The following is a 72,089-nucleotide window of genomic DNA, read 5'->3' as shown; positions in this document are numbered from 1 at the left end:
TCTTCAATAGAAGTATACACAAAGTGGTGGTGTTAGACCGTTTGGGCTTTCAACTTTGATTATTGGCTTTGACCCATACACAGGTGCACCGGCACTATATCAGACAGATTCTTTTGGGACATTTTCAGCCTGGAAAGCAAATGCCACTGGAAGAAACTCTAACTCATTACGTGAGTTTCTTGAGAAAAACTACAAGGAGACAGCTGGGCAAGAAACCATCAAGCTCGCCATTCGTGCTTTGCTTGAGGTAAGTAATAGCAGACGATGCATATTTAATCTAGTTTCTTAAAATAAATGAATCATTAGAAATGATGATTATGTAACTCACCTTTAAGTTTTAAAAATTACAAGAACTTCATCTTAAAACTAAATCCACCTCTAAGTTAAAATATGTTAAAATATTAGAGTAAGCTAATCTCAACAGTACGACTGTCTTCACCTTTCTGTGTCCTCGCTGTAAGGTTGTCCCAAAGCTTCACTGCAGTTATTTGCTGTTTTGGGGGAGCTTTGACCTTTGACTGTAAGTAAATCTCTCTCTTTCTCTCTGTATATATAATATATATACGTATATATATGACACTACTAGTACCCTTAAGATGAACTAGTATGAGAAATAACTTAAACCCTTAATTTCATTGCTAAATTTTTCCTTAGTATATGTAAGATTTCTATGAATTTTAGAAGCTGCAATCCATCACATAATAGTTTGTTTACACCTCATGATTATTTTCAATAGCATTATTCTAGTAATTTAGTTGTTTTCCATATGGTTATATTCCAGTGGCATTGTATTAGCTATTATAAATTCATTGTTACTTTTTATATTTATTTTTTCATCTTGAATTCTTTGCCTCGCATAGAATTGGAACCATATGTTTGAAATTTAGAGTACCGTGGCCACTTGTTTGCTGTTTTATGAACACTGTTAACTCCATATATGCTAGCTAATTAAGAAGTGAAGTTTTCTCTTATCTCTGGTTTTGTTGCTTTTTGAGTGTAATATATTATTTTTATGCAGTACTCTATTCAATTTCCATGTACGTAACAATTTCCATGAACAAAGTGTAGTCACAGTTTTCTTTTCCTTTTACTGAGAAAAACAAAATCAATAAAAGCCAAGTATTATATATGGTAATATGCATTTGGGTGCATGTTATATGGTAATATGCATCTAGCTATACATGATATGTTTCTTGAATTTTGTTTGTCTTGTTCATGCAGCTTCTAATTGATGGTAACTTATTATTTTAATAACATAATTGCTGGGGCCTTTTGTGTGTTTATAATTTGTTTTTGTTGGCATATTGTAATGTGGTCCTCACAGCTTAAAACAATGGCCATGAGTACTTATCCCCAAAAAAATCAGAGCTCAATCTTGCCGTTCTCCTGACTCCGCTAAAAAATTGCATATTGCATTCAATTTACTTGATAAAAAATTCCTTTAATTCTTTAATTATTGAATACTTTTTCACCCATTACTTCTTCTCTCAGCCTTTCTTCTTCTCCAAAATCAAAATCAACATCAAACACAAACATAACCCCAATTGTTGACCCCATTCATGTATCCTCTGCTTCTTCACACTCCTCTCCCAAATAGCCCAATTCCAGCTTCAATTACGCTTTCGCCAACTCCAGCGGCAGCCCTCTTCTTTGAATTTTCCGATCCACTGAATCCAACATTGAAAGGGTTAGCTAGCTCAAAACTTCAATCACTGTATAAAGCTAAGTTCTTTTGGGGGTTTTGTAGTGAAGGGTCACTACTACATGTGGAAGAAACTAAATGAAATTATGAGATTTGGGTTTGGCAATTATGAAATTGTTTAAATTTTAGTCGATTGTCATTATAATTAAAGCTTGAATCTTTGGAAATAAAACTAGAAAATAGTATACTTAAATGGGTTATGAACCATGTTGAAAATGAAAAGAATTTCTGACTCTTTTGCTGTTGGGCAAGTGATTTTTGACTTCTGATTTTTGGCACTTTTCATAGTTGTAGGTTCATTGGCTGGTTCCCTCTTGTGCTTTCTCAATGTAATTTCTCTTCTCTACAAAATTATTGAAATACCATAGCCATTATTCAATTCATTTTAGTTATATTTAAGTATAAGTTATAGTGATGAACATAAGTGTATTTGGTACTATATATAGTACATGAATACTTAGACTAAATTCAATCTTTGTAGGGTTGCATTTATATTGTTGATGCATATAAAGTTTACTGGAGTAGCTGTGTTAAAGGGATTCATGGTGGACAAATGGTTCTGCGGCTAGTTGAAGCAATTGGTAACTTTTCAACAGTTCTTTCCTTCTCTCAATGTGTATGCAATTATGTACTAAAACACACACACACACAAGCAAATGAACAAGAAAAGAAATAACAGAGAAAAAAATGCAAAGATGTTTGTTTCCTTCTCCACTATCAATTACACAGTTACAACTTCATTCAATACAAGCTTGAGAAACACACTGAGAAGAGTATCCTTTGGAAGCCCTTTCGAGAAAACACCCCCCATCCCTGGCTTATCTTCTTTCACTCTTTCTCACTATTACAACTCCCAAGACTTGTTACAACTGATTATTACAGAGCTAAAAAACAATGTAATTGTGCCACTCTATTGATCCAAATGGTTTATTTGAGGACTGATAATTGAACAGAAAACTGTCTCATTCCCTTGTTTTCTGGTCTTATCTTTTCTCATTACGAGCTTCTTTTGCTAATAATGTAATCCAATGACACAGATGTTTATCTTGCTGGGACTGTCATGTTGATCTTTGGCATGGGCTTATACGGGTTGTTTATCAGTAATGTGCCTCCTGATGTAGGTTCTGGGATTATAACAATCTTGCCAATATGTCAGAAGTCATGTGTGTTTGTTGCTTCTTATTTCTAAAATCAAATTGCTTGTTTGGGTTTTGCTCTAATTATTAACACACTGTTGCAGGAGAAAAAAGCAAGTGAAAGGCAATCTTAATGCCAAAGTTGGAAAGATAGCGGGCTGTGTTGATGTTTTGGGCTGTCTTCCAGTGGAGAAACTCAGGTCAATACTTTGTCTCTAGAGGCTGTAAATATAACCATTCCACTATATTTTTTTACCAGTTATTATTTTTTGTTTTTAGTTTCCCTTTATTTGAAAATAAACAGCAACTTAAGCTATGAAACTGTTTTTTTTAACAGAATATACTTTTTCTCCCTTCTCCTACCAATTTTAGCATAAACAAGCGGGATGAAAGTTAAAGAGCGACAACCCTTATAAATGAAAATGTATTAAAGGCCGATTTTTGTTGTTAGCGTATTAATATATTAAAATTTACTATTAAAATAGTTGCATTGATTAACATTAATACAATTGTTAGTTTTGTTCTCTTAGTTTTGAAGTAAGCACAACATGTGAACTTGAGATATATGGAAACTAGTGATTTTTTGCTAATTGTGGCCATTGCAACTTGCAAAGCTATTGAGTGTTGAAATTTTTGACTTAATTACTTGTGTTAATACAGGGTTGCCTACAAAATAATCAGACAACTCTGGAATGGACTCTTTTTCCTGGGATACATATTTGAAACCAAGTATGCCTCTCTTTCCGTCCACATATTAAAAGAGGTTTATTAGTCACTCCATTGGGACTGCATTCATACTGTTAACTCTTTTTTCTGGACTTTTCTTTGAACTTTATTTGTTTCATGTACAAACCTTGTTGTTTCTTTTTCATAGTTTAGTTAGCAAGAGAGTAAATAAAAGGTTGTGCTTTTTATGATTGTTGTAGTTTAATTTGATGAATGTGTATATATGTCTATTTGCTAACTCAGGTAGCTGGAATTTATAGTGGTTATCTCTTGTTTATTTCTCTGAATTGGTATATTTTTTGAGTTATTTTATTTTGTTTCTTAGTCATTGAGTTGTTATAATATATGGCTTGAGTGTATTCTAGTTTCTTGTTTGGCCTTTTATTTTCTTGAGTTATTTGATTCCTTCTAGCTTTTCCTTTATTCTGAAGTTGTTTAGAGAGCAATATAAGGGAATTATTTCTATGTAGTTGCAAAGAGCAACAATAGAAATAGAAAACAAATTAAGAAAACAGGGCATAAAAAACAACTAGATGATTCTTTTTACTGCAATATGTGGAAACTTTTCGTTTGAGCAGTAGTTTTTATTCCCCTGCCCCATGTTATTCTCATAAAACTGCTCTTGGAAATATGTGGAAACTCTCATGAAACTCAGAAAGTAGAAGTTAGTATGGAGATTAAGAAAGTATTCCTTACAGAATAACTGCTCTTGGCTCTCATATTTTTGTGTGTATGTGTGTGTGTGCATATAATTTAAATAAATGAAGAAAAACAGAGGAAGAGAAAACTGTATCTTGTAAGGTATATGCTGTAACAGGGCTGTGTGATCTATTTGGAGAAATATAACTATAAAATTTCTCTAACCTGGGCTAAATACATGTTAGTTTGGATTCCAAGTGGGTTAATGAAATCTTTTACAGGTCTTTGTTAATTTTTAAGCATCTCCATTTTTTTTTTGTCTTTAGCACATATAATCATTAAGCTGTGCAAAATAGCTAGTGGTATGAGGTTCATCTCATCTGATGTTAATGCATATCTATGTAATATTCTATTTGGTTTTAAGGGAAATAATACGTGTCTAATGTCCATATGTGTTGTTTTAGGTTCAGATCACTTCCAGGACTTGTCAACCAAACCCAAAGGGATATCATAGAATGTGAGAATTTTGTCTTCCAGACAAGTGTACAAAGGATGATGAATTGAAGAATGGAGCAAGTTTCATGCATGGTTTACTTTTGTGTATCTTGTAATGTTTTTGTTTTTCATTTTTGAAGTAAAAAATATTCAAGAAACTTTATTATGTTATGCTTTTAAACTTAAGTTAGAACTAAGATCTCATGAAATAGACACATTCATAGTTTGAATTAATTATTGTTTAATGTAATACTTATGGTTTATCAATATATTGAGAATTACATTTTATGATTAATTTTGATTTTTTTTATCAAAATACAATAATGAAAATATTTTAATTAAAAAAAAAACTTATAAGTACTCTTATCACAATAAAAAACCTTAATATGTTATGATTTAGAAACATATTATAAGTGTAACAAATTGTTATGATTTATATAATATAACAAACTAAAAACGTTATCAAAATAATCAAATGTAACAGTTGAAAAGTGTTATGCAAAAAGTATAATATTAAACTTCAAATTTATAACCAAATACTCTAACTAAATGTTATTATTTGAATATTATAGCAACTAAAAATGTGTTATTGAATAGTTTAAGATAACATCGAACATAACATTCGAATACTGTTATAGAAAAGACAGGACTTTTAATAACAGGGGCTACGTTAGCATTTTTAGAAGCGTTATCAATACTCCCGGTTAGCAGTTTTTAAGTGTTATGAATACTGTTTTTTCTTGTAGTATAAGCGCTGTGGCGCAATGGAGGTTCAGGGAACTGCCCTAGCCTTTGAGTTCTTGAATACCGCGATACCCCAAGAATAGGGCCACGGTGCGACCCTGTGAACTCAGAAAAACATCGATTTTCATAAATAAAAAATCTCCAAAATCCACCCCAAAACACAGATTTATCCCAATTCAACCCCAGAAAAGGACTCAGCAGTTTAGGCAAACGGTAAACAACCTTAAAAACACATCAAAGCTCAAAAAAGAACCCATAATTCAAACTCTCATCAAAACTCAAAAAAAACATCTAAAGAACTTAAGTTACCTCTGAAATTCCAAGCTTCCCCAGTTGTATATTCATGACCCTAAGCTGTCTTAAATCGCTCCCCAGTTCTGAGATCACCTCCAAGTCAATAAGTTCAAGAATTCTTCTTCTAAATCTCCAAAATCCCAACCTTGCTTTCAGAGAAAGTGAGAATAGAGAGAATGAAGGAGTGAGATCTAAGTGTTGTTTTTACTTTGGTTTCCTGCCTCTGAAGGACTCTAGTGACTAAGTCACTACATTGGCTCAAAGACTAAAATGCCCCTTGCCTATGCCTTGCTCTCTAATGCCCTCAAGGGCTATTTAGTCTTTTGCCACATTTCTGACTAATCATAATTAATGTCTAATAATTTCCTGTTAACTCAAATAATCTCCAAATACTTTCCCATTACCCAATAAATCATGGTAATATACTAAATTACTAAAATACCACTAGTCTCACCCCGAGTCGGGTGTTTGACCTCGTTATGATTAAACCACTAACTTGCTCCCTAGGATCGTCTCGTGCCGAATAACTCATATATATCCACATAACAATGTGGTCTCAATCAACATGCACCTATATATTCACATATGCCCTCAACGGGCCAAAATTATGAATATGCCCTTCTCATAATTAATGGGCCCACATGCATGCTTAATACGCCTAAACATGCCAATATAGTCATGTTATAATATAACTCACATAATTCATATGATCATGCATATAATCATGTAATACATAATTAAATAAATTATTGCCCTCATGGCCCCCTAATCAAGGCACTAAGTCTTATTAGGAAAATTGGGACGTTGCAGAGGTGAACCCAGAGAATATCAGGTCATTGTTAGAAATGCCCTCGCCCAGGTTTCGAGAAGTACAGAGCCTAACTGGGAAAGTAGCAAACCTAAACTGCTTTGTTCCAAATCTCTTCACCTCTTTCCATGGTGAAACTCTAAGTAAGACATAGTCTCCCACTTGGAACTCCATGTTCCTGCGCTTTAGATCTGCATAACTTTTCTGTCTACTATGAGACTCGAGCATCCGAGCTCTGATCCTCTAAATAGACTCATCGGTCCTCTAAACTACCTCAGAACCCAAGCATTTCCTTTCGCCCATTTCATCCCACTGAATGGGAAATCTACATTTCCTAACATACAGCGTCTCATAAGGAGCTACTCCAATGGTCGACTGATAGTTGTTAATTGTAGGAAAACTCTATCAAAGGAAAATACTTACTCCAAGACCCTTAAAAGTCCAACACACATGCTCACATCATGTCCTCTAATATATGTATTTTCCTCTCAGATTGTCCATCTTTCTGAGGATGATAGGCTGTACTAAATTTTAGTTGTGTACCCATAGCCTTCTGCAAACTTCCCCAAACTTTGGAAGTAAATGTGGGGTCTCGATCTGACACAATTTACCTCGGAGCCCCATGAAGGAACACTATCTCTCTCTCACATAGAGATTTGCGTACTAGTCAACTATAAAAGTCATCCTCACTAGTAAGAAGTGAGCTGATTTGCTGTATCGATCCACGATAATCCACACCAAATCATGCTGACCCACTGTACTGGGTAACCGAACCACAAAATCCATAGTGATATCCTCCCATTTCCATTCTAGGATATCCAGAGGTTGTAATAGCCTTGATGGTCTCTGATGCTCAACCTTGACCTGCTGACACGTCAGACACATAGCCACATATTCAGTCACATCCCTCTTCATCTCATGTCACCAGTACAAAGTCCTCAGATCTTGATACATCTTCGTGGTGCCTGGATGCAAAGAGTAAGGGGTAGTATGAGATTCATCCAGAATCTCCCGTATGAAAACAACATCCATCGGAATACAGATACAACCCTTGTATCTCAACAAGCCCACTTCTGACACTATATAGTCCCTAGCCACTCTAGTTAGGACGTCCCCTCTAATCCTCATAAGTTGTGGATCACTCAATCGACTTTCCTTTATCCTCTCCAAAAGATTAGACTATAATGTGATGTTGGAAAACTGACCCACCACTAACTCTATTCTAGCTCTGGTCATATCCTCTGCTGATTACTTGGATATCTGGTTCACACTGTATAATTGCCCCAACCCCTTGTGGCTTAAGGAATCTGCCACCACGTTGGCTTTTCCTGGGTGATACAGGATTTCACAGCCATAATCCTCCACCAGCTGTAACCAACACTTTTGTCTCATGTTCAGGTTTTTCTGCATGAAGAAATACTTCAGGCTCTTGTGGTCAGTGTATATCTCACACTTCTCCCCATAAAGGTAAAGCCTTCATACCTTTAATGCAAAGACCACTGCTGCTAACTCTAGATCATGAGTAGGATATCTCTGTTCATATTCCTTCAACTAATGTGATTCATAAGCAATCACCTTCCCTACCTGCATAAGAGCACAACCCAAGCCCTTTCTTAAGGCATCATAGTACACTACAAACCTCTCTTGGTCCGTTGGAAGACTTAGTACTAGAGTTGTAATCAATCGCCACTTCAATGTCTGTAAGCTGTTCTCACACCTATCTGACCATGCAAACTTCTAGTTCTTGCGTGTCAGTTTCGTCATTGGGGTAGAAATCCTTGAGAAACCTTCCACAAAAACGCCTGTAATAACTTGCCAATCCAAGGAAACTCCTAATCTCTGAGGCATTCCTTCTCCTTGGCCAATCTCTGACTGCCTCAATCTTAGCTGGGACAACCTTGTTCCCATCCCTACTGACAATGTGATCAAGGAAAGTCACCTGTGTTAGCCAGCACTCACACTTCTTGAACTTCGCATAAAATTGTGCCCTCTTATTCTCTGTAGCACCAGCTTAAGATGTTGCTCACGCACTTCCTCTGACTGAAAATAAACTAGAATATCTTCAATGAAGATGATCACAATCCGATCCAGATAATCTTTGAACACCATGTTCATTAGATCCATAAAAGCTGCTAGGGAATTAGTCAAACCAAATGATATGACTAAGAATTCATAATGATGTATCTCGTGTGAAAAGAAGTCTTCGGAATATCCTCCTCCTTGATCCTCAACTGGTGATAACTACATCGAAGATCTATCTTCGAGAATACTCTCTTACCCTGTAACTAATCAAACAGGTCATCGATCATTGGCAGAGGATACTTATTCTTAATGGTTTACTTGTGCAGTTCCCTGTAATTAATATGCATCCTCAGAGAAGTGTCCTTCTTCTTTACAAAATGGACTGGCGCACCCCATGGAGAGAAACTAAGTCTAATAAAATCAAAGTCTAACAACGCCTGTAACTATACCTTCAGTTCTTTCAGCTCTGCTGGGGCCATTCGGTATGGTGCCCTGGACGCTAGCTCTATCCCTGGTGCCAGATCAATAACAAAGTCTATCTTTATGTGTGGTGACAACCTTGGGTAAATCCTCTAGAAACATATCCAGGAACTCACAGTCTAATCTAGTCTCTTATGGTCCCACTGGCACGACCTGAGTGGTATCTACCACACTAGCTAGGAATCCTATACAACCACCTCATAGTAAGTCTCTATCCCTCAATGTTGATATCATAGGTACACAGGGTCCATGCACATTGCCAAAAAATACAAAGGGATCCTCACCCTCAGGCTCAAAGGTTACCATCTTCTTCTTGCAGTCTATTGTTGCCCCACACTTCACTAACCAGTCCATGCCCAGAATCAAGTCAACTGACAATTCTCTACCATCCACTGTCACTGGCAGTGATCTGACCCATCTCCTGGAAACTACTAACTCCCCAATGGGCAGTAAGGTTTTGAACCCTACAACATAATAATCACATGGCCTACACAGTCTATCCATTATCATAAAAGAAACAAAAGAGTGTGTAGCATCAGAATCAATCAAAAAATTATAAGAGGTTCCAACACTAGAAAGCTGACCTGTCACTAATGAGGGACTAGCCTCAGCCTCTACTTGCATCAATGCGAACACTCGAGCTCGAGTCAAGTTGTCCGCCTTCCTTGGTTCTTCCTTTCTTTTTCTCGGGCAATCTTTCTTTAAGTAACTCACTATCCCGCACAAGAAGCAAGCATTTGCCCGACACTCTCCCACACGGCGTTGCCTACATCTAGCGCACTCTAGGTAAGTCCTCCAGCCCTCATTACTACCCTAAGGGTCTATCTGCATACCACATGGCCTCTTGTCGAGGCCTGAAGCTAAAAATGTATATGGAGCCTTCCTTTTCTTATCACTGGGGCCTCCGCCCCTACCTAAACCCATGAATAGATGTACCGTCCTCCAAGTCTCTCTCATGACTGAGTTCTCGCACCAGATTTTTTTCTCTGCACCCTCTGCAGTAAGGGCTTTCTCTACCACCTATGCATATGTTGTCACTCCAGGCACGGTGGTAATGCGAACATCCCAGGCTATCATAGGCTGTAGCCCCTATAGGAACCTTTCCTTCCTTGTCCCATTAGTGGGTACCAAGTATGCAGCAAACTTGGCTAATCTGTCAAACCTCAGTGCATACTTTGTCACTGACATATTTCCCTACAACAGCTTACTGAATTCCTTGGACTTTGCAATATTGACTACATTGTTGTAATACTTATTATTGAATACCATTATGAACTCCTCCCAATCCATAATATTCAAATTCTTGGACTAGGATTTTACTTCCCACAAGATTCGTGAATCCTCCCGAAACATGTATGTGGCACAGGCTACCCTCTTATTATCAACTACCCTCATGAAATACTAGACTCGCTAAACGAGTCATTTGGCCATAACCATGTAAATAAACGTGATTAATGGTTTAGGGTTAAATTTTTTTGGTCAATAGGTGTATCAGTTTCTCTAAAATGTTTACTTCCATAAATGGGATCCCAAAATAACATTTAAAAGGCTAATTACAATTCAAAAGTTACAACCAATCGACCTAAGGGGAAAAATAGGGTTTGACCCTAGTTCCTTTGAGAAACCACGACCATGGTGGTCGAGTAGCCGCACATGTACACATCGCAACCGAAGCTCTCAAACTCATGGTGGGTCCTGCTTCCCTTTCCCCTTACTTTCACCACATAGCACTGTGAGCCAAGGCTCAGCAAGAAAACATAAACATGCTTATAAGCAGTTAATAACATATTACAAAATCATAATAAGCATGCCTAGCAGTAATAAGCCTACTCATGCATGCATTCTACTCAGATAAGTGACTATAGTGTCACACTGGAGCCTATTTCCCTAAATACGTGATCATAGAGTCACCCCGGGGCTGCTGCTCTAAATAAATGACTAATAAGTCATACCGGGGCCTGTTGCCCTAGGCTTTGGGACTATAGAGTCGCCCTGGGGCTGACTACCCTATCATCTGTATAACCAGTCTTAAAGCTAGACCAGCGTACCTAACACTTTAATTTTCCAATGAACATAGGGTCGGTCAAGCGTATTTCACACTCCTGATTATTCCTAACTATATCAACCAGCGCTCAGCGCGCTATTGCCACCCTGACAAATAAGTCAGTGCTTTCGACCAGTGCTCAGCATGCTATTGCCACCATTGACTTATAAGTCAATGCTTTTGACCAGCGCTCAGCGCGCAATTGCCATCCTTGATTAATAAGTCAACTATTTTCAGTCAGATAATGCAAACAAGCATACATCAATTAACAATTATCAAGATATAGAGCATTCAAGCATACTTAATCAAGAAATCACAGACATAATCATAATCATCCTCATTCACAGGGGCCAAAGCCCTAATCATATCTACATTTAACAACCGGGCCATGCCCTAATCACATATATCACGTATTGGGTGCAGTTTTCTTACCTCTGGTCCAAGCACAAGCTAATTAACAATGACCCTCGAGCACGATCTCGTCCCAAGCCCTAGCAGTACCCTAGTCATAACCATAATAATAAATATACATCAATATCTAATATATAAAGACTTCCGGACCGAGTCCTAGTCTCCAGGACCTCGGATTATACTAAAACTAGAAGTAGATTCCTTCCCAAGCCCTTAGGTTTGAGTTCCCGCCACCCAAAACCTGCTTTGGCCAATAATCCCCAATTTGAGCCGCGAAGCCCCTCACTACGTGCCGTAACTCTCCACAAGTCAGAGATCCCAACCCTCAATTTCACTGAACATGGGTTGCGGCGCTTGGTGGGCTGCGCCGCGGCGCATGGTGGGCTGCGCCGCGGCGCAAAGGCAACTCGAGGAATTTCCCTGGCCTTTGATTTCATGATGGTCGTGGTGCCCAAAGAACAGGGTCGCAGTGCGTCCCTGCGAACTTACAAAAACAACAATTTTCAGAAATCGCAAGTCTCCCAATTCCAGCCCAAAACATAGATTTCTTCCAAATCAACCCCAGAAATGAACTCAGTAGTTCAGGCAAATAGTAAACAACCTTAAAAACACATCAAAACTTAAATAAGAAGCAATAATTCAAACTCTCATCAAAACTCAAAATAACCTCTAAAGAACTTAAGTTACCTCTTAAATTCCAAGGCTCCCCAGCTGTATAATCGCGACCCTAAGTTGTCTTAAATCATTCCCCAGTTCTGAGATCACTTCTAAGTCTTTAAGTTCAAGAATTCTTCTTCAAAATCTCCAAAATCCCAACCTTGCTTAGACAGAAAGTGAGAACCGAGAGAATGAAGGAGTGAGAGCTGAGTGTTGTTTTTCCTTAGGTTTCCCGCCCCTGAAGGACTTTAGTGACTAAGTCACTACATTGGCACAAAGACTAAAATGCCCCTTGCATATGCCCTTCTCTCTAATTCCCTCAACGACAATTTACTCTTTTGCCACATCTCCCGCTAATCATAATTAACGCCTCATAATTTCTTGTTAACTCAGATATTCTCAAATAATCACCAAATACTTTCCCTAGGCTCACCCCGAGTCGGGTATTTGACGCTGTTATGACTAAACCGCTAACTTTTTCCCTAGGATCGTCTTGTGCCGAATAACACAAATATATTCACATAATAATGTGGTCTCAATCAACATGCACCTATATATTCACATATGCCCTCAATGGGCCAAAATTACAAAAATTCCATTCTAATAAAAATGGGCCCACATGCATGCTTAATACGCCTAAACATGCCAATATAATCATATTAAAATATAACTCACATAATTCATATAATCATGTAATCATGTAATACATAATTAAATCAATTATTGCCCTTCTGGCCCCCTAATCAAGGCACTAAGCCTTATTATGGAAATTGAGACTTTACAGAGGCGAACCCAGAGAAGATAAAGTCATTGTTAGAAATGCCCTCGCCCAAGTTTCGTAAAGAAGTACAGAGCCTAACTGGGAAAGTAGCAGCCCTCAACCAATTCATTTCAAAATCAACTAACAAGTGTCTCCCATTTTACAACTTTCTCAAAGGAAACAAAAAGTTTGAATGGAACGAAGAATGCGAGCAGGCATCTTAGGATCTGAAAACTGACCTGGTTGAACCCCCATACTATAAAAACTAGCAGCTAGAGAATTTTTTCTCTTATACCTAGCTGTGACAGAAAATGTGGTCATTGCCATATTAGTTCAAGAAGACAATCAAGCACATTAAATTGTGTACTACGTGAGTAAAAGACTTTTGGGAGCTGAGTCCCGATATCCTTTAATAGAAAAACTCGCGTTATACTTGAGCTTAGCCTCGAGAAAACTCATGTCATACTTGCAGTCCCACACCATCCACTTCTTAACCAATCAACCTTTAATGCAGGTCTTGAAAATGCCTGAAACATCGGGACATTTGCTTAAGTGGGCCATCGAACTTAGCCAGTTCAAGATATTGTGTATGCCACGCACATAAATCAAGAGTCAAGCGCTCGCTGAATTTGTGGCTGAATGTATAGGTTTTTAGGACGAGCCAATGAGAGAACAAGTGAGAGAGTTGTGGAAACTCTTCGTTGATGGATCATCTAACAAGAACGGATATGGAACTGGGATAATTCTGATCTCATCTGAGGGACATCGATTCCACACAACCCTAAGGTTTGGATTTGAAGCATCCAGCAATGAAGTAGAGTACGAAGCTCTATTGGTAGGAATACGAGTGGCAAAAGAACTGAAAGCAAAGGAGATCCAATGTTATAGTGATTCCCAGCTATTGGTTAATAAGATATTAGCGGAGTACCAAACTCAAGGTATCAAAATGGCATCTTACATTGCTAAGGTTAAAGATGAGTTGTCTGAGTTTGAGTTCTGCTCCATTGAGCAGGTACCCCGCGAGCAGAACTCCAATGCTAATGCTTTAGCTTGACTTGCCACCACCAAAGAGGCAGATACACTAAGTGTTGCCCATTGGATTTCATAGAACAACCAAGCATATCAGTAGAACCGATTGAGGTCATAGTGATTAACACAAAACTGACCTGGATAACCCCCATAGTGGAATACCTCACAACCGTTAAACTACCAGATGACCGAAAGGATGCAAGAAAATTGTTATATAAAGTCCCTCGGTATGTTATGATTAAGGGAATTCTATTCCAACAAGGGCATTCACTACCCCTCCTCTGGTGTGTTCTGCCCGAAGAAGAAAAGACCATCCTACAAGAGATACATGAAGGCTCCTACAAGAGATACATGAAGGTTCACCCATTGAGTTAACCATGATCTCATCCCCTTGGCCATTTTTAGTATGGGGGATTGACTTGATTGGTTCATTACCATCAAGGAAAGGAGGAGTTTGCTATTCAGCTCTCACCATCGACTACTTTACGAAGTGGGTCAAGGACGAGGCTCTGGCGACCATAACCTCGAAGAAAGTCCTAGATTTTTTCATGAAGAACATCTTGTGTCATTTTGGGCTCCCGAAGAAGATCATGTCTGATAACAGAACTCAGCTCGATAGTGATCTTCTCACAAACTTTTGTGAGAAGTACGACATAATCAAGAGTTTCTTTTTAGTGGCATATCTGCAAGCTCATGGATAGGTCGAGGCTGTAAATAAAACCATAAAGGCGAGCTTAAAAAAATGACTAGATGAATCCAAGGGATTGTGGCCAGAGTAGCTCCCACAAGTACTTTGGGCCTACAGGACCTCACATCGCACCTCCACGAGGCACACTCCACTCTCTTTAACCTTTGGAAGTGACACTATACTCCCCATTGAAGCGCTAGTGATGACACATAGACAAAAAACCTTCGATAAAAATAAAAACCCCGAATTTCTCAACGCATCCCTGAATCTAATAGAATAAAAGCGAGAAAAATCAAAATTACAGCTTGCCCATTATCAACAAGGAATTACACGTTACTTTAACTCAAAGGTAAAAGGACGTAGACTCGAGCTGGGCGACCTGGTGCTTCGAAGAATGTTTTTGGTGAGTAAGGATCCTAAAGATGGTGTATTGGGACCGAACTGGGAAGGACCAAAGTAGATCATGGAGATTTTACGTGAAGGAACATTCAAACTAGCTCGGTTGAGTGGAGAGTTGGTACCACGAAACTAGAATGCTCTCCATCTTAAAAAATATTATCACAAATAAGACAATTCTTATAGTTTTTGGTGTTTTTAGTACTTTTCCGTGTAGGGCTTGTTTGTAAAATCCATTCTATTTAAATGACACGGGATGGCTACGTGTTTATCTTATTCTCACGATGTATCACGTACTCCTTTTGTAAAAGTGACCTAGAATATTCATTAATTCTAATCGCTTGGGGGCATATAACCCTCGACGAGTTTAAAAATATTTATTGTGATTATTTTTTTTTTTTTTTGAAACTTAGAATTTGGAAAATTGATTATTCAACGACTTTTTATAGTTGGATCTAATTTTCAAAGAAATTCCAAATACAAACTAAGCTAAACAAAATTCAACTACAAACTCCTAGACATAACCAAGTCCGAGACTTGATTATTAACAAGTATAATGTTGTTATGCAAACAAACTCCTGGACAAAACCAGGTCCAAGACCTGATTCTTAACATGTATAATGCTATTAAGCAGATAAACTCCTTGACATAACCAGGTCCGAGACCTGATTCCTAACAGGCTTAACGCTATTAGGCGAGCAAATTCCTGGGTGTAACTAGGATATGGATCAGAATTGATTGGTCAAGCCATCGAAAACCTATCTCGATCTGAAGATAACCCTATAATTGTGAGTGTGCAAGAATTTGAAATTCATAATTATAGCAAGATAATAGAGTAAGGGGAACAAAAATAGATCATATAGTAATGATAAATACACTAAAATAAGTATATGAATATCACGACAAAAAATAACCTTAGACTAAACCCGAAGGCGAATGTTTCAGCTTGTGAAATCATAGTTACAAGGGATATGAAAAAAATGTAATAAGAAAATGAGAGATGAGGTCGCCCTGAAACATCACTAAGCTCTGGTAAGTTTCCCATGTGATGACACCTAATCGCCATCCCCCTCAGCAGCTCCGAAAGCATTTGCGGTCTTAAAGGGCTCTTGCGAGAGTCGGCTCTGGAACTTGGCAAGATAACGCCCCCAAAGCTCTGCTTCCAAAAAGAAGAAATCCTCTTCCTAGTTGTATGCCCAGCACCGATAAAGCATCTCCTCCAGAGCCTTCGTTGTTGCTGCAACATCCATCTTCGCCTGTTCAACATCCTACTTCGCCTTCTCGGCATCTTGCTTCACCTTCTCAACATCTTCCTTGGATTTGGCCTTGACCTCAGATATCTTGTTTTTTAGTACATCAACTCCCCAAGTTTCTTGTTGAGGTTGTCGATCTCAGCCTGCAACCGATCTCGTCGGTGGCTCACCTCAACAACCTGGTCCTAGGCTATTCGCTCGTTCTCCTGGAATGCAGCCAGAGCGACCTTGAGCTCGGAACCGGGAAATGCTACAGATTTGAGCTAAAGCAGACTACAAAAGAAAGACGCAAGATAGGATTAGCTCGTGAAAGTAAAAAAAAAAAGGGAAATACTATAGGGGAAGAAAGATAACTCACAGTCAGGTTCATACCTAAGGAAGACTCTAGGAAATCCCCTGAGGAACTCTCCTCTATGGCCCTCAGGTCCTTGACATTCGCTTGGTTGGCAAGACCCACCATGTGGTTCACCATGTTATGGAGGGTCCCTCGAAGAGCTTATGGGATCCTTGCCACCTTGAGGCGCTTGACTGGGAGCTGAATAGATGGGGCTTCACCCTTAACAACTTGGGGAACCGGAACAAGTTCTTCACGAGGACGAGGAGGAGGAGCCTCAAGAACAGCAACTGTAGTTACCGGAGCTGCTGGTTGTGTTTACTACTCATGTTTCCGAGTGGAGGTGGAACCTTTATCCTTTGCAGGATATTTGGTGGCAGCTCTAGATTTTGGGGCTCTCTTCATTGATATTCTCGCCTTCTTGATATGGGTCCAGTTTCGGCCCCACCAGATTTAAGGACACCCTTCAGATCCATAGCATTGCCTGCAAAAGGATGAACATAAAATTCATATCCAAGAAATGATTAGTCAGGATAATCCAAGGAAAATAATAGAGCAAAAACCCTACCCTCCGAGCTAGATAAGGAAACTACTATGATCGGCTTTTGGTTACAAACCATATTGGTTAAAACCACTAACTCTTTGACTATCAGAAGAAGGGGGAACTATAATATTATTACGTTTTGGGTCCTATGGGGTTCAGGCTCTTCATCCAAACTAGACTCATGCACAACCTGCATAATACCTGGGGAAAAAGCACCCCGACGAAGGGAAGGCCACGACAAAAGATTTGTACCGTACTCCTAAAAAAGGGTGGACCTAAATTGAAGGGTGTTATCTACCACTATGGTACACTGGGGATAACTATGGTCGTAGTGTACAACAAAGTGAGCCACACATTGGAGGAGAGTCACGTTCAGGTCTGAATCAACCGGATGTCAACTCACGAGCTATCGTGGGTTGAATCAAACTAGCCTAAAACTGGCATAAGATCAGTTTAATTCTCTATATGGTTTACCTTGGCCGGAAGTGCCAGCTGCTACCCCCAATTCATCTCGGTCTGGGTCAGAATGTTGTCCATTTTCAGGGACCTTTCTTTTGTGCATCAGCTGTGCGACCTCTTCTTCCTCTTCAGTATCTTCAATGATAGGGATTACTTCTTGAGGAGGAGTGAGATTGGGGGGAGGACCTCGAGCTCTAATGGCCAGTGTCTAATCTTTAGGGATTAGTTTGCAGGCCACCATGGTAGCGTCATTAACTACCATCTGGAACTCCTTCTCCTTGGAAAATACGAGACATCATCTCATATTGACCTCCAAGGGTGTCTTATCGCCCAGTTCTCTTGTATATGGCTGCACAAAGTAACAAATCAATCATAATATGTCTAAACTTGATCAAAAAAGAATTCAAGTACAAAATTCAAAGAGCTAAGAAACTTCCGAGGATTGTTGAAATACCAATGGGTGCAGTTCTTGAACCCGTTTGACATGAAGAATTGATCCTTGCAGTCATTCAAGTGGCTGGGGAGGTTGATGACAGAGGCTGTATTGGGGAATCTGGTGAGGTAGTAGAAGTTGTCACCTCACCCCTTCTATTTGGGGTTATCTTTAAGACAGAAGAAGCACTTGATGTCGGCAGGGGTGGGGACCTCCCACTCGTGTTTAAAAAATATATATATTAGCCCCGCCAAAAGCCAATATAAATTAGGGGGAAGTTGGAATGGCACCAGTTCGATGTAGTTCAGAAAATCCATGAAGTACTGGTCCAAAGGAAGAAAGGCACCTGCCTTTAGATGCTCGTCACTCCAGGACCCGAAGTCATCATAAAGTGGAGTGCAGCTCCACTCTCCTTTTAACGGAGGTTTGGGAATAAGGCCCTCGCACCCGAATTTGATCTTGTGGCTCAAAATTTTTTTATTCACCTTGTCGTGAGTCTTTATTCAAGATTCGATGCGCTCAACCTTAAAAAAGGCATTGGGGTCAACTACGATCTCCCTATCCACTATTGGGCCGAAGTGGGGAATAGGGGTCTCAAATGCAATCTGCTTGCCTTGGGAAGAGGAGATTGTGACTAATTTCTTCTGATGCACCATGATCTAACTTGCCCGACAACAAAGCGGCCTATTAGAGGCGACCTAAGATAAAACCTTGCTACAACAATAAAGGTATGATAACTCGAGGGTTTCAATTTGATTTATTCGACCTAAGAAACACACGAGCTAAGATACTTCCTAGCAACAATTCGTGTCTCCACGCGCGTTTAGTAACCATGCGCTGTAAACTCGGGAAATCCCTTAATACTTCAGGATTCACGTGTCAGACCCAATACCTTTTTGAAGGCAGTTTAATGCAAAATCACTCAAGCAATCGTAACCCTTAAGATACTCTAAACTGAACCTAAAAACCCTCAAATTTCTACGCATACACAGGCAATCCTCTTTCAAAATCTAAAAAATTATGTATTTTTTATGCACATTATTTCTAATCAAACCTAGTACTATTGTTTTGGCATATTAAAAACCCCTATTAAACTAAAACATGGCCGAAGTAAAAAAACTATACTGGAAAATTTCGTAAAACTTATTGAAAAATAAGAGGGTGAAATTTAAATTGGGTATAGAAATACTTACAGATTAGATGTTTGATCGAGGGAAGTGATGAAAACTCCAAAAATCGTAGCTTGAAAGTATCTAGAGAATGAAATAATGCCTAAGGTTTCTGAAGGTGCTATGAGAAGGAAAGGGAAATATTTTTAATGCAAATTTGGTGAGGTTCAGGTCTGTTTCTCCTATTTATACATAAAAGGAACCAATCTTAGCCACTCGATTGGGTTAGTTCGGGATCCAAGGGCATAGATTAAATAAACCCTGCAGCGGCAAAAAGTTTACAGGACAATTGTCACAGTACTCGAAACCCGAACATGCACCTATTACAGACTGACACGTGTTTAACACTCGAGTAGTGGGTGGGCACAATTTCACAAAACATAAGACTAAAAGCCCCCCCTACTGTGTGTATCAGAGGTGACGTCATGCACGAGCAGGGGCTTGGGGGGCAAATATTGTACCCCAAAATAAATACGAACTTAATCACTCAGCCCGGGGTACAACTGGTAGATAAGTGCATGGAGAAAGTGTACAAGTAGAACATTTAGTTAACTCTGGTGTGAGCAGCTCGAGTCAAACTTGACAATAAAACAACAAGATGATCTCCAGATTGCCTCTTGCGCCAACAACCTAGTTCAAGATGCGTGATGGCTAGATCACCTTCTATATTGAAATTGGCCCGTGTTCGGGTACGTTATCTCTCCGACATCTAGCTCGAAGGAAGTTTCCAACTCATGGAAGCCTGATCATGATTCATAGTGAAGGATCCCAAAAGACTCGAATATTCCTTATACACTCATTAATACCTAGATTTTATTACACATTTATTACCTGACATAACAGATGTAAATTCCATAGGCAATCATATCCCTATGTAAATGGGAGATTATTCTGATTTATTATTTACCATATTTATGCACAGAGTTACCCAAAGCTATCCAGGAAAACCCTCTATATACAGATTCTCTGCTAAAATTGTAAGAAACAATTTCACCTAGAGCCTTAAAGAGATTAATAAGATTATCTCATGGACTAGGTGGATTTAACAACTAAACCACGTTAAAATGTGAGTGTTTGTCATATTGTACATTTGTCTAATCACAGTTTAGTAAGAAAGCCTAATATCTCTGTTGTTCGATTTCTTAATCCATTGTTGGAGAAAAACTGTGTCAACAACTTCCGATGTAAAATTACTGAGGTCGAAGAAAGAAAGCGAAGGAGACTGCAGTTTGCCGTATATCCAGATCCCAATCTTGAGATCCATCGAACTTCCTTAGATCCAAAATATAAGGTCATAGTAGATTATCCCCCAAGTCAGCTCTCTTTTGGATCCATGGAAAGCTTGTCAAGCCAGAACCCCTCATCTGCCCCTCCTTTCTCTTATATTTGAAGGGTGAGTTTTTCGAAGTTGAACTGTAAAAGAGTACCATTCGCACCACAGGGCAGATATCGGACATTCAGTCTTGTCACGGTCTTAAGTTTACCAAGGAGCTCATCTGTCAACCTCCAAAAGCTTATGAGAGAAACTGTTATCCTCCAGGTGAGGACGACCCGAAGAGAAAGGTTAAGTTTGCTGCCTGGAGTCGCGAACACATGTGAGCTGGGGCTCTTCTACCTCTTAAAGATTACTTTATAACTTTCACTGACTATTTGGTATAGCACCTTTGTAGCTCCAAACCAACTCATATAGAGTTTTAGCAGCACTGAAGTCGTTATATCATGAGATGGAGCGAGAAGTTCCATCTCCCTATGAGATCCTGTACCTTTTCTGCCTAAAAAGCAATCCTACCAGAGCAAAGGGTGGAGATGGTTTCTATTACCTATCAAGCTGGCCTCAAGAGAAATAGTTATTCGAGGACATCCCCAATCATCAGCCAAACTTCAAAACACAATTTTTCTGAACGAATTGCCTCAAATCTTCCAAATTATTCTCATTCCAACACCCTCATAAGTTATTTGTCTTTCAAAACAATTGTTCTTTCAGACATTTTCAAGCTCAAATGTTCACACTTTCTAATTCTTTTCAGCCAACTACGATTTCCCAAAGTTGACCCAAGATATGGTGGACCATAGAGAGAGAATGTTGAAGCTCCCTTATGGGCGGCGAACTCTCCTGTATCTCTTGCACAAGGATAAGCTGTGCAAAAATATACTACAGATGAAGGAGATTCTACAGATGACTTTTTGACTCATAAATATACTCGATGGGAAGATGTCCCCCTTCCTTGCCCTTTAAATCCTTAAAAGAAAAAGAAAAGGAAGGACTCGAACATAGAGCTAGCGGAGGCTCAAGATGAGATATCTCCAGGCTCGACAGGAGGTAAAGTAGTGTTGGATATGACCATGTGGTCACCAAATCTTTTGAAATATGAGCCCAGTGTCTTTGTTCTCTTTGACAATCCTTAGAACAAATTTTCTACTTGGTTGGGGGTAGATTTTAAGGTCCATTGTAATGATAGTTGGTTAGGTAAATTTTAAACAATGTATAGTTTAAATGAGGTCTGGAAAGGGATAGCGGTTCAATACGGAACCAATGACTATATGAATTTTTCTTGGTTATCCCCTACCTATCGAGAAGGTACTCCCATAGAATCCTCAAAAGATAGAGGGATTTCTTGGTCCCCAAGCTCAAGCTCGATGGAATCTTCTAGTTAGGTTTCCCTACTAACTATTTCTGATCTCGCTATGATAACCAGTTACTAACATACTTTTTCTTTGTTTCTCAGGTGATATGGACTCAGAGCTCGATAGCATACTTGGGATGCCGCCTAAGGCCTGAGGGAGCAAACGAGGCCCATGTCCTCGAAGAAGGATGCACCTCCTTCTAAGGTTGCAGAAGTCGTCGAGGACTCTTCTTTGGTGACCTCAAATGCTGCCCCTAGCAAGCCAAGAAACAAGACTTCTTCTCCCCCTCAGAGAAATAATCCAACTTCTCCTCCTCCCCCTAACAAAGTCGTTGTTGTGGATAAAGGTAAAAAGGTTGTTGACCTCGATGTTTTGAGGCCAGCAGGTGCTCCCACTCCATTTGTGATCCACCAATGTTTTGCCATGCCCAATATGTTAGAGTATTCTTTGGGAAATGAGGTTGGTGCCTTAGGAGACTATTTGTGCTCCGACTTGTTGTCTCGAACTGGCCAATCAGTAGCAACCTCGACGCTAACATGTGGACGTTTCTTAAAGGAGAAAACACAACCGCCCTCTTCGACCAGATCATGGAGCTCAGGGTTCCGTATGTTTCTCCACCTGTTTAACTCTTTATTTTCTCAGTTATTCTGCAACTGTCATTGTTTGCCTTTTATACTTTCCTCAGGTTTATGTGCCAAAGCTCCCTCTTCTCCTTGAAGATCGTGACTAGTGATAAGTTGACCAATGATACTCGCTAGGCCCGAATCCGTGCTGAGGATGACCTTAAGGTGGATAAAGGAGCTCAGACTAAGGCCAGAGATGCTTTAAAAGAGACACAGGACTAGCTCACTTCCTCCGAGGCTAAGGTTAACTGTTTGAAGGCAGAGCTTGACACGAAGCCTACAGACTTTGATGTTGCCAAAGCTGAGCTTGATAAAAGAGCTTTAGAGATTGAGCGCCTCAAAGAGGAGAAAAACACGGCCTATGAGATTGTCAAGGATGAGAAAAAGTGCATGCTCAAAGAGTTTTTAGCCAAAATGGAGTGGGCCACCGACACAGCCATGTATCGGTTATGGTCACTGAACCAAGATATTGTCACCTCGTTCCTGCTAGACTGTAATGACCCAACTAATTCTAAGACTTTGGACCATTAAAACTACTATACACAGACACTAGTGTTAAGAAAACATACACAACATTATTAAAAACTATTAGGTAAATGTTGAAATTCATAATCTTGGGGTATGGGATCCCATTGTTTGACAAATAAAACATAACTTTAACTTAAATAAATTTGTTACAAAACCAAGTGCGGAAAATACATAGAAAACATAATTAAAAAGACTAAAAACAACGTCATCCTCGAATCGTTCAAGTAGTCCACCAACTCCATTCTTCCTCAATACATAACCCCAAGCTGCCAAGAATCCTTCCGCCACAATAACTATTTTCCTGCATACATAAAAATAAAGGAATGAGCCTAATGCTCAACTAGAAACATAAAACATACACATAAACTATATCATAAACATATACTATAAACATATGACATATACTACTACAATGGACATTATACTACTTGGGGCATGTAAACTAAACAAGTCATATGCCCAATAGATTGGTGGGGTCTTGCTAGCTAAGCAAGTCATATGCCCATAATTTATTGGGGCTTGTTAGCAATACAAGTCATATTCCCAAGGTCCAACAATATACATAATATAACATTACATAGCATAATATAACATAAGATAACATATAAACATATCAAATTCTATCCTATTTTCCTTACCAATACCGGGATATGAGAACAAGGACGGGATTTGGAACGCTCCTAAAACCAACAATAAGAATGTGAGTATTCTAAAGAAAAGAGATGCTGACAAGAGGACTAAACTACCGACAAGAAACTTAAGTTCAAAGAACTTAAATACCTAACCAAGATAATGAAAAACAATGAGTTAGGATTTGAGTAAAGAAAACTATAAGAAGCTAATGAAACATACATAAATGAACTAGGAGTAGGAATACCTTTGAATGTGCTAGAACCGAACTACACCTCGATATCGAAAAACACACTATTAACCTTACTTCCCAAGTGTTTTTAAAGCTTAAAATGATAAATCTTATAACCCAACCCAAGTGTTTATCACTCTAAAGTAAACCTTGGAGCTTGAAGGCTCTGAAGACAACTTGAAGAATAAGAGAAATGGCTGGGTACTAGGTCCTATTTATAGAGTTTCAAGGAGTGTAAAGATCTTCTTTTAGCTTGAATAAAAAAAAATTACTTGAAAAACATTTGAATATTCGTTCAGCAGAGGCTTAAGACTCGGTCAAAAGGTTCAGAGACTTATCAAGAGGTTAAGGAATAAAATGAGCTCGGTTTCAAAAATATTTGAAATATTTTCCCTAGGGTCGATATATCGCCCATAGTAGGCGATATATCGCCTGGGCTTATATCCTGAGGCTCGTTGATGCGTTTGTGCGAAGTTACGTGTTTTTCATATTCCCCGTGTGGCGATATATCGCCCCTAGAGCTGCGATATATCGGCATGCACTGAAATATTATACATGAAATTGCACTTTTTCAGCCTATTTTGAAATGGGTAAACAGCTTTGACTGAGTCATATAATGATTTCAAAGCTGTTGGTAGGTTCTAGGGTTTTTAAATATTTCTCTTATAAAACTATTCATAAAAAATGCTTAATTTCTCAATAAACATGCACCCGACAAGTGTCATGATCTTAATGGTTCTATCTAAACCTTATAGTATAATAAATAACATCTTTATAATCAGCTATATTAATCAAACCTTATGTTATAATTAATATTCTTAAACTATAGGTTAAACTTATAGAATCTATAAGTGTTGCTACGAGTGTTCAACTAAGTCCCGACTTGAACCAAAATCCACAGTAATAAACATACTATAACTACTACTAGCTGCTACTACTACTACTACTACTATCTATCTATCTATCTAGTTAAGTAAAGTTCTGGAACTATACAATTCTCCCCTACTAAAAAGAATTTCTTCCCCGAAATTTACTTACCAAACAATTCTGGATACCGAGCTTGCATGTCCTCCTCCAACTCCCATGTCGCCTCTCGTTCGGAACTATTTCTCCATAGGAATACTTTTGGACCATAACTGTCTCATCCCTCTATCTAGGATACTAACCGGTCGTTCCTCGTAACTCAAGTCTTTCTAGAGTGCTATTGTATCATACTTGAGAATGTGAGATGGGTCGGACACATATCTATGCAGCATTGAGATGTGGAACACATTGTGGCTATCTGCTAGAGCTGGCGGTAGGGCTAATCTATATGCAACTGCTCCCACTTTGTCCAATATCTCAAAAGGTCCTATACAACAGGGACTAAGCTTGCTTTTCTTCCCAAACCGCTTCACACCTTTCATAGGAGATATCTTTAGGAAGACTTGATCTCCGACTTTGAATTCCACATCCTGCCGCTTGGCATCCGCATAACTTTTCTGACGGCTTTGAGCAGTGAGCATACGCTTTCTAATCAGCGTTACTGCTTCCTGAGCTTTTCTAATAGCTTCGGGACCAAGAAGCTGCCTTTCTCTTACCTCGTCCCAGTGTAACAGCGATCGACACCTTCTTCCATAAAGCAACTCATAAGGTGCCATCCCAATCGTTGACTGGTAGATATTGTTGTAGGAGAACTCTATCAGCGGTAAATACTTATTCCATGATCCTTCGAAATCAAGTACACAAGCGCGCAACATATCTCTAAAATCTGTATGGTATGCTCGGACTGACCGTCTGTCTGAGGATGAAACACCGTATTAAGACTTAACTTAGTACCCATGGCTTGCTTTAAACTTCCCCAAAATCTCAATGTAAACACCGATCCTCTATCAGACACCATTGTCTTGGGAATTCCATGCAACCGTACTATTTCTTGGACATAGATGTCTGCGTATTGATCCGCTGTGTATGAAGTCTTAACAGGAAGGAAATAAGCTGACTTGGTTAGTCTATCTATTACTACCCAAGCCGAATCACGTTGCTTACTTGTTCGTGGCAAACCCATCACGAAATCCATAGCTATATCATCCCATTTCCATTCTGGTATGCTAAGTGGTTGCAATAAGCCTGCAGGCTGCTGATGTTTTGCTTTCACTTGCTGGCATACTAAACATTTAGACACAAATTTTGCTATATCCTTCTTCATTCCTGGCCACCAATATATTGCCTCAATGTCATGTGTCATCTTAGTCGATCCTGGGTGAACTGAATATGAGGTACTGTGCGCTTCTTCTAGAATCGTCATCTTAATCCTTTGATCATTTGGCATGCATACCCGATCCTTATATCTCAATAACCCTTGACCTGATATTGAGAAATATGTGGCCTTACCTTCTCTAACTGCATTCATATGTGCCACTAATGTGTCATCATTCCCTTGCCCAATCCGTATATCTTCTAACAGATTTGACTGAATAGACAAATTAGCCAGCTTACCGATGACTACTTCTATTCCAGCACTGATCAACTCCTACTGTAGCGGCTTTTCTATTTCGGCTAGTGCTGCTAGACTTCCATAACTCTTCCTACTTAACGGATCAGCAACTACGTTTGCCTTTCCCAAGTGGTATAGGATTTCGCAGTCATAATCCTTCACTATTCTAACCACCTTTGCTGCCTCATGTTGAGCTCATTTTGAGTGAAGAATTACTTTAAACTTTTGTGGTCTGTATAAATCTCACGCCATTCCCCGTAAAGATAATGGCGCCAGATTTTCAATGCAAAGACTACCGCTGCCAACTCCATATCGTGAGTTGGATAGCGTTGATTGTACTCCTTCACCTACCTTGAGGCGTAGGCTACCACCTTGTCATTCTACATCAGTACGCAACCCAACCCTTGCTTCGACGCATTGCATTAGACTATAAACTTCTTGTTGGATGTCGATGCAACAAAGTATTGGTGCTAAGCACAGCTTATCTTTAAGCAACTGGAAGCTCTCTTCACATTTATCAGTCCAGTTTAACCTTTACTGTTACCGGGTCAGATTGGTAAGCGGAGTGGCTGTCTTAGAAAAGCCCTCTAGAAACCTCCGATAATAACCTGCAAATCTCAGAAAGCTCCTTACTTCTGATGCATTCTTTGGTCTTGGCGAATCCTTCACAGCCTCTACCTTAGATGGGTCTACTGCAACTCCGTCCTTGGATATAATGTGCCCGAGGAATGCTACTTGCGAAAGCCAAAACTCCCACTTCTTGAACTTGGCATAAAGTTGATGCTCCTTTAGTTGTAATAAGATTAACCTCAAATGTTCTTCGTGCTCGACTTCGTTCTTCGAGTATACCAAGATATTGTTGATGAACACTATGACAAATTTATCCAAGTAATCCTTAAAGACCTTATTCATTAAATCCATAAACATGGCTGGAGAGTTGGTAAGACCAAAAGACATAACTAAAAACTCATAATGCCCATAACGAGTTCTAAAAGTTGTCTTAGGAATATCCTCTTCCCACACCTTGAGCTGATGGTACCCGAACCGTAAATCAATCTTTGAAAACATGGTCGTACCTCGGAGTTGATCAAAAAGTCGTCAATCCGGGGTAGCGGGTACTTATTTGTAATCGTTACCTTATTCAGCTCGCGGTAGTCTATGCACATTCGCATGCTTCCATCCTTTTTCTTCACCCATGGCAAATGGCTTGGTCTAATGAAACCAAAGTCTAGGAGTTCTTGTAGTTGCGTCTTTAACTCCTTGAGTTTGGTAGGTTCCATTCGGTATGGTGCCTTGGAAATAGGCTCAGTGCCCGGTACTAATTCGATTGTGAAGTCAATTTCCCGAGTTGGCGGCACTCCTAGCAAGTCATCGGGAAATACTTTTGGGAATTCATTCACAATGCAGACATCTCCAACCTTAAGTGGTGTTTCCATTACAACATCTGTGACACTGGCTAAGTATGCTTGACATCCTTTTTCTATCATTCTTTGAGCTTTGAGAGATGATATTAACGGTGTGCGTAGTCCTGAAACTTGTCCCATGAAGCACAGTCTCTGGCCGTCATGAGTCTCGAACGTCACTTTCTTGCATTTACAGTCGATGGTTGCACCATGCCTTGCTAACCAGTCCATGCCTAGTATCACGTCGAAGTCTTTGATCTTCAGTTCTATTAGGTCTCCTTCTAATTCTATGTCCTCAATCTTGATCGGTACGCCTCATACTATCCGTGATGATAGAACTACTTTGCCCGAAGGCAACTCTATTACAAACCTAGTTCTAAATCTTTCACAAGGTTTTTCTATCATTCCTAACGAGATATACGAATGAGTGGCTCCCGAATCAAATAATACAGAACATATATTATTGAGGATAGAAACCTGACCTGTAACCACTTTATTGCTAGCATCAGCTTCTCCTTGGGTTAAGGAAAATACCCTAGCAGGAACGATCTTGTCATCCTTTTTCCCCTCTAGCTTGAGCTGGGGACAGTCTCTCTTCCAGTGTCCTTCTTAACCACAGTTGTAGCATCCCTTGGTGTTTGCCCGACATTCACAAGGATGTTTCTTCTAGCATTTAGCACATTGCGGGTATTCTACATAACCCGGCCTATTACCTCCATTATTCATCCATGCCCTTTTATCATGGTCGAACTGCTTGTTGTCATGATGCTTTCTTTTCTGACCATTGTTGTTGCTGGACTGATTGTTGTTGTTGTGGTTGTTGTTTTGACCGTTCTGAGGTTGACTTGACTGTTTAGGCTCAGGCTTACTGGCCTCCTCTTTACTAACATTAGCCTGAAGCCTTTCTACTAATATTGTCGTTTCTAGAACAACAACATAGGTAGTATTTCCCATATTTGCTAGCTTAACCCTTAGCTCAATCTTCAGTCAAAGTCCTCTAACGAACTTGGTCACCCTCAGAAAGTCTGTTGGAACCATCTTTGGTGCAAACTTGGCTAATCGGTCAAACTGCCGAGCATATTCTGCTACTGATAAACTCCCTTATTTCAGCCCTGTGAACTCCTCTACTCTTGAAGTGATGACTGCTAAATTATAGTACTTTTTGTGGAATAGCTCCACAAATCTAGTCCAAGTCATGGTGGCGAAATCGTGAGTCTGCTGAACTAAGTCCCACCATATTCTAGCATCTTTCTTAAGCAAAGACGAAACGCAGGATATGCGTTCCACACTGCGGAGATTCATGTGCGTCATGATTGGCTCCACAAATCTGAGCCATTCTTTCGCCTCGAAGGGGTCTGTTGTCCTTTCAAAGTTCAGAGTGTGTTGCTTATGAAACCGCTCAGAAACTAGCTCCATGTGCTGAGCTGGGTACGACGCGTAGTTCCCCATTGTCCATCCCCCATATGGACCAACTTGATGGGGTGCTTGAGCCATTTGCTGAGGCTGTGGTTGCGGAGGACGCTGAGTCTGAGGCTGAGCCTGTTGTCGCTGTTGATGCAGTAATTCTTCAACTTGCTGTCGCAGTCTGGTGATTTCTACAATGTTGTCAACCGGCAGCGGCGGCGCATTGCGGTTGGCAGCAGCATGCACTCCTCTTCTGCAAACTGGAAGGGCTTCATTGCTCTCAGGAGTAGCGTTGGAGACATTAGCATGGATGCGAGAAAACCTTCGGAATAACATCTTCAGCAGAGTTCTAACAGTTGAGAAAAACATGTTAGAACTTTACCCTAGTAGGCTCTAAGGCAAAAACTTAATCTAAACAAACATAACTCGGACTTATAAATTATGATTTCTTATGGAAATTATATAAGCCTTCTTTATTATTAGAGCATGTTTCTATACTTAGAAAAATAAGCCATTTTTATTATTTTCTAAGTCTGTTTCTAATCATCCTATATGACTTAATTCTCAGGCTCGAAACTCGTCGTTGTTCCAAAGTTAACCATATTGAAGGAGGGTTGGGATCAGTAAAATCGTTCCCACTACTATGGCCCCCTAACTCTCAATATAGAGGACCCAGTTCATTGATTTGTATCCACCCTCACCGAACTTACTCATTATTCATTAAATTTATTATTTATTATGATTGCAAAAGAAAAATCAAACTCATACATGTCATCAAAATAACATTGATATTTATTTGGAAAAAGTTTTTCGCTATGTACAATCATAAAAGAAAACAAATAATAAATAAAATAAATAAATAAACTAATCTATTCTAGAAATCGGGATCTTTTACATTCGATCCTTCATCTAACATGTCATTGTCTATTTCTTCATAGTCATCATTATCTTGAGCCTCAAAATGCCCTCGAGGAAGATTCATAAAAATTCTATGTTTTTGCTCATTGGTAAATTGGAATTCCATTTTAGAAGTAGACCTAAGTATGAGAAAATAATATCTCATAGCTACCGGTAACTCATCTTCATCATCTATTGTCTCCCATATATCTTCTAAAGCTGCAATCACAGTTGGATAGTCTTTACAAAGTCTAATTACTAAAACATATTGCTCCGTTGATCTCATCATAATCTGCTTAGTTTCTTGGAGGTGACCCATCTCCCTGTGGAATAAAAGTAGTCTTTGAGTGATTCTTTCTAGTGCTCCTACAGTGTTTCTTGGTTCTCTAATCCTTTTTAAGGCCTTAATAGCTCGGATATCCTCATAAGTTAATGCTGCATTCATTCTTAACTGAAAACATAAAGGCTAAAATTGTTAGCTATACATATAAACATAATAACTATAATCATAAACGCTTACTAGGCGGTTAGATTCAGAGCTTGAGCGTCTGTATCAAGGAGAACTTCATGCCAATGAACCATTTTCTCTCATACCAAATATAATGACCCAACTAATTCTAAGACTTTTGACCATTAAAACTACTATACATAGACATTATTCTTAAGAAAACATACATAACTTTATTAAAAACTATTAGGTAAATGTTGAAATCCGTAATCTTGGGGTATGGGTTCCCATTGTTTGACAAATAAAACATAGCTTTAACTTAAATAAATTTGTTACAAAACCAAGTGCGGAAAATACATAGAAAACATAATTAAAAAGAATGAAAACAACGTCGTCCTCGAATCATTCATGCAGTCCACCAACTCCATTCTTCCTCAATACACAACCCCAAGCTGCCAAAACCCTTCCGCCGCCAAGGTCTATCAATATACATAATATAACATTACATAGCATAATATAACATAAGATAACATATAAACATATCAAATTCTATCCTATTTTCCTTACCAATACCGGGATATGAGAACAAGGATGGGATTTGGAACGCTCCTAAAACCAACAATAAGAATGTGAGTATTCTAAAGAAAAGAGATGATGACAAGAGGACTAAACTACCGACAAGAAACTTACCGACAAGAAACTTAAGTTCAAAGAACTTAAATACCTAACCAAGATAATGAAAAACAATGAGTTAGGATTTGAGTAAAGAAAACTATAAGAAGCTAATGAAACATACATAAATGAACTAGGAGTAGGAATACCTTTGAATGCACTAGAACTGAACTACACCTCGATATCAAAAAACACACTATTAACCTTACTTCCCAAGTGTTTTTAAAGCTTAAAATGATAAATCTTATAACCCAACCCAAGTGTTTATCACTCTAAAGTAAACCTTGGAGCTTGAAGGCTCTGAAGACAACTTGAAGAATAAGAGAAATGGCTGGGTACTAGGTCCTATTTATAGAGTTTCAAGGAGTGTAAAGATCTTCTTTTAGCTTGAATAAAAAAAAGATTACTTGAAAAACATTTGAATATTCATTCAGCAGAGGCTTAAGACTCGGTCAAAAGGTTCAGAGCCTTATCAAGAGGTTAAGGAATAAAATGAGCTCGGTTTCAAAAATATTTGAAATATTTGCCCTAAGGCCGATATATCGCCCATAGTAGACGATATATTGCTTGGGCTTATATCCCAAGGCTCGTCGATGCGTTTGTGCGAAGTTACGTGTTTTTCGTATTCCCCGTGTGGCGATATATTGCCCATAGAGTTGCGTTATATTGGCATACGCTGAAATATTATTCACGTAATTGCAATTTTTCAGCCTATTTTGAATTGGGTAAACAGCTTTCACTGAGTCATATAACGATTTCAAAGCTGCTGGCAGGTTCTGGGGTTTTCAAATATTTCTTTTATAAAACTATTCATAAAAAATGCTTAATTTCTCAATAAACATGCACCCGATAAGTGTCATGATCTTATTGGGTCTATTTAAACCTTATAGTATAATAAATAACATCTTTATAATCAGCTATATTAATCAAACCTTATGTTATAATTAATATTCTTAAACTATAGGTTAAACTTATAGAATCTATAAGTGTTGCTACGAGTGTTCAACTAAGTTTCGGCTTGAACCAAAATCCACAGTAATAAACATACTATAACTACTACTACTACTACTACTATTACTATCTTACTAGTTTAGTAAAGTTCTGGAACTCTACATGGACAAAGAGGAGAAGTTTATGACAAATTGGAAGGCTAGGTTGGAGGAAGAGGAGGTGGCTGTGGGCACTACTGTTGAGGCTAGGGGAGAGGAGGAGAAAGGCGAAGAAGCTGAGTCCACTCCAGCTTCTCAATAGTAGTTTTTTTTTTCTATTCCTTAACAAGGGTTGCGTCCTTTATTTTGTGTTGTATATATTCTATTAAGTCCTCTAAGGCCAAGACAATCTTTTTTATAGATCGAGTTTGAGCTACTTAATTATCTCTCATGAATATTCGTACATTTTTAACAGTAGTTTCATGCTTAAATTTCTATCTCGAAATCTTTATGCACATCATCTGCCTTGAGCTTTTTTCCTTTATATTATACATCATATTTCTGGAACAAAATATTTCGAGCATGTTACTGACCCACTTTTATACTTGTTTATTTGTACAAATACACGTTCGAGCTTAGGTCCAAATTTCTATATATTCATACATAGTTCATTCGATTACTCAATTTTGGCCTTGTTATATTCAAGGTCGAACACTACTTATACCATGCATCTTTGCGTTTAAAAACACTTATTGGCGTGTAGTCTCATTATTCTAGTTATTTTCTTGCTTAGCGATAGTAACTTTTCCTCATCCTCAAGTATGGTCTCAAGGTTGCGAGGTTGAAACTTATTTTGCGAAAAATTCCAGCTCTGTCTCGATTTATGAATTTTGTTGGTTAATCTAGAATTCCAACTTTACTCTTGTATCGATTGTTTGTGTTTAGTAGCGATCCATGCAATTTTTTATTTTTGTGCTTTTATTTTTGCTATATTTTTTCAAGCCTATGGTATGATTGTATACCACTTATGCCCCCTTAAATTCCTACGATTGTGAAATTTTAGGTTATTGAATTTTTAGAGCTTCCAAAAAATATAACAATTAAAATAAAAATTGAACCAAAAGAAGTGATTTATTAATAATACTTTTAAAGTAAATACAAACTTGGTTACAACTACATAAACATCATTCCTACAAAACTGATAATAAGGTCATAGATGTTCACTGTTCCAAGCTCGTGGAACAAATTCTCCATTCAATCTCAATAGCTTGTACACTCCATGTGGAATGATGGATTTGATTTGGTAAGGTCCCTCCCATTTAGGCCCGACCACGCCTATAGAGGGGTCTTGTGTGGCCAAAAGTATGCGCCCAAGCACCAAATCCCCCAATCCAAAGTTTCTGTCTCGGACCCGTTTATTGAAGAATCTTGTAGGCCTTTTTCTGATATGCACTATTTCTAAGATGGGTTTCATCTCGCTTTTCTTCTATTAAATCTAGGGCTTCTTCAAGTTGACATTGGTTTGAGTCCTGGTTATATGCTTCGCATCTGATAGTGGGAACTTCAACCTCAATTGGCAATATAGCTTCGCAGCCATAGGCTAGGGAGAAGAGTGTATGTCCGGTTGAGGTCTGAGTTGTCGTTCTATAGGCCCATAGGACTTGTGGTAATTCTTTTTGCCATGTGCCTTTAGCTTCTTAGAGCCTTTTTCTTAATAGAGCTCTTTAGAGTCTTGTTTGCGGCTTTGACTTGTCAGTTTGCTTATGGATGGGCTACTGAGGAGAAACTCTTAATTATCCCATTTTTCTCGGAGAACTATGTGAGTAGCTCGCTGTCGAATAAGGTTCCATTGTCCGAGACAATCTTCCTTGAGCTCCTGTTGTTTCAGAGCTCGCGGTTCAAGTATAAGGAGATCCATCTCCCATTTTGAGCTCCTGATGATATCTCTTCTGAGCATTTCTACCCGACCCTGCAATGTGCGGTCCCCCCGTGATGGTTATTACATCTTCTCCATCGATTGGGGGAGGTCGATCATCCTCCCTCGTAGGTGGGGCCGCGACTTGTTGGGTAAGTTGAGCTGGAACTGCCTTTTGACTAGGCGAAGCCTGGACATGGTTCTGGTTTTGGACATACTGTCTGAGGTAGCCTCTCAAGATCAACCATTCGATCTTATCTTTTAGTTTTCTGCATTCCTTAGTTGTATGATCCACATCCCTGTGGAATCTGCAGAACTTGTTTGAACCCTTTTCGGCTATCTGATGTGGCATTCCGTCAGGTCGCCTGAAGAGGGCCTAATTCTAATTCGCGACAAATATATTCTCCCGAGTTTCTGTGAGCTTGGTGTATATTCTATAAATGGAGAAGTGTTTATCTTCTTTCTTTTTCTTACCCCCATCAGCCTCGGGGTTGTTCCCTTCATTCTTTTTTCTCTTAGAAGAGTTTTCTCCTGGGGGTTGTGTCGTGGAGGGTGTAGTTGAGGTAGTGACTGAGTTAACATTTGTCATTGTATTTATTGAGGGCAGAGGAGCCAATTTAAGTACTAACCTCGCCTCCTCTAGATCGACAAACCTCTGAGCCCAAGTGGTGAATTCAGCTATTGTCCTCACATACTTCCTTTGCATGTCATCCCAAAGAGGACTTCCTAGCTGTACTCTAGCTCGTACCTCCATAAGATGACCACTGTCATCAACATTGCGAGCTCGGGCCGCCTCTATATTGAACCTCGCCAGGTAGCTCATCAGTGATTAACCTTGTTGTTGCTAACATTCGTTAGCATGGAAGCCTCGGGCTTGATACTGTTTGCAGCTTCTTGAACTCCTTAGACAACTGATCCCAATATGAGATTGAGTGCCTTGAAACTTGTCAAACCAGCTTTTTTCCTGTCAAGTGAGTGTGGTCGGGAAGAGCTTGCATCTAAGCTCATATTCGACATTGTTGGCTCGCATCACAATATTGAATTTACTCAGGTGGCTGCCTGAGTCGGTAGTCCCATCATATGGCACCACGTGGGGTATCTGGAAACCATTGGGGAATGGTGTGTTTAAGATATGCAGAGAAAAAAGGCTCGAGATCTTCATCGAGATCGTAAGTATTTTCTTTATTTTTTTCCTTCTTGAAGGAGTCTAAATGCTTTCTTGAATTGGTGATTCTCTCTTGAACTAAATCCACTTGAGGAGGAGCTTGAGCTACTAGGAGCTGGTTTTTGTTTGCAGGAACTCCATCTCCTTGTTGCAGTATAGGGCTGTATTGATTTCTATATACTAGTTGTAGAGGCTCTCTTTGGGAATTCAAGTGTGCTCTCAGATCCGGATGTAGCTGATTGAACTGCCCCAGTTCTGGTTCAGGTGGTCCCGAAGATCAATGTGGATGCCAAAAATCCGCCAAGGAAAAAAGGTCTGGTCCCTCATTGAAATAAATGGCTAAGGGTCACCGAAGCCATCAAGTACATGCTGGAAGAAAAAGGCTACTATGTACTACCAAGAGGTTGTTGATGCAAAAGTCTCACATCAAGCATGAATATAGGAAAATTTCCAAAAGTGCATAGCCTATAGTCCCAAGGTGACACACTCCAAAGGTGGTCCCAAACATGCCCGCATCTCACATCTAGTGAGACCCTCATTTCATGCCTTGGGTAGCACCTTAAGTCTCGATGGCGCCTCACATCTAGCTAAAGGGACTCATACGCAGTAGGTGCCTCGAGCCCACCACGACCTCGCACTAGGAAGGCGCCTTGCGCCTAGAGGGTGTCTCGTGCCCAGAGGGGGCCTCACGCCAAGAGGGACTCACATCATAAGGGCCTTGCGCCAGGAGGGTCTCACGCCAGGAGGGCCTCGCGCCAGGAGGGTCTCGCGCATGGAGACCGCGGGGCAATGGTCTCGTGAAGTGAGACCCTCGTCTCACACATGGGCATCGTGTTTCATTGAATGTGCAACAAGCCTCGTTGAAGAGGCCTTGTCTCTCTCCTTGAGATAAACGCCACCAACGGGGCACCTCGTTCCCTGTGGGTCTCACAAGATGTAGAGTCAAGGGCCTCTTGAACATGTGTTCGAGGAAGGTTAGGGAGGACCTCACAATGATTCGATATGAAGTCAGAAGAGGTACGAAAAGCACTTACAAACCAAGAGGAGTTAGAGTACGGACACAATGTCCACGCCAGATAAGTAGTGGCAGTACTAGAATGGTACATAGTAAAGACTCCCCAAGCACGCCTATGATGTTCGTACCCGACAAGTAGTGGAGGTACGACATGGTACCAAAGAAGGAGTAATTTTGCAGACCCCTGACATACACTAGAGGCGACCACCACTCCTCCAACACCACTACCACCTGCAGCCTGGATATGCAGCTCTTTGTCTCTTCGGGACCACAATGTATCAAGAGCCATTAGAGCTGACCTATAAATAGGGACTCGCTTCATCATTGATGGGGGTTGGAAAATTTATTATATAATCAGGCTATTAAGCAATATACAAGTTTTTACTCCATTGTTGATCTGCATTTATCTTTCCTCAAGTCTATTCTAAATTCTGACTTAGTTATTATCTTACTAAACTTTGAGTTTTCCGACCTAACATAGTTGATGAGTTATCACCGTCAACAGTTTGGCGCCATCCGTGGGAAGAACAACTAACAAACAGTAGTTCCTCCATTAATTTCAGTAAGAAAACATGCCTAGACATTCAAAACGCCTACAAGACCACCAAGAAGCGAAGGTTCACCTAGACGGAATCCAACTAAGGGCGTCCACAAGGGATCCTCCCCTACCGATGAATGGAGGTGCGGCGGATCTGCCTAGAGACAGTGGCAAAGAGTAAGAAGTATCATCCCCTGCCATTCATCCTACACCGGACCCTGGAACACATGTCACTTCTCCAACGAAGGGTTGTACAACTCACCCTCGCCACGGCCACCGGTGGCCCCAAGTCCGAACAATCAGGACCTAGGTCCTTCCAAACAAAGACGTGGTAAATGCCCACGAGTACACTCAGTGAGTTAAAGTTCTTGATATCTTTGCTACGGAGAGGAAATACATGACCTACACTTGAAAAACCAAAGTTTGCAGGCCACCGTGGAGATTCATAATAAATCATAATCTCAAATTTAAGCACATAATAAGATTCATAATATGCAAAATTATTAAATCGTGAGTATAAACATACATTCAAAATTTATACTTTTATATATATATATATTTCTTCAATCTTCTATATAAAAAATTTGTATTCAATGGTTTTTCTTGATTTTAATAATTATTTTGTTAACTTTAATTGAATATTAAATACTTAACGAAATATACCTTAAAAAAAATTAAAAATAAATATTTAATAATTATATTAATATAAATTTAAATGTTATAAAATATCTTTATTATAATAATATATAATACATAATCTTAATTATTATTAAATTTTGTATCATTTATATTTAAAAAGAAAACATGTTATTTTTTTATTACATAATATAACTTATATTAATATATATTTATATTAAATAACAACAAACATTATAAATACATTATATATATGTGTCGTGTATGTACAGATAATATGAAAGTGTAACTACATAAAAAATTAGAATAACATTTATCTTCCATAAAAAATAAACAAGTTTTTCTCAAATCATCAAGGTGAGATTTGAATAATATCATGAATATTTTGTACCTTAAATGTTATTATTGGTTAAATACATGATGAAATTTTTTAGACATGAAGAGGTGCAAAAAGCATAACGATTTCACAAAAGTAAACATGTGAGAGTTTACTTTCAGTATAGGCATTTATAAATCTTTTTGAGTCCAAAGTGTTTCTTTAGAGTATATGAGAGTACCCAAGAGTTTGGGAGCATTTGGGGATGCTTTGAGAAAAATTTTAGAGCGTCAAAACAGAGGCGACACGCCGCATGTCCAAAAAATGATAGATCAGGCGACACGTCGCCTGATGCCAGGTGACGCATCGCCTAGGTCGTATAGTGACGTGATTTTGGCTCCAAAATTCAAATTAAAATACTTTAATCTCATTGGTTGAGTCTAATGAAATTCTTATACTATTAAAAGGGTTCATTTGGGTTAATTTGTGACTTGATCATTCACATCTTTCTCGCTCTAAAAGAACTCTCTCTCTCTCTCTCTAGTTTTCTCCAAGACCTTCATCAAGAAAGCTTGACTTGTATGAAGGATAAAGACTTCTGAATCTCAATCTCATTCTATTGTAGTAGCTTCAAGAAATTCCAAGGAGAAGGCTAGGAATATAGATTTTTTGACAACAAATCTACATATATGTCAAGCCTTGTTATATTTGTGTTTCACATAAAATTATAGACTTGTGATTTAGTTATTACATAAATGGATACATTATGCATTTACTAAGCTCGTGGGCCCCAACATATCTTGGTGGACCCAATACAAGGAGGCTAAGCGCATTGCTTTATTGGGGAAAACACCATTGACATTACTCCCCGACTAAGTTATCGGGAGGTAATGCCTTTGGAGGATGCACTTCTCCCATGGTGGCAATGATGATGAGCACTAGACTCAAAGCTCCCGTGGAGCCTTAGACACTCTTAATTTATGCCACGTGTCAATTGATGAAAACATGAACAACATTCAAAATTTGATTAAAATCGTGTCCAAGGGACTTTTTTTTTTACTAATTTAATAATAAGAAAGAACCTTTAATAATTTCTTAAAAGAGAGTGGAATTTAGCCTTAAAAAATTCACTTTTTTTGTATTATCAGCAATAAATATATTTTATGAAAAAACCCACATGGCTTGAACAACTTACTAAGCATTTTCAAATCACAATTTTGCCAAAAAAGGCAAACTTGCCCAAACACAAATGGTGACGACCAAACCTTGAGCGCAACTGCACGTACAAGTGAGAAAGGAAGTGAGAGAGATAAAGAACTTCATATTTAATATGGACAAAGGAGGTGAGAGAAAGAAACAACGGAGAAGGAAAATAAATAATCTAGAAAGAGAGGTGATGATGATAAGCATAGAGATTAGATAATGTTTTCACAATGTCGGGAAATGTCAACATTAGACAATTTTAATCTAAGAGAAATATGAGGTTTATAAATACAAATTGACATATATATGGAGGATAAAAATATACTAGTTAGTTCCTAATGAAATTGAGAATAAGTGAAATTATCATACTTTTTTTTTTGTTTAAACAATTTTTTTTTTAAATGTCTCTTTACACGCTAAGTTTTGAGTAATTATAAAATTGAAAAAAAAAGGTCCATTGTCAATATTTATTACTTAAAAAATCAGTCTTTTGTTTCTCTACGAATATTAAAAGTAATAAATTTTTTTAATGAATAATAATAACATAATCTCAAATTTAAGCACATAATAAGATTCATAATATGCAAAATTATTAAATCGTGACTATAAACATACATTCAATTTTATACTTTTTATATATATATATATATATTTCTTCTATCTTCTATATAAAAAATGTGTATTTAATAGTTTTTCTTGGTTTTAATAATTATTTTATTAACTTTAATTAAATATTAAATATTTAAGGAAATATACCTTAAAAATAGTTAAAAATAAATATTTAATAATTATATTAATATAAATTTAAATGTTATAAAATATCATTATTATTATAATAATATATAATACATAATCTTAATTTTTATTAAATTTTTTATCATTTATATTTAAAAAGAAAACATGTTATTTTTTTATTACATAATATAACTTATATATATTTATATTTAATAACAACAAATGTTATAAATACAATATATATTGGTGTCGTGTATGTACAAATAGTATGACAGTATAACTACATAAAAAAAATTAGAATAAAATTTATCTTCCATCATTGTGGTCATATTTGAATAATATCATGAATCTTTTGTACATTAAATACATGGTGAAATTGGTTAGGCACGAAGATGTGCAAAACCCATAACAATTTCACAAAAGTCAACATGTGAGAGTTTACTTTCACTATAGGTATTTATAAATTTTTTTGGGGCCAAAGTATTTCTTTAGAGTATATGAGAGTACCCAAAAGTTTGAGAGCATTTGCGGATGTTTTGAAAAAAAAAATTGGAGCGACGTCAAAACAAAGGCATCGGCGATGCATCACCTCTGAGAGGCGACACGTCGCACGTCCAAAAAAAAATGATAGACTAGGCAACGTATCGCCTGGGTCGTTTGTACTGGTCTGTACAGTGACGTGTTTTTGGCTCATAAATTCAAATTAAAATTCTCTAATCTCATTGGTTGAGTCTAATGAGATTCTTATACTATTTAAAAGGTTAATTTGAGTTAATTGGTGACTTGATCGCTCACATCTTTCTCGCTCTAAAAGAACTCTTTCTCTCTCTCTCTAGTTTTCTCCAAGTTCTTTATCAAGAAAGCTTGACTTGTATGAAGGATAAATGTTTCTGAATCCCAATCTCATTCCATTGTAATAGCTTCAAGAAATTCCAAGGAGAAAGCTAGTAATATAGATTTTTTGACAACAAATCTACATTTATGTCAAGCCTTGTTACTTTTGTGTTTCACATAAAATCATAAACTTGCGATTTTGTGTTTGAAGGTTGTTCTTCAAGAAATGTCCACTCTACACTTTGTCTTTTGTGTTTATGTAATTTGTAATTATCTTCCATTAGAGTTAGATTAATTGTTATTATTGCTTTGAATTGTAATACAAAATCAATGTTGATTAAGCCTAACCTCCAACATTAAATATGGTAGTTTGTGATCCACAAAGTTATTATATTATTGTTTTTTAAATAAACGCATAAACATTGTTTTGGTTTAATTTTTCTTTTAATATGTTTATGTCATTTTTTTATATATAATACGGTTTTTTATTTAAAATTTATATGACAATCATAAAAACATAATAAAAATAATTAATAATTTTTTTTAATAAAACTAAGTAAATATGTATTGTACGTTGCTTCCACCACCTAATACATATCTTTTTTATAAGATGAGAAGATGAGTACTAAATAATAGCTTTACTTAATTAATTTTTATAAGAATATCTATATTAGTTTACGACATGATATATTAATTTATACGTAAGTAATTATTCAGGATGGGCGGAAATACAAAACCTACAAATTTATTTATTTATACTGTTTTCCAACCCAATTTTTCATTAACTTTACCAAAAAAAAAAATTCTTATTCAGGTTAGTAAATTATCATCCCTTAAAAGTTTAAAGAATATGGTTTCAATTATTAAAAACAGATGAGATTTGCATGTGCAGAAAACAAATTTTAAAATATAATGAAAACTAAAGACTTGTGAGTGTACGGAAACTATATATTCCTTACTATATACAAAGAAAAAATGTCTCAGAATAATTCCACATGGATTAGCATATAACCAATACTTTACTTCATGGGAACAGGTCCTGAACTACTTTCACATAACTGAAGATTGTTTGACATCGATCAAAGAACGCGTTATCCAAAAATTATGTGCAAATTCACATATGGAGTTCTCACATAAATGCGACCACCCGCTTTGGAAAAATGAAGAATTCTTTATTTCTCTTCCGTTTAAGATGAATGAAGATATCAACCCAACTAAAGCAAGCCATCCTGGAATGAACCCCGACCACCAAAGTCTGGCAAACAAGGAATGCGACGAGCTAAAACCGCAAGGATTAATTGAAGAAACTGAATCTCCATGGGCTTGCCATGCATTCTACGTCAACAACAAATCAGAACAAGCTCGAGGAAAGCAAAGATTGGTAGTAAACTACCAACCACTCAACACTTCCTAATAGATGACAAATTTCCTCTGCCAAATTGAAATTCCTTGTTCTCCAGCCTATCACAGGCAAAGGTATTTTCTAAATTTGACCTAAAAGCAGGCATTTGGCAACTAGGAGTCAAAGTAGAAGATAGGCCGAAAACAAATTTCTGTATCCCAAATCATCATTTCCAATGGACCGTAATGCCATTTGGACTCAAACACAGCCCCATCCCTCTTTCAAAAAGCCATGAGCAAGATATACAAGCCAATCTTACACCAAGCCCTTATCTATATTGACGATATCCTACTTTTTTCCCCAGATAAAAAGTCTCATACAAAACTCCTGACCCAATTTGCAAATATCACTGAAAAGTATGGGATTATGTTATCAGAAAAGAAAATGGTCTTGGGCCAGCCCAAATTGAGTTCCTAGAGATGAAGTTGCATGAGGGCATGTACAAAGCCCAACCTCACATAGCCCAAGAAATTCAAAAATTCCCAAATGAAAGTCTATCAAAGACCCAAGTCCAACAGTTCCTAGGAATCGTAAACTACCTTAGAGACTTCATGCCCCACCTATCAGGCTTCATAAGCCCATTAACCAAGATGCTTCAAAATATTCTAAACCTTGGGCAAAAGAATAGACGAAAGCGGTGAAAAACCTGAAAGAATGATCAACTACTCCGACTAGCCATGTGGTTCTCTCGCTACACCTTTCAGGTAAAACACATCAAAGGAAAAACAAACATCATCCCAGATTTCCTGTCATGGCCAAGCCAGAGTACTATAAATATGATCTTCCAAGAAACTAAAAAACCCATCCCTCTAGTTTTCATGGAAAACCTGTCAACAGTCATCTCTACATTTCCGAGGGATGCTCAAAAGGTCATCAACAGCAAGACCCCAAAAATAAAGGCCATCCAAAATGCCCTAGATATCTAATCCACCCTTATCATAGATCATGGAAAATCGATGGCAAAAGAATTAGGCTTCCATCCAAAGTACCCATTTGCCAAACTCTTTCACATGGAGAATATCATTTTCATGCCAAAAAAGATCACCCACATATTTTGGTACTAAATGAGCTCCTACACTATTGCTATTGAAGTTCATACCATTGGCCTCCGAACATCAGTTCGTAGCTACATGCAAAGGCCTGACCTCAGCCCTGCATACCAGCATCCCATGGAAATGTTACAATGGTTCAAGCCACGACCTGATCATAATGATCTGCTTACCTAACAATGGGAAAAAGTCCGTAACAAAAGACCAGTTGGTTTCTCTTACCAAGATGATGAAAACGTGGCAAACCCAACAAAGTTCTATACCATCATGTTACTAAGGCTAAATGTCAATCATGATTTTTCATTTACACCATGTGTCCAAGTATACATATCCAGTGAAAACCCAATGGTTGTAATTAGGAACCCTCAACACAGACAACTGTAAAAACTATTGTTTAGTACAAATGGCATATCTTTTTAAGAAATATGGCCACGACCAGAAGAAGACGCACCTTGGGAACAGTATCCGACAGGATACTCACTAAAGATGGAAAAAGATATGGATTATTACAATCAACATTACTCCGAAAATGAGGTTGATTATTATGAATCGATCTTCCAAGACTCACAACAACCAGATACCTTGTGCTCATATCCATTAACGACATCATTAAGAGAGCTTGATGAAGAAATAATGAGGAGATTATCAATCACGAAAAGACCCACGTCACCAACAAGTGGAGGACCAAGTATGTCTATTGAAAATGGCAATGATGATTACTGCATGTATCTTAGCCCCGGTCATGAACCCATCATCAAATAAAAACAAACCCATGTTACCTCTGAGAAGATTCGCCATCTGACACACCCAATTGTGCTGACTAGATTCACCAAGGTAATAAGCGTGTTTCAGAAAAAACAAATTGAAGTTTGCAGGGTTCCTGAGGACACTAGAGATTCCCTGACGTTTGCATTTATTGCTGAAGACAACAGAGATTCCATGGAGTTTGAAAAGACAACTCTGCGTACGTTTGTATTAGTATTTAAATAAATAAATAAAAAAGTCTAGAGTGACAAAGATTCCCTCAGTCTAGGGAAGGAAGTATGTAACTTTTTTTTATTATCATCCTAGTGGAGGGGGATTATAAATACTCATCCACACTCACTTGTAAGGGCATCAGTTTCCGAATAATAAAATCTTCTCTTAATCTACATCTTCTATGGATTTCTAAATCCCTCTTTGGGCTCTTTATCTTATAGGGGAAGCATTAGGATAGAATATGGTTGCTCAACATAGGTATTATAAAGATACATATCACAACATCTTTATAGCAAGGATTAATCTCAAACAATATCCTGCCAAGGAAAAAGTAGATGCCAAATAGGGGATGCGCATTGAGGTTGAATCTTACTATATAGACTAGCCTTAGACGCTAATGGTATCAGAGCCCAAGTCGACTCCTTCTCCTTCCTTCTAGAGAGAAAAACCCAAACCTAACCACAAATGTGTTTAATTTCTCAAAATCCTAGCTCCTCGACAAATCAGCTCTCAATGTTTTCTACTCCTTTGGGTCTTTTTCACTCAAAAGTTCTTCAGCCAATAAACTTGCCTACATGTATGAACTCTCTTACATCTCTGATGATGATAAGATTGTTCCCTTCGACCTACCTCTCATAAATCCATACCGTTCCGTCTCAAAACAAAACGCATATTCACTCGATCCATAAAATCCCTCATCCGCCAATAACCCAAATCAGTCAAAGAGTACATCCAATTAACAAAGTTTGACCAATGTAACTTACCTACTATAGAGCAAGAACAACTAGTTACATTATAGATTCTACCGAAATTCCCTCAAAAATGGATAGACCAAGTGTTGACACACATCCATCTTGGGGTTATTTGACTCGTCCTCACCCATCATGGACGAAAAGGCTTACCTGTTTGTGCTAGGATCACTTTGCTGGATACACGAATGTGAAAGTTTCAACATGCCTCCATCAGTACTCTTGAAATTAGGCTTAATGCGGGCACGGTAATTGTCACATTCTACCCAAACTTTTGCATGTCTTTGAAAGATAAAAGACTTCTCGATGCTTTAAAAGTTCAGCTACAAATTGTGGGTTTAGATCGATATCTAGAATCCATCAATGTTACACTGCACTATCAAATGGCTTACAGAGTCCAAAACCATGCCATTGACATAGCACTTCTGGGAAGCTTAGACGCACTAATGATTACTATTGATACAATTCAAAAGCAAAGCTGCATCCACATACAATGGAAAATCACTACTGAAGAGTTGTAAAAAATCCTTCCGACGTCATGGATTACTAATTATGAAAGGATCCATAGACCGCCTCCTACAATCCATTCAACAGATCCAGCGTGCTAGACAAATAAAGATGGATCTTTTGAAATAAACTTTCAAAAGAAGGAAGATACACCTAAGATATTCTTTACTCAGTACATGATGTCCTCAGTCATACCAACAAATACAGAAATCACCTCATTCAAAAAAAAAAAAAATGGAGTCCCCATATATGCCTACAAGTCATCCTTAGGGAATATTTATTGAGACATATGAAACTGCCCATATTGCATTAACATGGAAGAACCAGAAAGAATCCCCAAGAAGACTAGTACCCGCAAATAATTAAAAGAAAAATGGGAGGCAGGACATAAAGATATTGCTCCTCTTGAGCAAACTTCTAGAAAATTTGATTATTTAGTCAAATGCTCATTCGATTCACCGTCTTATCCCCCTCTCCCACCTACCGGTTGGGACGAAGATGACAAAAACCCACTGATCCCTCCTCAACCAAAACAAAAAAAGGTACTACCATGTTACAAGTAAAAAAGGCCCAACCCAAAAATCGCTCACCACCTCATGATGAATACCCACAAAGTCGACTTTCCACTATCTGCATCATTTACAAATGATGATGGTACGACATGCCACTAACCAAAAATAACAAATCCAAAAGTTTGAGAGCTTGATGGATCCCTACAAAAAAATCTCACCTGTAGAGGCCGTATTAAATTGGAAAACGGAGAACATGCTAGCCCAAAACAAAACTCTAGCATAGATCGATGGCAAACTCTCTCACATCAGCCATAAGATGACCAAACTCGGCGACGAAATCTAGAAGGTGGACACGACTATGAGCAGACTTGTTTATGGAATCTCAGAAGTGCATGAAGAATTACTGAATATGGAAAAGTCCTAACATGATCCACATGACATCTTTCGAGAAAAAGAGGCAGAACTTAAAATTATGAAAAGTCAATATGTCACTATGCAAAGTCACCAAAAGGAAGTCTCTCTATCCCCAGGTGCAAACCCCACTCCATGGATGTTTTCAATGCTACCAACAACATTCCCAGCCACTAGCAATGCAAACCAAAAGAGGAGATCAAATACTTTGCCTCAAACGAATCCTTGAAGAAGAAGACCAACTAATGACCAACTCATGGTCCAAAAGACAAATCGCCTCATGGAAATTATACATCAACACTACTTAAACAATCTCCCTCAGATTAATCTTAATGAGGAGCTAGATGACTTAAGCGATGAAATGCAATCATCCTCTAGGAAATCTGCATTATGGGAGACCGAATAAGACGACAGCAGTGATGAAGCCCTACATCAATTAATGATAAACCACACCGAAGCTTCAGGGGTAGACAGAGAAATAGGGTTTCCTCAAATAGTGACAATCATAAAAGAAGAGGCGCCATCATCAGAAGAACAAAACACCACCAAGCACAACTTTGCGACAAGTGGAAAACCACATACCTTTACATTAGATGATTTACCAACAAGTCAATGGAGGTCTCGTTTTCAGGAATTCAAAGCTTGGACCTTACTCGAAGCTCAAAAGCCCAGGGCAAAAATAAGAGATATCCTTTTGCTACTCGTGTCAATGTTCACTGGAATACTGCAAGACTGGTGGCAATGTCTGGGAGAATACAGGCAGTTTCAATTCTTGCAAGCAGAATCGATCGAAACAGCTCCAAACCACCTCTATGTCAAATTTTGTGGGCAAGATGCCCACATAATAGAAAGACTTATAGCAGAGTTCTTTAAAATGAAGTGCTGCTCAATGGATAAAAATGATTTAGAACTGCATTATAAAAGAATGACCAAAAGGTTTTACCTAATTAGAGGAGTAGATGATCCAAACCTAAAGCAAGCTTTCCTGGCATCCATACAAGAACCACTCGGAGAAGAGATGTTTAGACTCCTCTCAACAAATAGTAGAGCATTATTGAACACAACCCTCATTGAGTTGTTCCAGACGATAATGAGAGCACTAGAAAAAATGATCTCCCAGAACAAGTTTCTACAAGAATATATGAAGCAAACAAAGCAGCTAGATAAGGTCTGTAGCCCAAAAGATCTCACAATAAATGCTCAACAAAGTCATCTTGCTCCTGCGAAAGGTCGAACTATGGAGGAAGGAGATACAAGAGCAAGTCATTAAAGCTAAATATTCCATGGAAATTCCTCTGGAGAAAGAATAGACCAGGAAAGTCTTCTAATAGATGTTTTATTGTGCGGACAGAAAGTCACTTTGCCAAACAATGTCCAAAAGGAAAAACAGCGAAAATGATTACACACATACAGGATGTTACAAGCATATCTTTCTTAGACGATGATGTAGAATCTGTATTCTCTATAGAAGACGAAATCTCTCCATATATAATGTCTGTTCCTTACGACCATTCTCATCCTCAGACAATGATAGTGGTGGAGAAATCTTCAAAATAATGCCATAAATCAGTTCAACCTATCCCTATAGCAAAAATGCAGATTATCCCAACGAAATACTCAAAACAAAACAATGTAGCTGCCTTCTTTGATACTGGAGCCTCATATACAATCATGAATCCTGATATACTACCACCGGAATTCTAGAAGAAAAAGAAATAGTATTTCCAAGCAGCAAATAACTAAATTTTCTACACAGAGCTAATCAGCAAGCTTATCAAGCTACAATTCCTTTCAAGGTGCTCAATAGTCCATAAGGTCATCGACTCCAAACTTCCAAGAAAAGATTTAATTATAGGGTTCGACTTATATACAAAGAAAAAAGGTCTCAGAATACTTCCACATGGATTGGCATACAGGCAATACTTTACTCCATGGGAACAGCTCCTGAACTACTTTCACATGACTGAAGATTTTTTGAGATCGATCAAACAACGTATAATCCAAAAATCATGTGCAAATTAACATATCGAGTTCTTACATAAATGCAACCACCCGATGTGACTCCTATACCTTCCTTCTAGAGAGAAAAACCCAAACATAACCACAAATGTCATTAATTCCTCAAAATCCTAGCTCCTCGATAAATCAGCTTTCAATGTTTTCTACTCCAGTCTCTATGACCTCATCTAGGTCTACTTCACTCAAAAGGTCTTCAGCCAATAAACTTGCCTACATGTATGAACTCTCTTACATCTCTGGTGATGACAAGATTGTCCCCTCTGACCTACCTCTCATAAATCCATATTATGCCTTCTCCAAACCACAAAGCATATTCACTCGATCCATAAAAACCCTTATTCGCCAACAACCCAAGTCAGTAAAAGAGTACATCCAATTAACAAAGTTTGACCAATGTAACCTACCTGCTACTAGGCAAGAACAACTAGTTACATTAGAGATTGAATCAGAATTCCCTCAACAATGGATAGACCAATGGCTGACACACATCCATCTTGGGGCTATTCGACTCGCCCTCACCCATCATGGTCGAAAAGGCTTACCTGTTTCTGCCAGGATCCATTTGCTGGATACACAAATGCAAAAGTTTCAACATGCCTCCATCGGTACTCTTGAAATGACGCTTAATGCGAGTACAGTAATTGTTACATTCTACCCAAACTTCTGCATGTCTTTGAAAGATAAAAGACTTCTCGATGCTTTAAAAGTTCTGCTACAAATTTTGGGTTTAGACCAAGATCTAGAATCCATCGATGCTACACTGCACTATCAAATGGCATACAAAGTCCAACACCATGCCATCGACATAGCACTTCTGGGAAGCTTAGATGCACTGATGATTACTGTTGAAACAAATCAACAGCAAAGCTGCACCCACATACCAAGACAAATCACTACTGAAGAGTTGCAAAAAATCCTTCCGAACTCATGGATTACTAATTAAAAATGGATCCACAAACTGCCTCCTACAATCCATTCTGTAGATCCAGTGTACTCCAGAAATAAAGCTGGATCAATTGAAATAACCTTCCAAAAGAAGGAAGATACACCTAAGATATTCTCTACTCAGTACATGATGTTTCAGTCATACAACCAAATGCAGAAATCACCTCATTCGACAAAAATGGAGTCCCCATATATGCCTAGAAGTCATCCTCAGGGGATATTTATTGGGACATATGCAACTGCCCAAATTGCATTAACATGGAAGAACCAGAAAGAATTGCCAAGAAGACTAGTACCAACAAAGAATTAAAAGAAAAATGGGAGGCAGGACATACAGATATTTATCCTCTCGGGCAAACTTCTAGAAAATTTGATTATTTAGTCAAATACTCCTTCAATTCCTCATCCTATCCCTCTCTCCCAACTACCAGATGAGACGAAGATGGCAGAAACCCACTGATCTCTCCTCAGCCAAAACAAAAAAAGGTACTACCATGTTACAAGCAAAAAAGGCCCAACCCAAAAATTGCTCACCACCTCATGATGAATACCAACAAAGGCGAATTTACATTATCTGCATCATTTAAAAGTGACGATGGTACAACAACCCACTAAAAAATATCACAAATCCAAAAGTTTGAGAGGCTGATGGATCCCTAAAAAAAGTCTCACCTGCAAAGGCCGTCTTGAATTGGCAAACGGAGAACATGCTAGCCCAAAACAAAACTCTAGCATAGAACGATGAAAAACCCTCTCACGTCAGCCATAAGATGACCAAACTCAGGGAAAAAATCTCGAAGGGGGACACGACTATGAGCAGACTTGTTTACAGAATCTCAAAAGTGCACGAATACCTGCTGAATATGGCAAAGTCCCACCATGCTCCACATGACATCTTTCGAGCAAAAGAGGCATAACTTAAGAGTCTAAAAAGTCAATATGCCGCTATGCAAAGTCAGCAAAAGGAAGTCTCTCTATCCCCAGGTGTAAACCCCACTCGATGGATGTTTTCAATCCTACCACAACATTCCCAGCCACTAGCAATGCCAACCAAAAGAGGAGATAAAATACTTTGCCTCAAACGAATCCTTGAAGAAGAAGACCAACAAAAGAAACAACAAAAAGATAAGCAGGTAGATGACAGACAGAAAATAACAAGCTCATGGTCCAAAAGACAAATCGCCTCACAGAAATTATCCATCAACACGGCTTCGACAATCTCCTTCAGATTAATCTTAATGAAGAGCTAGATGACTTAAACAACGAAATGCAATCATCCTCTGGGAAATCTGAATTATGGGAGACCAAAGAAGACGACAGCAGTGACGAAGCCCCAGATCAATTTATGACAAACCACACTCAAGCTTCGGGGGTAGACATAGAAACAGGGTTTCGTCAAACAAAGAAAATCATATAAGCAGAGGTGTCATCATCAGAAGAACAAAACACCACCAAGCACAGCTTTGCGACAAGCGAAAAACCACATACATTTATATTAGATGATTTACCACCAAGTCAATGGAGGTCTCATTTTTAGGAATTCAAAGCTTGGACCTTACTCGAAGCTCAAAAGTCCATGGCAGAAATAAGAGATATCCTTTTGCAACTTGTGTCAAGGTTCACTGGAATATTGCAAGACTGATGGAAATGTCTGGGTGAATACAGGCAACTTTAATTCCTGCAAGCAGAATTGATCAAAATAGCTCTAAACAACCTCTGTGTCGAATTTTGTGGGCAAGATGCCCAAGTAATAGAAAGACTCAGAGCAAAGTTCTTTAAAGTGAAGTGTTGCTCAATAGATAAAAATGACTTATAAATACATTATCAAAGAATGAATAAATGGTTCTGCCTAATTGGAGGAGTAGATTATCCAAACCACTCGGAGAAGAGACGTTTAGACTCCTCTCAGCAAATAGTAGAATATTACAGAACATAACCCTCGGTAAGTTGTTCCAGACGATAATGAGAGCACTATAAAAAATGTGCTCCCAGAACTAGTTTCTACAAGAATATATGAATCAAACAAAGCAGCTAGATAAGGTCTATAGCCCAAAATATCTCACAATCAAATGCTCAACAAAGTCATCTTGCTCCTGCGAAAGGTCACACTATGGAGGAAGGAGATACAAGAGCAGGTCATTCAAGCCAAAGACTCCATGTAAATTCCTTCGGACAAAGAATAGACCAAGCAAGTCCTCTAATAGATATTACTTGAGTGGACAGAAAGGTCACTTTTCCAAACAATGTCCAAAAGGAAAAACGAAAAAAAATGATCACACACATACAGGGTGTTACATGCATATCTCTCTCTGACGATAATGTTGAATCTGTATTGTCTATAGAAGACCAAATCTCTCCATATGTTGTCTGTGCCTTACGACCGTTCTCAGACTCAGACAACGATGGTGATGGAGGAATCTTCAAAATGAATGCCATAAATTCAGTTCAACCTATCCCTATAGCAAAAATGCAGATTATCCCAACCAAATACTCCAAACTAATCAAAGTAGCTTCCTTCTTTGATACTAGAGCCTCCTATACAATCATGAATCCTAATATACTACCAAATGAATTCTGGAAGAAAAAGAAATAGTATTTCCACGCAGCAAATAACCAAAATTTCTGCACAAAGTTGATCATCAAGCCCCTATCAAGCTACAATTATTTCCAAGGTTCTCAATAGTCCACATGGTCATCGGCTCCAATCTTGCGGGAAAAGATTTAATTATAGGGTTTGACTAATATAAAAAGAAAAAAAGTCTCAGAATACTTCCACGTGGATTGGCATACAAAAAATATGGTACTCCATGGGAACAGGTCCCGAACTACTTTCACATGACTAAAGATTGTTTGACATTGATCAAAGAACGCATTCTCCAAATATCATGTGCAAATTAACATATGGCGTTCTCACATAAATGCGACCACGTGCTGTGGAAAAATGAATTCTTTATTTCTCTTCCATTTAAGATGAATGAAGATGCCAACCTAACTAAAGCATGCCATCCTGGAATGAACCCTGACCACTAAAGTCTGGTAAACAAGGAATGCCACGAGCTAAAAGCGCAAGGATTAATTGAAAAAACTGAATCATCATGGGCCTGCCATGCATTCTATGTCAGCAACAAATCAAAACAAGCTCGAGGAAAGCAAAGATTGGTAATAAACTACCAACCGCTCAACCACTTCCTAACAAATGAAAATTTTCCTCTGCCAAATTGAAATTCATTGTTCTCCGGCCTATCACAAGCAAAGGTATTTTCCAAATTTGACCTAAAAGTAGGCTTTTGGAAACTAGTAATCAAAGTATAAGATAGGCCAAAAACAACTTTTTGTATCCCAGGCCATCATTTCCAATGGACCGTAATGACATTTGCGCTCAAAACAACCCCATCCCTCTTTCAAAAATCTATGAGCAAGATATACAAGCCAATCTTACACCAGGCCCTTATCTATATTGACGACATCTTATTTTTTTTCCCCGAATAAATGTCTCATACAAAACTACTGACCCAATTTGTGGATATCACTTAAAAGTATTGGATTTTGTTATCAAAAAAGAAAATGGTCTTTGGCCAGCCCAAAATTGAGCTCCTAGGGATGAAGTTGCACAAGGGCACGTACAAAGCCCAACCACACATAGCCCAAGAACTTCAAAAATTCCCAAATGAAGGTCTAACAAAGACCCAAGTCCAAAAGTTCCTAGGAATCGTAAACTACCTTAGAGACTTAGTGCCCCACCTGTCAGGCTTCACAAGCCCATTAACCAAGATGCTTCAAAAAGATTCTAACCCTTGGTCAAAAGAACACAAGAAAGCGGTGAAAAACCTGAAAGAATTAATGAAAAATATACCACCACTACAAATTCAATCAAATGGTAAAAGAATCTTGCAGACTGATGCCAACGACAAAAATTGGGGAGTGGTCTTATTAGAAGAATCCAACAACAAAATAAAGGTGTGTAGATACAAAAGTGGGGCATTCAAAGATTCCCAACTCCACTACCATTTTACTCTAAAAGAAATTTTGGCAGTTAAAATGGGAATCATGAAATTTGAATTCCACCTCATCGGTCATAATTTCCTAGTAGAAACAGATTTCTCATCTTTTGAAGGTGGTTCTCTCACTACACCGACTAGCCACGTGGTTCTCTCGCTACAACTTTTAGGTCAAACACATCAAAGGAAAAACAAACACCATCCCAGATTTCCTGTCACGGCCAAGCCGGAGTACTATAAATATGATCTCCCAAGAAACTAAAAAACCCATCCTTCTAGTTTTCATGGCAAACATTTCAAAAACCATCTCTAAATTTCTAGGGATGCTCAAAAGGTTATCAACCGCAAGACCCCAAAAATAAAGGCCTTCCAAAATGCCCTAGATATCCAATCCACCCTTATCAAAGGTCATGGAAAATCATTGGTAAAAGAATTAGGCTTCCATCCAAAGTACCCATGTAGCGCACCAATTTTTTATTTATTTATTAATTTTGTGCTTTTTTATTTAATTGTTAAGTGTTGTGAATTATTTTTTTATTTGTTGGAATTGTTTGGTAGAAATTTTTTGAATTTAATTGTTGAGTTTTTATTTATTTATTTAATTTGTGAATAAATGAGTTTTGGTTGAATGCACCAAAGTGCATGGTAGGTAGTGATGCATCCAAGTAATTAAGTGTGTGCATGTGCATGGTTGCATGGTGCACTTGCATAGAATTTTCTACACACTCTTATTTTCTTTATTAGAATTATTTTAGTTAATTAAAATGAAGAGAAAAAATAAATAAAAACAAAGAAGAGGAAAGAGGTGTGGACGTGTGAAGCATAGTAGGGAAGAGAGTGATTCTTTTCCTATTTTTTTTTGGCAATTAAAAGAAATCAAATTGAAGAAAATAGCTAAAATGGGAAAGGGAGGTTGTCATCTTTATTTTTCTACCAATTAAGAGAAAATCAAATAAAAGAAAATAAGCAAAAAGATGAAACTTACCTTTTTTCTTTCATTAGGCTATTATTGGCTGGGTTAAAATAAAAAATGGAAGAAATAAAAGAGAGGGCCATTTTGCATGTGGTGTCGTTGGCTAGGAGGAGAGAGAGAGAGAGAGAGAGAGCGTGAGAGCTAGAGAAAGAAAGAGAGAAAGGAAGAAAGAAAGGAAGAAGAAGAAGGTTTTGGAAAATCTTGGTTTGTGTTCTTGTTCCTCCTTGTGATTTGATTCTCTACCCCTTGTTGTTTTTTCTTTTTTGATGACTAAGACCTTTGTTTTTCTTGGATGGTTGTTGTTTTCTCTTTTCATGGGGGTTTAAAAAACCCTAGGCTTGAGCAAAGGGTCATTATAGTTTTGAGTATTGGTCATCTTGTGTATTCTTGATTCTACAAATCAAGAGAGTTAATGAATCCTTAGCCCTTTTGCTTTTGTGTTTTCTTGACTTATATGAATTGTGGTATGTTGATTTTGGGTTGAAAGGTTGTATTGTAAGATGCATGGTGATTTTGATTATTTGAATGATGGGTTTCGGCCTATGCATGTATAGGAATTCCCTCTATATTTTGTTATTTTTATTTTATGTTAGGTCAATGTTCTAGGATCCTGTGTGATTTTGGCATAATAAATGATTTGGACTCTTATTATTGAATCCATGAAATTCGATGAACATGTTTATGAGATTATGATGTATCAATAGGTTAAGGCATGCATGAGTGATGATAGAAACATACTAGGAATTCATGTGAATGTAAATGAAATTTTCAGTATTATTTTATGTTTAAGTCATGGGGTTTCGGCCTATAGGGTGTAATGCATGATGAATTTTTTTTTTAATTTTATTTTTGTGTCACCCATGCATATTAAGAACATGCTCGGTTAATTGGTTAAATGAAAGGAATTGTCTTAAATCTTTTATAAATTGATGTATTGGTAATACATGAAAATTCATATTTGAGTTTTGAAAGCATGAGTTTGAAATGAATTTTATAATGAATATTGCTTGCTGATTTTGTATATAAATGATATGAAATATGATGAAAATAATGATTTGCATTCATAAGTGATATTCCAAGTGCTATGATGATTTTATGAAATTAAAAAGGTATTTTAATTTACATTAAAATGATCTTTTTACTCAAATAAATACCTAAAGTTTTTTTTATATATTTTGTAAAGAAAACATGAGTTTTAATTCCAAGATGGTGGTTTTTGAGGGTTTAATTTGTTGCTGGAAGTTTTGGTAAAAATTATGAAATGTCTTTTAAATGAAAGTAAGTTTGTGTGTTTGTTGAAATAATATAATACCCTAAACTGTCTATATATTAAATAAATGTAACCTTGAATGTTCACATTTTAAAAAGTATGGTTTTCTTTATTTTAAATAAGAAAAATGTTAAGTTTAGATTCACTTGTGATTTTTAAACAAAATAAATGGTGGCTGAAAGTTTAGTTTAATAAATTAAAAATAATTATTTAGGTTATCACATATGAGTTTACACTGCATAAATTAAGCCATAAATAATATAAGAAAAAATATATTTTTCTCACATTTAAAATTATATTTTTCTCACATCAAATCTTGTAATTTTATTAATTTAAATAAAATGTTATTTTCTAAAGGAAGCGCGGTATTTATACGTACTTTTAGATAAATTCAAGTTTTTGTTATTTTTATGCAATTTAAAAATAATAAATGGAATTATTATTTTTGAAAATGGCTAAATAAATTATTTTTATGAAATAAAAATAATGTCTTAAGAGGTTTAATCAACTTAGGGATTTAAAAGAAATAAATAATTGTGAGAAATTATGTTGTTGAATCTTTAATTTGAAAATGTTAGAAATAAGCGTGTAGAAATTTTCGTTTTTAACGTCAGTTTTTAACAACGCTCACACGTATGCATGTCACATGCAAATGCACTTTTACGTTAAAAAATGTCTATTATTCAATCATATAATTTTTACTTGAAAACCATGCATGGATAATATGTAAGATTGACATTATTCTTTTGTGACTATATGTAAAAAAAGAGTAATGATATGTGCACCCAAAATATGCACCAAAATATTACACACAGTGACGTGTCACTGCTTTTTAAAATAGTGGGTCCCAGTTTTAATAAATGTGATTGGCTAGGCCAAACGGCCACATCATTGTGTGTAATGTTTGGGTATATATTTTGGGTACACATATCATTACTCGTAAAAAAAAATGTGTATGATAGGAAATTATGTGTAAATTTCACCATGTGTGCATGGCCCATGCACACATGGGATATGTGAGTTGGGCACAAGAAAATCTTATGTGATGCTAAAGAATGCTATTTGATTATAGTTATATGCTTGTTGTGAACTTTGTTCAATCTTTACTTTGCTCGGACCTGAGGTAAGGAAGTTAGATAGGATCTTTCTATTTATGTTATGAGACGTTAAGATTGGTTTGTATGAGAATATATGCTATGTATGATGATGTACTATGTGATATGAAGTATGAAATGATATTCTGAGATGATGTGATGAATATGATGAATCGTGTATTTCCTTTGTGTTGATATGACTAGATTGCATGTGTTTTGTATGTTGTATGAAAAAGGCAAATGGTTGTTAGCGCGTTGAATGCGACACAACAAATGAGTTACTAAGGATATAAGATGTAACCCGAGTTACTACGGTACGACGTAACTCATAGGGCAGACGCGTCAAGGTTATTCAAGGACCAAATCCTCCTGTTTACCTCAAGATGTGGCATGGACAAGAGAGGGGGCCATGTTCACAAGGATGTGATGATGATGTTTTAATATGTTAATGATATATGATGCATGATAATGATGTACGATGTACGATGTATGATGTATGATGTATGATGGTGACGTTTATGTATGATGTACAATGATAACATTTATGTATGATGTATGATGATAATGTTAAGTACAATGTATGACGATGTATGGATATGATGTTGTATGAGCCTTACGATATGATTATGCCTTTGTTGTGTTTTTCTTTGTTTGTTGTTTGTACTTCCTTACTGGGATTTTAGCTCACCCCCTTACTTTTCCCTTTCAGGTAGCAAATACGGTTTTTCTTTGGCATGCGTGGTGATGTGATGTGGGGAGTTCCGACATCAGAGTGTGTATGGCGTGGGGGTATCCTATGGGCAAGTAAATGATCAGCTTAACGCCAATTTCTAAAGAACAATGTTATGTTTTATTTTGATTTTTTAGAACTTATTAGTGATACTTGAACTATATTTATTTTTAAAACATTGCATTATAACTTTTATCTTATTTTAAACTATTGGGCCCAACTTGCATGTTCTAGCAAGGCCCCATTGGGATTTTAATATAATAAATGGTTTTCTTCTACAAGTTTATGAGCATGGAGATGTTTTACAAAGTATTAGTTTAGGGTGTTTTACAACCCATTTGCCAAACTCTTTCACATGGAGAATACCATTTGCATGCCATTGACCTGTGAAATTGGCCAACGGTCATATGTACAGTATACGACACCTTTTGAATGAACTAGATAGAATAAACGACGGAGTACGATTATCTTAAGTAAACACACATAAATTGTGTAGTGGTTCAGCCCTATTCTAATGAATAGAACTAACCCAATCCACTTAGCTTTTAGTATTGAATCACTCGACAATTACACTGATGAACAAAAGTATTCACTCATTTCTGATTTGCCCAGAATTTCTCCCCAAATGTTCTTCAGATCTCAAAAATTCCAGAAAAATACCTCCTCTAAAATGAAGCCATGGGTCCTTTATTTATAGTACCCAGGGGCTGTTACATGACCAGTAATACTGGGATCGTGGTTTGGTACATGATTATCAGGTAGTGGAGATACTTGTCCACCTCCCCATGATTATGAGATCATGGGTCTTCTCGTTGTTTCTCTACATCATGGTGGATAATGCACAATAGAAACCTCTGGGAAAATGTTAAGTCTCTATTGGTATATGAAACTTAGGTGCTAGGTCCGACAAACCGAGCCTGAGTGCTAGGCCCGTGACCTTCTGGGTGCTGGACCTGTTGATCCTCTGGGTGCTAGGCCTGTGACCTTTTGGGTGCTATGCCTTTTGATCTCAGTTTGAACGAGAGTGAGTATTTCTTAGTGAAGTATACTTGGGGGTTTAGGCCGGCAACCCTTTGAAGAATAAGGTAGGCCGACCACCCAGGTGGTTCTTGAGCATGTCAGGCCGAACACCCTAGGGGTTGGGGTTAGGCCGACCACCCCTGGGGTAGGGGTCAGGCCAACCACTCCTAGGGGCTCTTGGACATAGCGGGGTCGACCACCCCTAGGATAGGGTCACGCCAACCATCCCTAGGGCTCTTAGGCCTGCTTTGGCTGACCACCCCTAGGGGGTTTAGGCTTGGTCAACTTCCCTATAGGTCCTGGACCTATCTTTTTCGCCCGTCGGTCTTTTCTCAATAGTTTGTCGTTTTTCCCTGATTTGTGATGTCACGTGTTGCATTCTCATTCACCACGTCATCCTCGTATTTTTTAGGGATAACATTTGCCCCCCAAGTTTATTGTAATGTTTTCAACATTACGATAAACTTGATCCTGGTCCGAGAAACATACCGTATCAGTACTTAAATAGTCACGTCCCTTGGGACATTACATAGTACTTTTTAACTATCGATAATTTGCTCAACACGAATTTTTCAGGGATAATTAGTAATTCCTAAAAATAATTAGGTTTTTCAAGAAAAATTAATTTCCTAAAAATCTAATATATTTTTCAAGGAAATTTGAAATCCTAAAAATATAACATATTTTTCAAGGAGTTTTGACGTCCTACAAATATAATATATTTTCCAAGGATATTAATTCCTAAAAATAGAAAATATTTTTCAAGGAATTTTAATTCCTAAAAATATAAGATATTTTTTCAAGGAATTTGATTTCCAAAAAATATAGATAATTTTTAAGGAATTTTAAATTCCTAAAATGTAGATATTTTTCACAGAATTTGAAATTTTAATCATACTAGATATTTTTCAAGGAAATTTGAATTCCTAAAAATATATTGTGTGCCTGAGAGGTTATAAGTAGGGCTTCTCTTCTCATTCTTGCTCTATTCGCCTCTCCCAAATGAGTTCCAAGCCTGATTTCTCCAGTTCCTTATCAAACTCAGATCTTTGGTAAGTACTTTCTTCTAATCTTGAATCAAGTTAAGATTTCTCTGTAAAATTCCTTAACATATACGATTTCCAGGGTTACAAACCTTAGCACATGCGACTTTAGGTTTGTGAATCCCTAGGATGGGCGATTTCCAGGGATGTAAGACCCTAGACCGACCACCTATTAGTCTGGTGATTTCTAGGATTCCAAACCATAGCATAGGCGATTTCTAGGGATGTCTATTCCCCCATGGGTTGAGCACTCCTAGGGCTTCATTATGGGCCGAGTACCTTCAGGGTTTCTTACCTTGTGCGATTTCTAGGTCTAGGATTAGGGCTAGGGCCGACCACCTAGAGTTTCCAATCATGGGCTGAGTACCTCCAGGGCTTCCATTTCCTTGCCTTATCCGATTTCCAAGTATAGGATTAGGGTTAGGGCCGACCACCCCTAGAGTTTCCAATCATGGGCTGAGTACCTCTAGGGCATCCCTTCCCTTGCCTTAAGCAATTTCTAGGTCTAGGATTAGGGTTAGGGTCGACCACCCCAAGGGCTTCTTCATGGGCTAAGTAGTGTGCACCTCATAGATTGATCACCATACCCTTGGGTGATTTTTAGGGATCCAGGGTGGTCGGCCCCAGCATAAGTCGACCACCTGGGACCCTAAAAATAAATTTTTTTCTCTCAACTGATCTCCTTGGGGGTCTTCCTTCTACTGTAAAAATTACTTTTTCTAGAGACTTGAACAATCCTCTGGCATTTTTTTTTTAGGCTTTAATCCATGGGGTGGTCGACCTAAGGTGGTAGGCCGACCACCTATGCTCCATCTTTCATGCTTTGTAATTTGATGGATTTAGGGTGATCGGCCCAGGCTTAGGCTCACTGGACCGACCCCCCATATATAATTTCTCTCCTGATTTCTTCATTTTTGCTTCTTAGTTCATGGATATGCCCCCAACTATTGGCTTCACTATGTTCACTTACAAACTTTACTCTTTATTTTTCTTCCATTGCAGATGTCCAGCTCCTCTTCATCAGACAAGTCAGTAAGTAAGCGTACTCCCCAAGAGTTCTTGGAAAGGGTGAAAAGGATTCTCCCTTGCTCTGCTTTATATTTGTTCAATGAGGAAGATCTCTTGAAAAGGTATTGCCCAATGGCGAGAGTAAAACAAACAACTCGGAAACCTTCTGAAGATGATCCTCATATTTCCAGGCACATCACTCAGGGCTCCATGCCTGGCTCTTCTCAGATCTCTTCTCAGCACAGTACGCCGCGCAGCTCTCAAGGCACATCTCAACGGAGTCATTCTCATCGCTATGCACCGAGATACTAGTCGGAATCCCCATCAATCTTCTTCTCAACATGGACATACTAAGGATTCTCATCGCTATGCTACTCATCCTCAGGAGCCTTCTATTCATAGGTTCCGGCCTAAGGTGGTTCGGCCCCCTTCCAAGAGCAAAGACAGTGTCAGGCCTGCTGATTATGAGGTTGTTTGGTTCAAGGGAGTGGCCTTTAACATGACTGAAGAGAAGGTAAATAACTTAAGGAAGACGTTTGACCTCTCTGGCGTGTCTATTACTATCCCTGGTCCAGATGACAGAGCTGAGGAACCCCCCTGGGTATGTGCGCTTGGACACATTCTGCCATTAAGTTTGGCGCCCTACTTCCTCTTCATACATACATCCGTAGTGTTTCAGACTATTTTTGTATTAGTCCTTCTCAACTAGCTCCTAATGTGAACTTGCTCTTATCTTCATTGTACATTATCTATGACCACAGAAAATGGGCTACTCCAGTTGTAACGACCCGGATTTTCAAGACTCGATAATGCGGAAATATAAATGTTTTCATTTAACAAAATGTCTCAAAAACCCATAGAAAAAAAACTTTTTAAAAAGTCGTATGGCCATACTTAACATTTAGTTACAAACATGTTTTATAAAGAGTAGAGTGAGCCTAGTTTAGGAAAATTACACAACATTTCCAAAAATAAAACGACTTCCCAAAAGGTCGGTCCACATGTACATTTGCAAGGAAGACTCCAGCGCTCACTGCTCTACCTTGCCCTTGCTCTTACCTACAACATGAAACAACTAGGTAAGCAAAAACGCTTAGTAAGATCAACTTTCAAACAAAGCATGTAGAGAATTAGGGTTCCAGACCCATCCAGACCCTACACAATCAATTTCAAGAACGCTAAAGCGTCCTGGCAAACTTATGGTCATGCCTGATAACCAAGGATAAATTAATTCATAACTAGATAAAAATCCTGCACTCAGAAAAATCCCAAAACAAGCAGATATATTATATCACAACTATATCTTATCAACAATTATATCCCTGCACTCAGAAAATCCCAGAGCAAGCAGATATATTATATCACAACTATATCTTATCAACAATTATATCCCTGCACTCAGAAAATCCCAGAGCAAGCAGATATATTATATCACAATATAATTCGAGACCAACGCTTGACAATTTCCAACAATTCAGGCGTAACGCGCCCTCCAACATAATTGCTAATCTGTAAAAGAGAACCGAGTCTCCACACTAAGATTTAGCCAATAAATATTCTCATCAAGGGTAACTATCGTGTTACCTAGGGCATCGCTACTTATCCAAGAGTGTAATCCAATTTACACGGTTTTACGGAGACTTCTATGTTAATCAGTGGTGCTGGTGAGCAGTTGCCCCTAGGGTGTTCAGCCTCACTCAATCTTGCAACCCCTAGTATCTCTAGGCACTCTCACTGAATGGCCAATATTCACGGCTGCTATCCGGGAATAACTTATCAGAGCACTTGCTCAGATTCTAACCGTCCAATGATTAAGTAAGCATGAGGGCCCCAAGGTCCCATTTATTTTGGCGCCCCTAGGTTTAACCAGCTTATCCTCATCTCATGGCCACTCGTCGCGGTAATGAACCGAACATAAATAAAATCAAGCAGTGTGACGGGGATCAGCCGTCTAGGGTATGACAGACATCTACCGTTCATATTTTCTAACTCAGCACCCACTAGACTAACGTCTCTAAGCAATTTTCTAAGACAAGGTATATATGTGCATGTATCCATATACTAACATACAATACAATAATTGTTTCATGTTCCAGCCACACATTATAAGTTGACTTACTTGGAGTCCTTAGCGCTCAGCAGGTTTTCACCCTCCAACGTTCAGTCCAGTTACGCTTAGCCAATACTGTAGTTATCCATACAGTATACTCGAATTAATTATGGCACTCATAATTCATTATTATTATTTTGGGAAGTTTGGTCATTTTAATAAAAGTCATTTGTAAGGATTTATAATCCTTATTTGGTTTTAAACCTATTAAGGAAAGTCATACAAAATATTCGAGACTAAACCCTAAGTCTCGGGGAGACCTATCCTAAGGTCTCGATACCTAGGCTCGGGTATCACAATGGTATTTTCCCACAATCCGCTAAAAATCTTATTCTTTCAAGGTATCGCTATTAACCCGCACTTTCGACTAGTCGGTTAAAATATGTAAGATTTTAGCCGGTATTATATCCAGTAAATACTAATAAATTCCTTAATTATTTTTAAAGAAAATAAACTCTTAAATTTTCCTTTTATTTTTCTTAAGGTTTTAATATCTAAAAACTGTTTTAAGAAAATTGCCTAATTTGTCTTAATTAGGAAAACCGTTAAAAATTTCCCATCTTGATAAATTAATTTTCCAAAATCAAGTAATCAATTTTACTTACTAGAAAAATAATTCATTTAATTATTTTCTCAAAATATAGGGTTTTAAACCCTCTTTTAATTTATTAACTATTAATAAATTAAATCTCTTATTTTTAGAAAGAATAAAAACTCTTTAATAAAAATAATTCATTTAAACTCAAATGGGTAATTTTAGTAAAAATTTGATTTCAAGACTTACCAATTTATATCTTGAAATAAGCAAAATTTTACTTTTTACCTTATGTTCCAAAATCTCATTTTTAAACTAAGTGTGAAAAGCCTATTTTTCACATTTTTAACTACATACTTCGTTAGTTCATAACTTGAAATTTACTTACCCAATTGTTACCAAAATTTCCCAATTCCATTTTTGTTATGCCATTTAGGTCTTTGTAAAATCTTAGGTCAAAATGAGCATTTTTTTATTGGTGAAATCATTTTCCAACAATGAGGTAAAAATGACCTTATTTTCAAGTCCTTATTATTTCCAAACTTTGACAGTTAATAACTTTCAAACCGTTCAATATTTTCCTACCAAATTTTACAGTGAAATAATAGGTTATGCCAGAAATATCTCCACAAAATTTTAGAAAAAACTGGGTTCATTTTCCCTATACAGTGGCTGTCCAAACTTGGTTCCGAAAATAAGAATACGAAAAAACAGTTTTTTTACCTAAACTTTGAAATAACATAACTTACTCATTTCTAAACATTTTTTAGTGTTTCAAAAGCTCAATTTTATGTACTCAATCTCAACAACATCACAGTACAATTTAATTTTACAAAACCAATATACAGTGGCTGTTTGACTCCTTGGAAGTCACAGCTCAAAACATGTTTGGTTTTAGGGTATCCTACAAAACCCTTGGGGGTTTTGGTTCCCATTTTCAAAAATTAATACACAAGCATCATAAAAATTATTAAACAACTACCATAACCTTATTACATCACCAACAAGAAACTTTAAGCATTAAATATACAAAATAATGCTTAAAACTAAAAACCCTACAACAAAATCATCAAAAGTAAACTTTTTACCTTTTTGGTGTTCTTGCTTAAGGTTTGGACCTTCCTATTAGCTTTGACTCCTTCAAAACCTTTCAAAAACCCTAACAAACTTCCCGCAACAACATATTTAATTAGCTATTTGAAACTCTATGCTTAAAACTTTACAAAAGTCTAGATTAATGAAACTTTACCTTAGGGAAAACCCTTCCTAGACCAAGACTTAGCTTCCAAGTTTCCTTGGTGTTCTTGGGGTTGAAAATGGAGAGAAAACTTGAGAGGGTCTTCAAAAATCAGATGAGAGTGATTGAAGAGTGTGGGGGTCGGTTTTGGGGGTTAGAATAGCTCACAAAACTCTTCAAAATATCACAAAACACTTGAGTGTTTTTCTACCCACTTGCCCACTTGACTTCTTAATTAAATGGGATTTAAACTTTATAAAATTGGGTTCACACAACTCTAAAAATACCACATGGCCGGCCACCCATTGTTATATATGTGATCATTTCATTTTTTTTTTTTATAAAGGTTAATAATTATTTCCTAAGAAGAAAAGTCCAAATTGACTTTCTATACCTTTTTCACTCTTGTTAAGTTTTAAAAACAAAACTTAACACTAAATAATTAAATTAAATGTCTCTTACATTCAATTTAATTAATCACACAATAAAATTTAACCTAAGGTCTATTCATGGAATAAAATTCCCCATTTCGGCAAAATTAGGCATTTAACACAAAATGCCCTAAAATTTTCATTTTCTTTTAGGTTTATTATTTTTTACCAAACTTTAACTTTTATGAATGTATTTTATGCCCAAAATATAATTGCCATAATTTTTTTTATTTTATTTTCCGAGATTTTTACCCGATCAGGGTTTTTGTGTCGGTCCAGGACCAAAAGTCTTATCTTGACTTTTAAAATCACAAAATTCATATTTTGGCTAGCAATAACTCACGGAATACTTCCAAACAAAATATAATATTATTTAAAATAATATTCTTAACCCGGGGGAAAAATCCCGACCCGAGTCGTTTAAAGGTACCCGAAAACGCAGGACGTTACACCATTGCCTCACGAGATCCACTACTTGTTTGACATGAAGACAAACCCTTCTCAGCACAACTCGAGGTATTTCCACTTCCACCATTATATGAGCGTGGGTACCAACACCTTCTTGTAAGAGATCTCTGGAAATAGCATGGCATTTAGATACATCGAAAAATATTTCTTTACTAAGGACGCAGAGGCCAACTACTCCAAGTTTAAGCACGTTGGGCCTTTTTAGAGACCGCTCCCGACCCAGGCTATGACAGTTAGGGCCAAGGCTTTGATTGCCATGACCCCTGAAGAGAAGAATGTCAAGACCCTCGTTACTTCAAGGAACCTTAGGAAGGTGGGGTTGTTTCCTCCTACTATAGCCGATGCTCTAGGTGACAATGGTCCTGAGCCCATGACCGCCATAGACTCCCTAGGACCCATTCATGTCGAGGAGGTACCCTCTTCGCCTGTGTCAGCTAGACATGAGGATGATGAGGTGGGTGCATCTGTCGCGTACTCATCGCTTTCTTCGGAAGACTTTGATGAGACTACGTTCGAACCTGAATCTCATTCAGAAGGTTCGACACTTTATAACCTTTATTTTATGATTCCTCTGTGTTTAATATCCTTTTAACATTTGATCTTCTTTTGCAAGCTCAGACATGTTTGGTTTTTTTCATACCCAGCAGAGGTCGACTCCCACCGAGGCCAGTCCTTTTATTCAAGTGGCAAAAAGGGCCAGGGTTGAGGTTGAGTCGGTCATGGAGGTTCCTCCTGAGGTGTCTCCTCCGACTCCTTTGGCGTCTAGTCCAATTCTTTTGGCGTCTAGTCCTGTCGCAGAGGTAGAGCCATCTTTGTCTACACCAGATCCTCCCATTTTCACTGATACAAGTGCTTCCTGTTCTGCGCCTGCTCCCTTATCTGAGCCACATCAGTCTGCTATACGAAACTTAGGTGCTATCATGGTTCGAGCATCTCATCTGGAGCAAACGATAATAGCTTTTGATGGGATTAAGAATGAGGACTTGAGCACCATTCTAACGAAGTCACTCCTAGACATTCAGAGTGTAAGTCCTTTACAGTTCTCTTCTTATCTAGTTAGCTTGTGTTCTGATGTTTATCTAACACTTGTATGTTTTTTTGTAGGCACTGATGCTGGTCTCTCATGTCCATGACAGGTCTGTGGAGTATACCTCTACGCTCTCCAACCTTCATTCTGAGCTTGAAGCTGTCTGTCAGGAGGTATTGGACCTTAGACGTGTTCTTGGTGCTAGGGATGCTGACATTGCTTCGAAGGATGGAGAGATCGATAACCTCTGCAGTTCCGTCGAGCTCAAACAACAGGAAGTGACCGATTTGATTCTCAGGATAACCAAGATGAAGGGAAAACTTGCCAATCAGCTCCAATATTCTGAAGCTGAGAAAGAGAAGTTACTTGCTGACATGGACCAATTGCGGAAGGATGCCCTTGTCGAGAAGGAGCAAGAGATCAAGGCTTTCCGGGACAAGGCTCGAGAGGAGTATTCAGAGACAGCTTTCTCTTGCTTCTACTTGATCTGGAACTCCAACAAAGATCTGAACTAGGATTTCCTTCCCGAGAAGACGCGAGCGAAGGAGCTTAGGAAGTGTTTGGCTTGTGAGGCTGCCGAGGCTCAAGGTGGTCTTTCAAATGATACTCCTCACCCTAGTTAGTCTTCTCTCAGTCTTTTATTCTGTCTTTTCCTTTCATGCCATTGGTGGGGCACCTTGTACTTCACAGTTTTTACATATGACATGTTATGCCTTTATGCATTTTTTGTTATGAGTACTTAGTGTATTGATTAAAAATTTTATTTCCAATGCTTACTAAGTATATCAACTCACAACCCTCATTGGTTCAGGTATCAGTATACTCTGAACACATGTATTTTATGTGCCATACTAACCTTACTCCTTTACGTTTCCCATGCTAACAACCATGGTAATGTGAGTAGTACGATACTTCACCAAGTACCATGAACAAAATAGGTCGACCACCCTACAAGGAACCTGGCTAGGAGTCTCCCTAATAATGCCTTTTTTGTTTTTGTTTTTTGCATTTTTGGAACATATGTTGAGCAAATGTCCTAGAAAAACTTGAGCTTGCTTAGTACTTAAGGTCACGCCCTCATTGCTTGTGCATACCCCGATCGGTATGTACTATATGCCTCCCAAGTGATCATGGGTTTAAAAGCCTTGGTCACTTTCTACTTGACCATGCTGCTTCGAGCATTTAGACACATAGTGCTATCATTTTCACCCAATGATGCAAGCAACAAATGCTTGTCCCTCATTGGTAGTCGGGTGATAGTTTCAAACTCAGTAGTAATGATACCTATACACAGATACAAATTGTGTAGCAAGTGTCGATCACGATCTACATAATCTCTTGTGTACTCATTATTATGATTGTAGATAGAAGTGTCTAAGTTTGAGCAATCAGGTCTAGATGGGCTAATCGAGCCTGTATCTAGTCTTAGATCAAATTATCAATCGGTCCCTCAAGGACTAGATTTGATTCTGATCCGATGATGGTGGCTGGTCTTCAGACCAGCCTCTTGTTTTTTGATCGTTTGGGTCAATAGGTTCCTCAAGAACCAGGATCAAACGTGATCAAATAATGGTGGCTGGTCCTTGGACCAGTCTTTTTTGTTGATCGTATAGGTCGATAGGTTCCTCAAGAACCAGGATCAAACGTGATCAATAAATTTAGCGACAAGGTCCTAGGACCTGTCTCTTGTTTGGATCGTATGGGTCGATAGGCTCCTCAAGAACAAAGATCGAACATGATCTATAATTTGGCGACAAGGTCCTAGGACCTGTCTTTCTTGTTGCTCGTGTGGGTCGGTAGGTTCCTCAAGAACCAGGATCAAACATGTTCAAATATCTTGGCGACAAGGTCCTAGGACCTCTCTTTCTTTTGGATCGTGTGGGTCAATAGGTTCCTCAAGAACTAGTATCGAACATGATCAAATAGTTTGGCGACAAGGTCCTTGGACTAGTCTCTCATTTGGATCTAATGGGTCAATAGGCTCCTCAAGAACCAAGATTGAACATGATCCATTAATCTAGAGATAATGTCCTAAGACCTGTCTCTCTTGTTGAACGTGTGGGTCGATAGGTTCCTCAAGAACAAGGATCGAACATGATAAAATAGTTTGGCGACAAGGTCCTCGGACCAGTCTCTCATTTGCATCTTATGGGTCGATAGGCTCCTCAAGAACCAAGATTGAACATGATTAATTAATTTGGTGACAAGATCCTAGGACCTGTCCCTCCTTTGGATCGTATGGGTCAATAGGCTCCTCAAGAGCCAAGATCGAACATGATCTGATGGGGTTAACAGGCCTAAAGGACAAGTCCTTCGTTGAAAGAAATTGAAAGAACTAAGAGGAACATAAGAAATTAAATTCATTCATTGAAGCACAATGGTTATTACATAGATAATTCAAAAATAATACATTTGCAAATTAAAACTTGTGTTGCTGCTGAACAACTTCATTAATAGTACCGACGGAGGTGTTTGCCATTCCAGTAGTTTTTTATTAGTTCTCCATTCAGTCGAGCTATCTTGTACGTCTCTGGCGGGATCACCTCCTCCACAAGGTATGGCCCTTCCTAGTTAGGTCATAGTACCCCTGCTGTAGTGTCCTTAGTGTTTAGGAACACCCTCCTTAGTACTAAGTCCCCAACTTGGAATTTTCGATCTTTCACTCTGGAGTTGAAGTATCTGGCCACTTTTTGCTGATGTGCTGCTACTTAGAGACTTTCCTTTTCTCGTCTTTCTTCAAATAAATTGAGTGACTCTTCTATTAGTTGATGGTTCCTCCCTTGATCGTATGTCTTCCATCTATGCGATAGGGGAGTGAGTTCAACTGGCAACATGGCTCCATAGCCAAACGCCGAAGAGAATGGTGTATGCCCTGTTGCCATTCATGCCGTCATTCAATGTGACCATAGGACCTCCGAAAGTAATTTTGGCCAAGCTCTTTTGGCTTGTTCAAGGCGTTTCTTCAGAGTGTCTTTGATAGTCTTGTTCACTGCATCTACTTGGCCATTAGCTTGGGGTGTGCTACCGAGGAAAAGCTCTTTGTTATTCCATGCCTCGTACAAAATTTGGTGAACATATCACTGTCGAATCGAGTCCCATTGTCCGAGACTATTTTCCTTGGTAGGCCAAATCGACATATGATATTCTTCACCACAGAGTCTAAGACTTTCTTCGAGGTTATGGTGGCGATTGGTTCTGCTTCAGTCCATTTGGTGAAGTAGTCCACGGCTACGACAGAAAATTAGACTCCTCCCCTTCCCGTGGGTAGCTTTCCGATTAGGTCGATCCCCCGTACAGCAAAGGGCCAAGGGCTTTACATCTGTGTTAATTTGTTAGGTACCGCCCGGGGTATCTTGGAGAACATCTAGAAATTGTGGCATCTTCTGACATACTCCATAGAGTCTTCATTCATCATCGGCCAGAAGTATCCTTGTCTTAGGATTTTCTTTGATAGACTCTGCTCCCAGTGTGATCTCCACTAAACCCCTCGTGTACATCGATCATTAATAGCTTTGACTGGTCGGGTGTAACGCACCTCAGCAGTGGTAAAGAGTACCCTCATCGGTAAAGTACCCTTTCGACTATCATATATTGTGCAGCTTGTCTCACCAAATTCCTTGCTTTGTTCCGATCGCTGGGTACTACTCCTTTGTTGAGATAGTTAATAATAGGGGTCATCCATGTATCTCCTAACTCAACAGGTTGTGCCTCCTGCTCGGTTATGCTTCTTTCTGCCAAGTATTCGACAGGAACGACATTTAGGATGTTTGCATCTTTGGCACTGGCAAGCTTGGCTAAGGCATCGGCATTGGCATTGGCATTCTTCTCTCTCGGGACTTGTATAATTGAGTATTTCTTGAACTACGCCAATAAGTCCTTCACCTTGTTCAGGTACTGCACCATCCTAAGTCCCTTGGCTTGATACTCCCCTAGTACCTAGTACATCACTAGCTGGGAATCATTGAATATCTCCAGGGACTATGCATGCACATCTCAAGACAAGCGTAATCCTGCTAATAATGCCTCGTACTCAGCCTCGTTGTTTGAAGCGTTGAATCCAAATCTAAGAGTGCAATGGATTCGGTGATTCTCTGGAGTGATCAGTATGATTTCTGTGCTTGAGTTGTGTTCATTGGATGCTCCATCAACATATAGCTTCCATACAGGAGTTTCTCCTTCCTTATCGGTATCTCCATTCTTCAATTGGTAGGAAGGGTCTTCAAGGTTGGGGCCTTCGACTATGAAGTCTACCAATGCTTGTCCTTTTATTGTTGTCCTTGAATGATAAGTGATATCAAACTATCCTAGTTCCACTACCCATTTGAGTAATCGTCCTGAGGCCTCTGATTTCTGAAGAACTTGTCTCAATGGTTGATTGGTCAAGACTCGAACCGAGTGAGCTTGGTAATATGGACACAGCTTTCGAGAGGCAATTACTAAACATTAGGCTAGCTTTTCAAGAGGGGGATACCTAGAATCCACACCTACTAGCCTTTTATTGATATAGTACACAGGGTTTTGTGCCATATTCTCTTCTTTTACCAAAGCAGAGCTAATTGCATGCTCGGTGATTGACAAATAGATGAATAGTACTTCACCATATATTGGCTTCACTAGGATGGGAGGTTGAGCGAGATGCTCCTTCAAGGCTTGGAAAGCTTCTTCACATTTCTCGATCCATTGGATCTTCTTGCTGCCCCTCAATAAGTTAAAGAAATGGACACACTTGTTTGTAGACTTTGATATGAACCTACTGAAGGTCGCTACTCTTTCGGTTAAGCTTTGAACTTCTTTGATTGTGGTAGGTGACTTCATGTCTATCAATGCTTTAATCTTCTCGAGGTTGGCCTCGATTCCATGTGAATTGACTATGTATCCGAGAAACTTACCAGAACCACTCCAAACAAGCACTTAAGAGAGTTTAACTTCATGCTATACTTTCTAAGTATTGCAAAGCATTCCTCCAAGCCTCGAACATGCCCTTCAGCTTCTTTGGACTTGACCAACATGTCATCGACGTATACCTCCTTATTTTTTCTGATCAAGTCTCGGAACATGCCATTCACTAAACGTTGGTAGGTGGCTCTTGCGTTGTCAAGCCGAATGGCATCACCTTATAACAGTAAATCCCTTGTCTGTCCGGAAGCTGGCATGTTCCTCGTCTGGAGGGTGCATACTTATTTGATTATACCTAGAATATGCATCCATGAATGAGAGTATTTCATGTCCTACAGTTGCATCGACCAGTTGGTCTATTCTGGGTAGTGGGAAGCAGTCTTTGGGGCAGGCCTTGTTCAGATCTGTGAAGTCCACGTAGGTTCTCCACTTCCCGTTTGGCTTTGGGACCAGCACGGGGTTCGATACCCAATCTGGGTAGTAGGCCTCCCTTATAAAACCATTTTCCTTGAGCCGCTTGACGTCCTCTTTCAGGGCTTGAGATCGATCTTTGTCTAGCAGACTCCTCTTTTGTTGCACTGGTGGGTAGTTCTTTTCCACATTGAGGACATGTCTTATCATAGATGGAGAAATTCCAAACATGTCCTTATGTGACTAGGAAAAGACGTCCTGGTTCTTCTTCACAAATTCTACCAATCGTGCCTTAATTTCCACCTTTAGCTCATTCCCAACTTTAATTATTCTAGTCTGGTCCTTCTCATCTAGTAGGACTTCATCAAGATCTTCGACTGGTCCTACCCCTATGACGTCATCCCCAAAGTGAGGATCGATGTCATTTCCCTTGCTTTGGGAAACTTGCTATAATAACAAATATTTGTTGAAAGGAGCCCTCAGCTCCAGTAGAGTGTTTCATTCTACGTCAACGTCCATGTTGACAGCCTCATCGACTCCTTCCTTCTCTTCGCAGCAGGTTACTACCATGTTTTTTACGCATGGTCCTTTTATTTCCTTGACCATTGACGCATTATAGCATTCTCGTGCCTCCCTTTGGTTATCCTGTATGCATCCTTGCCCTACGCTTGTGGAGAACTTCAAAGATAGATGCCAGATAGATACTACTGCATGTAACGCCATCAGGAGGGGTCTCCCGAGCACTACATTGTAAGCCAATGAGCAATCTACCACCAGGAAGTCTGTCATCAAAGTCTCGTGCCTGGGGGCATCACCCAC

Source organism: Humulus lupulus, chromosome 5 (assembly GCF_963169125.1).
Source record: "Humulus lupulus chromosome 5, drHumLupu1.1, whole genome shotgun sequence".
NCBI classification, from domain to species: domain Eukaryota; kingdom Viridiplantae; phylum Streptophyta; class Magnoliopsida; order Rosales; family Cannabaceae; genus Humulus; species Humulus lupulus.
Note: the sequence above shows the minus strand (reverse complement) of the source record.